At 39.6% G+C, this 72,089-nt stretch overlaps 4 protein-coding genes across 6 annotated transcripts; 1 reads left to right on the top strand and 3 right to left on the bottom strand.

The window, feature by feature from the left end:
- Positions 1–29,683: 29,683 nt before the first annotated feature.
- Positions 29,684–43,100, bottom strand: gtpbp1l (GTP binding protein 1, like). 3 transcript variants are annotated; one of them, XM_051383687.1, is made up of 15 exons: positions 43,016–43,100; positions 42,516–42,706; positions 41,943–42,054; positions 39,702–39,882; positions 38,421–38,604; positions 37,992–38,156; positions 37,715–37,838; positions 37,379–37,493; positions 35,746–35,890; positions 34,972–35,154; positions 34,540–34,675; positions 34,177–34,355; positions 33,912–34,058; positions 33,176–33,226; positions 29,684–32,216 (listed from the first exon to the last, which is right to left on the bottom strand). In XM_051383687.1, the coding sequence occupies exons 2-15, from the start codon at positions 42,702–42,704 to the stop codon at positions 32,103–32,105; spliced, it is 2,025 nt and encodes a 674-aa protein (XP_051239647.1). In that variant the 5' UTR covers positions 42,705–42,706; positions 43,016–43,100; the 3' UTR covers positions 29,684–32,102. The 3 variants fall into 3 exon arrangements, with proteins under 3 accessions (XP_051239647.1, XP_051239649.1, XP_051239650.1); XM_051383689.1 differs by having other exon boundaries at positions 42,950–43,066; XM_051383690.1 differs by lacking the exon at positions 33,176–33,226 and having other exon boundaries at positions 42,516–43,064.
- Positions 43,101–44,351: 1,251 nt separating this feature from the next.
- Positions 44,352–47,998, top strand: lgals2b (lectin, galactoside-binding, soluble, 2b). The gene is made up of 4 exons (XM_051383693.1): positions 44,352–44,435; positions 46,141–46,214; positions 46,405–46,576; positions 47,573–47,998. The coding sequence occupies exons 1-4, from the start codon at positions 44,433–44,435 to the stop codon at positions 47,717–47,719; spliced, it is 396 nt and encodes a 131-aa protein (XP_051239653.1). The 5' UTR covers positions 44,352–44,432; the 3' UTR covers positions 47,720–47,998.
- A 171-nt stretch (positions 47,999–48,169) lies between these two features.
- Positions 48,170–51,412, bottom strand: uts2r4 (urotensin-2 receptor 4). Its single transcript, XM_051383692.1, has one exon. The coding sequence runs from the start codon at positions 50,339–50,341 to the stop codon at positions 49,271–49,273; it is 1,071 nt and encodes a 356-aa protein (XP_051239652.1). The 5' UTR covers positions 50,342–51,412; the 3' UTR covers positions 48,170–49,270.
- A 458-nt stretch (positions 51,413–51,870) lies between these two features.
- Positions 51,871–70,990, bottom strand: zgc:92360 (uncharacterized protein LOC436988 homolog). The gene is made up of 11 exons (XM_051383691.1): positions 70,445–70,990; positions 67,854–67,984; positions 66,500–66,591; positions 63,252–63,334; positions 63,038–63,150; positions 61,173–61,319; positions 59,844–59,927; positions 59,537–59,599; positions 56,227–56,298; positions 54,302–54,533; positions 51,871–53,230 (listed from the first exon to the last, which is right to left on the bottom strand). Exons 1-11 carry the CDS (start codon positions 70,530–70,532, stop codon positions 53,202–53,204), a joined length of 1,134 nt encoding a protein of 377 aa, XP_051239651.1. The 5' UTR covers positions 70,533–70,990; the 3' UTR covers positions 51,871–53,201.
- Positions 70,991–72,089: the final 1,099 nt, after the last annotated feature.

The following is a 72,089-nucleotide window of genomic DNA, read 5'->3' as shown; positions in this document are numbered from 1 at the left end:
GCTCCAGGTTAAATTTCTTAAATTATATGGAAAGAGTTTCCAGCTTTGAGGGTAGATTGTTAAAAAAGACAAAGTGTTCTCAGATATGGAGAAACCCTTTATGGATGCTTTCAACTAAACCACTTTAAAACAACCATTGTATACATTCAACATGTTTTTAGTGTGTGTGGGCATGGTGGGAATTTATCTCATGAATCAGAAAGTACCCCCCATATGAATATGAATATGACAAATGCATAAATGTTGCTCCAACCAGGAGGTTTGTATTTCAAAGCCAAGGCACGTGATTGTGGGGAAATGTAAATAAGACATATCCTGTAAATGAGAAATCTTTGTCCTCCTGTTTTCAAAGTACTGGTGAGTAGTACTGAGAAGCTTTCAGGTGTGAATATATATAAATGTGAAGCAATGTTTTTTGGGAAAATGGCAAGATTACCCAACATGTGTGGACTGGGAGGAATGTGGGGTGTCATTGGGCCTGATCACAACTGAAAGTCCGAACCAAGCGATTTGCAATTTTGTTAAATTGTATACATTTGATTTGGTTAGTTTTGGTTCCACATTGAAATTCTGCAATAAATAATACATAATAAAATAACACCCAAGTGCATACTTAGATTTTCTTTAGACTACACAAACAAACAGGAAAGGAGATCAGTGCGTGATTAGTGTGGTCAGCCTTTCTTCTTTACTGAATGGGTAATTACAGTTCAAATTTATTGACTGTAACCACAGGGCGGAGATCATTATCAAATGTCATCAGGGATTTATTTGACACCACTAGGCACCTAGTGGCATCACACATGGTTTGGAACACGTGGTGGAGTTTACAATACTTAAAACACCAGGGCAATTGATTGGTTTGTAGAAATGCGTGCATCTGATGTCCAAAAAGTCTGGACCAAATGAGGTAGGTATGAAATGATTGTAAGCATAGTAGTTAAAGCTGAGGAAGCATAAATGAGATCAAAAACATTCTATTAAAATTTAAATTGGATTATTAGATATGCTGTGTGTATCGTTGACATTTTGGCAGAGTGATTACACTTCTGTTCAGAAGGAAAACAAGGCAAACTTCCCATCAGCACCTTTATCACAAAATAAATAGATTAATATAATGTAAACACAGTTACTGTGGTCTAATAATCCTCATGCATCTGGTGTCGTTGTGGTACAAGCAACAGTTGAATGTCCAATGCTGAACCCAAAATAAATTCCTACTTAGAACTGCATATCAGTCAATTGTGTGCATTGGCCCTCAGTCTTTGCAATTCTTTGTCATGGATCGAAGAGCTGGTCAAGGGGGAATTTTCAGTGGATAGTGCTCACTAAATTCTGAATGATTCATTAAATCATTAGAACTCATCCTTTAGGGGCCTTCTTACAGAATTATCAGCAATCTAACATTTCGCAATTATTAGGCCCCACCACTATTGGTTTAAACAACCCTACCGCCAGGTAACATCATTTATTTTAGGCAATTCTGCAAAACCCAGATTATATTCAATGACAATAACAAAAACATTGTTAACATCTAATGTCAACATTTAAAAAATATATATTTCTACAATACCTACACATGGCAGTATGGTTAAGGATAGGGGAAGATCGTGGTTATGGCTAAACAAAAGCACACATTAAAAGGTACCATGTAGAGTTGTTGACCAGCTTTTATGAGAGGGGTTTGCTTTGTTGCTTGCATGAGATGGTGCATGCGGTTGAAGAGATATACATTCCTATATCATGTTTCACATTATTTCGCCTATCAACAGCTGATGGCAATGCGCCAAGAAACAGCACTGCACCAACGGGGAAGAAGTGGATTGCTAGCAATTAAACATGAATGTGAACAATGCAAGTTTCAGTATGTTTAAATTGAGTTTTGCTTTGTAAATATTTTATGATAAAGGAAATGCATTCAACAAGTTTGTTAGATGTCAAAAATACATACAGTGTGTTGTGGTGAGTAACACTGAATGTAAACATAACTAACACCCGCCCCCCTCCCCAGCCTCCATATCCTTAATTCCCACCTCGCTACATAAACAGCACACAACCTCCTTGGCACTGAACATTGCCGTTAGACGTAAACTGTGAGGTGCGGAATTGTCCAGCGTAAATATAATTTCTGGTTGGAGGGTGTGGACTAACTACTCAATATTCTGGACATGCTTTTTTGAAATGTTTTTATAGAAAAATATAGATACATAAAAGATAAATAAAGCTATCCGCGCTTTTCTTTTCTTTAGGGTTTTTGTAATATTGGAAGTTAAGGCTTTATTGCTGAAGTTACATCACTGCTGCGAGCCTAACAGCAGGACTCCTCATGTCTTTGTTTAAAAAAAAAAAGAAAGAGTTGAGATCCCCTGTCAAGCTCATTATACCCGAAATCTCCGGTCAGCCCCCCTTCAGGTGTGTCTCTCTCTTTCTTTGTCTCTACCTATTCTCTTGTCTTTCTCTATCTGCCCATCTACATCAACACAGGCCGACTAAGGGATATGTTCTGTTCCTTCCTTCACTCGTTTTTCCCTCCACCCTTCTTCCTGCTGTTTCTCCTCCTTTTCCTCGTGGCCCTGGCATCAATAATTCACAGTCCCCTGCAGAGACAACCGCCTGGTGGACTGATTAAACATGAGAGAGAGAAAGACAGAGAGATTGCAGAGGTGTGAGGGAGATGCAGGAGAGCGGGAATAATGACAAGGAAGATTAATCAATGTTTGAAACTTTGAAATGCACTAAATACAGACTGAAGATATGGAAGTGAAATGAGCATATTGTAGATGTCATAAGATATCAAAACCATCTTTGTGTGTGTGTGTGTGTGTGTGTGTGTGTGTTCCTGTACTTCAGTCCTTGTGAGAACCAGTTAAAGTGAGGAGATTTTAATGACATCAGTCTGGCCAGTTTTTCACTTTTTATGGGGCTACTTTAGGAATAAACTTAAGGTTAGGTTAATGGATCAGAGGTGAAGGCTATTGCTAATGTAAATCCTCTAAAGGGTACAAATACAGTCTGTGTGTATGTGTGTTTGTGTGTGTACCTCAATATGTGCTCAACCCAGCCATCCGGAAATCCCAATATTATCCCCATCACCAAGTGGGCGTGGGCAGCATAACTCAACCATCTCTGATTTACACAGCCTCGCTAATGTACCATCGTTAGGTGAAGGAAGCATCACATTAATATTGTCTCCTCTCTTTAAATCTGCCACTTCCTCTCCTTCCCATTCGCCAAGCAGTCACCCATGAAGGAGCTTGTATCTTGAATCTTGTAGCGTTGTTCCTTTGCTGTAGTGCAGTTCTCTACTTGCTTACGATTTTGTTGGAGAACTCTCTGTCAGAAAGACATTTTCCCAGTGATTATTTTAATAATGCATGGAAAGAAAAAAGCTGATCGGTAGCTTATATGTCAAAAGTCTGTGTGAGTTAAACAGCAATGTGACTCAACCTCAAGAAGGCTCTATTAAGTTGATCTATTATCGTGTGTCATGTTTGTCATGTGAGATGGGCTATTTCAGTGGTAAGGCACAAAAATAAGAATAATAATTCATACATTTCATGAATAAATGATTGAACATATTACTTATGGAGGTATTCAATTTTCACCACTAACCCACATGGAATGACAGATTTATTTCATTTTGCAGCATTCCTTTTGATTTATTAATATAACTGACTGCTGAAAAACAAACCCCAAATCTAATTTCACAGTGAGCGCCTCCTAAGGTGAGGGCATATTAACGTTATTTTCTGGAAAACTGTCTTTCTGTAGATGCATTTAGCTTTGTGGCTAACATTAAACATTTTATTACTGTGACATTACATAACTGCTCATTAGCTGGTCATTGTGTCATATTTGATAGCAATCAAGACTTAATCATACTCTAATTAAATTCTTGGGATTACTTACAGCCACAAAAGTAGGGATCGCTTTAATTTTGAGTTACTGGTAAAACCCACAGTTACTTTGTATTCCATGACTGAAATGTGCTGCAGACATGGACTCCATGACTGTTTCAATGAAACACTGCAAAATAAAAGAGATGGAGAGATCGGATGAAGGACATCTGGATCTAAAATCTGGAAAGACAGATTTTTAATGTGAAACTGCTTTATTCAGTGTTTTTACCAGTTTTAATCACTATATCCATTTGTTTTGGAGAGGAAGAGACCTCTGCAGAAAGCTAACTGCAATGACGGCAGTGGTGGTTAAGATACACTCCCATGATCCCAAGCTACTTCACAACGTCATCTCAAACCTCGCCTTTCGTTATTGTTTTGATGTGAGAGACCCCCGTAGCAGCAGAAATTGCATATTGTATGTTTAATTGGACTCCAACCCCTGATAAGCTACATAATCGGTATTGCCAACACCATACTGTCATAAGCATGGCATGCATAGAATATGCACATGGAGAAATGTCATATTCTTTAATGGAAGAGGAACTTCCTGGAGACATTAAGTGTAGTTCTGATTCGGGATGATTTAATGAGGGTTTTAAAGCATACCACCTGCTTGGGAGGCTTGGAGGCAAGGCAGAGGGATTAATATTTATCTGTGGTGCCTTGAAAGCTGTGGCAGATGATAGAAAGTTATGTTTTCATGAAGTCTTCCCCTCTGCTTGTCAAATTTGTAATGGTGACCGTTAATATTTCAGCTGCGCACATGACTTTGCAGACACACAACCACACACACACCTATATGGTTATTTGAAATGATTTGAAATGCATCTGTCTGTATTGTAACAAAAATGATGTGATAAGACTTGCTTACTTTCCGTCACACACTCTCTCTCACACACACAGTTTATAGTTAGGTAATTTACCCAAATCTATTGTCACACTAGCTTATACTGTCGATCCCACTTTTACATGACTGCGAGACGTCATTGCCTCTTAATGATTCCTGCCAATGCCTACGGCTGCAGATTTATTAGTGTCATATTAGGAGGAAATGGAAAAAATTCACCCAAGGGGGCTGAATAGTTCCATTTATTTATGGGCCTGTGAGAATAGTAATATACTGTATCTGACATGGAAACAGGGAATATGAGCAGATGCTAGAGGCAGGTGCAGTGTGTTTCCCTGCATGTGCTTACTTGTAAGTCTGTGCACATCTCCTTTTTGATGTGGGTGAGTGTGTTTGGAGGTGAAATCATCATTGAATTTGATAGGCAGTTACAAAGAGATAGTACATGCACAATCATTTAGATCAGATCACACCTTGTTTTTTTTATTTGAATAATTGTATGAGATACCATTCAGTATTTCAAGTATTTTCACTATCCCTGTAATTATTTGGATTATTATTATTTAGATCCACTGATTTAAACGGTTAAATGATGATTTCTGGAGTAAATTGAGAGGAAGTATTTGTGTAATTTACCTGCAAATGGTTCTTCAGTACCATGACAAACCAACCATATATATATGTGTGTGTTTGTGTTCATGTTTGCATGTGCATGCACATTAGGGTGTGAGTGTATCTGTATGGCTGTGTGTGTTTGCCTTTTGCTCTAATTTATTATTGAATATGTCCTGCAGACAGCTATAGCCATCACAGAGTATTGGTATAATTCATTCCCTCATCAATAATGAGTTTGTGAGCTCATAACTGTGTGCCATGCTGCAGGATTCCAGGGTCTTATTGATATCAGAGAGATGAAAGGTGTTTACAATTAAATGTAGGAGGACAGAGAGCATATAATTTGATATATTTCCTCTTTGTGAAAAAAGGAAATATCCATAAAACATCACAGAACCACTGGATGGGGAGAGGTGAGTAAAATAGAAAAAAGTAATATGTTTTATATCTGCTTAGAGTTCTGAAAGTTTCAAAACTTTTGAAAATTTAATCAGGTGAGGTAGGGTAGGTACAGATGAACTCCAATCGAATTAAGAACAGACATCATGTACAACCTCACTTCTGCCCGTTTCGGATTATGTTCAATGACAACATTTCTGAATACTCTATGCTGATGTTTATTTATTTTTAGTTTAAGAAATCATGGTAGCTCACCTGGTAGACCCCATGTAGTCCTTTCTGCTGCAGCCCGGGTTCAGTTCCAACCTTTGCTACATGTTGTCTCCCCTCTATCCCTCCCCCATTTGATTCAAACAAGATTTTTTTGTGATTTTCAGAAATAACCAAAAATCAGATTATTTGCAGGATGTAGTAGGTGAGAACATAAGCAGGATTTCAACTTCTCTCTCAAGCTCTTTTTTCATTCTTCATGCAACTACTTCCAATACTGAGTAACTCCATAAATGCCTTTAAAGAGAGACTGTCTGAAAATGAGTGCTGTTCCCCATTTGAAGAATGAATTAGGACTGCCTTTACATAGGGGTCTCCACCCCACATTCGGAACAGCTAATACCCAGTTAGATGACACATCAGACAAACTAAGCCAACTTTCTGCAGCTATGTAACGGGGACAGTAGATCCTGCGTTGGCAGTGAACATTGACACCAGATGTAAGTCATATGCTGTAGAATTTTCCGTATGAATATATTTCACAGAATCACATCTAAGACTTAAACCAGCCCTGTCTGTATCTAACATCACTGATGTTTTCAAGTCACATTGCAGATCATGTCACTCTGACAAACTTGCAGTACATGCCACTATATAAATTATGTTCAGTAAATGGGACATGGCTTCTGGTAAAAAAAACCACCTCTGATCAATTTCCTACAGACTGTGTTTCCTTGTCATAGTTCAGAGTCATTGTCATAGTTACACCAGTTACATGATGGAACAAAGAATATAATTTAATTTTGATTTTATCCTACCTGAAGCTGACAGCTAAGTCAAAACTTTCTGATGCAATGGCAAAAAAATGGATCTCTGAGGTTTTGAATAATGTGTCAGATAAGTGGAATTACAGCTTTTGAAGAACAAACACAGACACAGAGATGAGCCATTCTTCACAGGATTCTGACATGCTTCTACAAAAAACAGAATTTATTGTCAAATAGAGACATACTGTCCCGCTGGATACTGACTGATGTGACAGAACTCTGGCTGAGAATAACACATTTTTCAGTGTTTTTATGCTTCAACTTGAATAATTAATGGTCTTTCAAAGTGATCCAATACAAATCTAAAATGTTCAAAAGTACCTAGCTCCATATTGTGCTTGTGGTGCATTTTAATGCCAGCATTTCTGCTTTACTGAGGGCTACACAGTGTCTATAACTCACTCTTTTGATCTTCCCTAGTTCCCAGACCAAGTCCATGATGTCCATCTATAACCTCCTCTTCCATAATCTGGTTTATTCTGGAGTTGGATCTCTGAACCACGAACTGTTCACATCAGCCAATTTGCGCAGGAGAGACGAATGCCTTTAGATGTCCTTATTTGTTCTGGTTGCACAGGCTCTTGTAGTGGGTGAGATGTCACCAGTAAAAGTTAGCACTTGTGGAAAGTACATTTACACAAGTGGTAACTTTTCCTGGTGACATGCTTGAGTATTTCCATTTTATCTTGCTTTATGCTTCTACCCCACTACATTTCAGAGGGACATATTTTACTTTTATGTATTTGACAGTTAAAGTTAATAGTTACCTTACAAATTTTATTTTTTTACATTAAAACGCACAAATGATAGGTAGACTCACTCAATAATCAGCAGTGCCTGTTTCATTGGAGATCTGTTTTTATTCAGGGAACCTTCGATGGTGCACAAAGAGAAAATAGACTACTTTTATCAGTCTAATCTGTATGCCTGCAGCCAGCAGCAACACATCTCCAGTCTGCTCTAATGAGATGTTATATAGTAGATTCACCTTTGCCATTATTTCATTAAGATGTTGTAATTGCCAGTAATTCTTGGCGTAACAAAGACAGTGACAAATTAATACCAGAATGTAAACGCAAACACAAGATTTTTATCTTTTATTTTTACAACAACAGAACCCAAAGAGAGACAAACGTGCTGTTGCAGTTTTCTCACACATAATGGTCGATACTGAAGGACCCCTGGTTACCATTTGCAGTTGTGAGAATATCAAGTTACCTATTGGAGCTTTAAGAGCTGCCAAGATGACCACCTTACCTCTCAGCTTCAAGGTTCTTCACCTCTATCGGTTTTAGGTTCCGGCAGAGCGTTCTTGGTCTTTTCCAGACAAAACCCGCAGCTGATTTCTACATGAGACCAGTCTATATTGATAAGATTTTCTTATCCTGGACCTTGCAAGTGACTGTATGGTATTACTGTCTGGTGAGACTATTACACTATGGGTCCCATTTTTTTTAATTAAGCAATAGGGTTCGAAAATGTTTCACTATCTCGGAGTGATAATAATTTCTCAACCCACACAGAATTGTGCTGCATAGATGTAAAAAAACATGAATATCACCACAGCTGAATTTATAAAGATTTTAACTGTAAAAAAAAAAAAAAAAAGCCCTGCAGGCAAAGTATTTAATCCAGCCAGGATATAACACATGTCTGCCAACACATTTTTTTCTTCTGACTATCCTGCCATCTCATAAAATAATCCATTTTATACACCATTTTGAAGTATATGAAATCCATTCATATTTCAGATCTGAATGTCTGAATAATGTAGACCTACACAGACTGAAAGGGATGTTTGACCAAAACCTGGCGTCTGTGTGGTCTGTGCTGCATGAAGAAGACCAATAGCAACTTTAATACATTAAATATTTGGGATATAGGCAAATAATGCTAAATTTAAGCATAAATCAGATATGTGCCATCAATAAAATCTCAAAGTCTCTTCCTTATTTTGGTATTCCCTTATGTGCAGCAGATGATTGAGAGAGGATTTTGCACATCTGAAGTCTTAAATTAGTATTGTCACACAAGAAACAGACTTTATTAAATAAACTGAACTTGTTAATCCTCGATTTTATTCTACAACAGCAAAAGTCCCTCAATGACAAACCAAATTGATCTTCTTCTGTGATTTGGCTAGTTTGAACTGCATTTCCCATGCAAGATTATAATTCATATCAAACACTGTACGACCTTGTTAAACATGTACTCAGCTTGTTGTGCACAAAATAATTATTTTGGAAACTGGGAAAATAGAGAAAAAAAGATGGAAATGTGCTTTTATGTCCTGTCCTCTGTCACACAGTGTCCAAATGCCTCATTGTAAGTGCCCTTGGAGTTACAAGCAGTCTTAAGGTCTTTTAATCTTGTTTGAATCACAGTCTACGTAAATGCTAACATCAGCATGCTAACATGCTCAAAATTACAATAGTAACTAAGCTTATATAATGTTTTCCATCTTCGTTAAGTGTGTGAGCATGTTAATATTTGCTCATTAGCACTAAACACAAAGTACATCTGAGGCTGAAGTGAATGTCATTTTGCAGGTATTTATTGTATACAACAAAACACAAACTCAGCAATAAGTAAGTACATTAAAAACATAGAAACGAACAAGAGGGGCAGAAAGAACAATACAGGGCACAAACTAATGCATTAATACATTCATGATTCAATTAGATAAAAAGTTAATTAGGGATCAACAAAGTGGTCAGAAAGGATCCAGAAGGTGGTGTGAATGTGTGCACCATTACAATCCTTGTAGTTACTACTCATTTACTCAAATTACGGTTCCATTTACATCTGAAAGCTATAACTCAATTTTGAAATATTAATGAGCAGAAAATGGTCAAATAGCTGAAAAGCAAATGTTAAACTGCGTGGTGCAAGTGGTGGAAGGAGACCAAGCAAACCGAATGTCCAAACCTGGCAAAAGTTCATAGCAAGACTTTTAAGATATTTATGTCTTGGTTACATGAATTAATAACTACACATTCTTAATATTGCCCCTTTCTGACATTTAATGGTGTGTCTTGTCTCGTGGTATTCTAACAGTGATTTTGGAAACCTGGGCCAATTTTCCTCCATTTCTTCAATCAATTAAGCAGGCCGGCACCCACAATCAGTGCAACTGAAAAAAGATTTATAAAAAAGTTCAATTGATGGCCTGAATGTTGAGTTGTGTTCATTGTTTGTTATTTTAATTAAACATAGACAGCAAATCAATAGAGACTGTTTGAGAGCTGGGGATAAAGAGGCTGTTTTTGAATTAAATATAATTCTGCTGTTCCACGTCACTTTTTGAGGCATTCAATCAATACTGGAGGAGAGTGATGTCCTGGAGAATGGTGCAATTTAATATAATTTATTTTTTAAAACAATGTTGAGGCATCATTGTTTCAGATAGCACAGCATAAACACAAGCTGACAAAGAACAAGCCAAGTGCGGGGTGGATCAGGATAGAGAGACAATACTGTAACGATCAGGTCACAGGTCTGAACTAATGAGTTTAGAGAATAGCAACAAGATCTCTTGTTAAAGCGTTCTCGAGAAAGACTGCCAAATTAGACACAGCTTTTGGAGGTAGGTTTTTTTTTAAAGGCAGTAAGCCAGTGAAATGTGCTACTAGTCCTAATCTGAGCCTCTTTAGTTGGATGTTGAACCTGCATTTGTCTCATTTTGATGAGCTTTTCTCCATGACTTCAGATCCTTTGTAACCAGTGTCCACTGTAGTTTAAATTGAACATTTAATTAGGATAAATCCTTTTTAAGACTACCAAAGAATAGCCTAACCATTTAATTTACTTCCATAAAGTTGAGGAATTTGCAAAAGATTTAAAATTGATGCAACAGAGGCTGTGAAATCCTTTAAGTCTCCCGTATGTGTCAGGCTCCAAAAACCCTGGAACTTATACTTGCACAAATTGAGGCCAAAAGCAGCTGGCTGGCTATGCATTTTCTCCAGGGTGGGGGGGGGGGAGCAGGGAATCGGTCAGGGGAGTCAGCAGTATGCCCTCAAGAGGAGAAAGTATGAGATAAAAAGAAAAAGCAAAAAGAAACAAGATTATATATATTTTATTAAACCCAGTGTCACAACCTCTGACACAATATTGGTGGACCCAAATGCACAACTCTGGCACAGACGAAGTTGCACGAAAAAGTGATATTTATTTATCAACAAAAGTCGCTCTCAAGGAGGATATCAAAAAATGCAAACAAAAAGTCAAACTTCAATTGACACATGAAATAACCTGGACTCTGAAGTACAACACTTGACAATACTCACTGACTTACTGAACAAGACAAACTGACGAAGACAAAGGGAGACAAGGACTATTTATACCATGTGTAAGTGAGAACAGCTGAAAGCAATCAGGGCGGGGCAGACAATTACAAAGGTGGGAAAATCACACAAAGGGAGGAAGTCAGGATTTGAATAGTGAGGGAAAAGGTGAGTACAAAATAAAACAGGAAGGACTAAACATGAAACACTTAACATGACTAAATTTAACAAACTTGACGAGACACAACACCCAAATGCAAACTTTAGGGTGATTTTACACCAAACAAGTCTGAAGAACACACACTCGTCACTAGTGCCAACTAAAGGCTACCAAAACAGCACTGGTATTAAATGTAAACACGTTCCTCATCCTGACTGATAAAATGTGAAGGCTGGAGACGATGCAGTGCCTCCGCTGCGTTATGCCATCAGCCCCCAGGCATTGCTGAAGCACACCTAGCGAATTGCTTTGAGCCGTGGGTGCTGGCCTGGCTGACTACCACTTGCCTCTCCCATCTCGTTGCCCACAGGGCCTGAGAGATCACCAGGCCCCCGGGGCACTTGTAGTCCATCATGTTGCTTGAAAATATACAGGGAAAGCAGGCTTGGATTACTAGGCTCAACACAAATGGATAACCAATTGGGCCTGCCGGGTACAGAGCCAGGGGCCCAAAGGCCCATTCTACACCTACATAAACTTTTGAGTTGCAGTTATGTTACGTTAAGTCATGCACAATTACACATATCAGTAAGTCCCAGTAAATATGCTCCCATCACATGTTGAAAGTGTTTGTCCCCTCAGTAGGGTATCTAGTCTCATCCATGCAATATGGCCCATATAGCATATGTGTGTATAGAGAGGGAGGGGGGATCCTAGAAACTAGTGCCTTTCACACATTGGCTTTCCTTACCCTGCAGGTTACAGTCCCTCTCATCCAGTTACACAAACAAATCTGACTCATCGTGTCTTGAAGGTGTGAAACCTCTTCTAACAGGCCGTGAAACAGCACTTCTGGGTTTCAAACAGCTCATGTCTTATTCATCTCATAGTTAGTAGTAGTTAAAAAAATCTTAGGGAAGAGATCTTGCCCCCAAATGAGTTTATTTATTAATCTAAAATCAGCCAGAGACAAACTGCAGCAAGCATTTACCACTGTCAGCAGAGTTGACTGTGTGTATTAGTGTGATTATTAATGACTCCTGAAGAGCTTTTCCCAGTCAGCAGTTTCTGCACGTCACAGAAAAGAATGTGTGTGCAATTTATTCATGGCTTTTATCCACTCATTCATATTTACACTGATACAATACCTATATAATACCTCTTGTGCTGATCCTACATAGCAGTTTAGTCAGTCAAGTGATATATGAAGCGATTCGTTGATTGATCAAACATCAAATAGCTGCAAATGAGAGGAAATAATTGTGATCGAAATAGACTTAAAATTCTTCGTTAAATTCAACTTATATCTAAGTTGATTAAAACTATTCATGACTACTAAATTATTCACCCCTTACTTACAGCTTTTATCAGACCATAACCACACCCAAGACACAGTAAATCTGCATCGTGGTTCTGCAAGATTGAGGTTGTTTTTCACCTCAATCAGTTCGTAATGTATCATCTTCAAGTGCTGACGGTAGAGTTTGTTCTCAAATATTTCTTTAATAAGTTGTTTTGATGACCTTCAGAAAGGCCAAATGTTATTTCAGTGCTCAGATCCAGTATAAACTGCAGTTCTTGGCAAACTTACTGTGCACTGCAGTTCTGTAATCTGTTGGTTATAAACGACAGTTGTCCTTTGGATGACACTGAATATATCTACAAGCTATCTACCCACACACACACACACACACACACACGCACACACACAGACGGACCTGTAATGAGGTCTCTTCTGACAGTGCAGAGGTCTGGTCCTCTGTCCTGCAATGACATTTACCTTAAGGCAGAGATCAAAACAGATCAATGAAAGGAATGACAATTAACTAAGTCCTGCTCCAGTTCTCCTCTCCTTTTAAATATTTGGTGTTCTGTTGGTTTGGATTTTGTTTTGTTTTTAAGTATCCAATATTTCCAATATGAGTTATATATTAAATTGGGTGAACAGTGACACCTACAATTATGTCGTTTTTTTTTTTCTTCTTTTTCTTTCCCTCAACATATTACACATATCAAATTGCACAAATTTGCTTGTGTGTCATCAAATTTAAACACTGGGATCTGTCATCATGCTGCTGTTGATGATTATACGTTGGTTTAGGATACCCGTCAGCCAATCACTTACTCTTCAAAAAACTCACACTGGCAACCAGATAGCCAAAGTATTTTTAGAGACAAAAAGAGCAAAGAAGAAAGAAGGAATGTTGGTGTAGCCTACAACAGCAACATTCAGCCATTGTGTTTAAAAAGGAGACACCACGTACAGTTTCCTGTTTTCCGGTTGTCCTTTGGGCAGTGGTAAGTCCTGCAAGGAGGAGAATGTGAATATACACTAATGTGACCACGCATATTTCCACCAATCCACCCCATACAGGTTTTCACACAATTTTATTTCATTCTCCTCCATGCTCACCAAAACCGCTATGAGCAGCAGAATTAGATCATTAAATCATGATGAAATAGTTACCTAATGTCATTTAATGCAGAGAAAATTAGATTTGATACTCACAATACAAGCCACAGGATTTAATTTAGGCTAACATATCTACAGAGTCCAGATCATAATTGAGCTAATGAGACTTTGTGCAGCCTTTTGCTGCCCCCTCCAATTAGAAACATCAGGTCTACACCACCTCAAGGAATGAAGACTCTCAGTTGCATTTTGAGCACATGATATGATATGATTTATTTATGGATTCCAGACATAAGACATTACAGACATTACATGTTATGTATAAGATGTTTAAGTTAAAACACTTATTTCCAACATGGTCCCAAGATGTTAAGAGGCAAAAACAGAAAACATACAGCATAAAACTACACAATAAAATACTAGCATCCAAAATTAAATCGCCACAAAAAAAGGGGCACACACAATAAAATACTAAATTTGATGGCTGAAGGAAAGTATCAATGAAAATGTCATAAATCTGTGACCCTATTCCATTAAAAGGTATTGACCTGATTTCTATAAGCCCTAGTTGTTTTACTGGTTGGTTAAAGGGAAGTTGTGCACAACATGGCACCACTGTAAGACAAAGAGGAGCTTCTGGCAACATCTTTACCCTTTACACTTTACATGACCACACACTGGCCCTGGTATAATAGCTATGCTGAGTATGTACCATCGTTGTCTGTGAACAAAGGTATTGAGGAGCATAGCCATTAATAATTCATCACTACCAACATGAGTTCAAGGGGATGCATTTAATAAATACTGAATAATATTATTTTGCAACCTGCAGTTTGCTCTTGTCAAACCACTATACCAAGGAGAATAGGCATAATCAAAATGCCAGAATCAATTAATGGCATGAGAAGTTTCTCATTGAGTGTTCTGAATCTCACTGACATTATTTCCATATATTAGTGATGCAGCATCTCTATACATATACATATATAGATACACCGATCAGCCATCACGACCACTGACTGGTGAAGTGAATAACACTGATTATCTCGTTACCATGGCACCTGTCAGTGGGTGGCAGTAAGTGAAAAATGTTTCCTCAAGTTGATGTGTTATAAGCAGGGAAACTGGGCAGTGTGAGTATTTGAGCGTCTTTGACACGGGCCAAATTGTGATGGCTAGAGGACTGGGTCAGAGCATCTCCAAAACTGCAGCTCTTGTGGGTTATTCCCAGTCTGCAGTGGTAAGTACCTATCAAAAGTGGTCCAAGGAAGGAAAAGCGGTGAACTGGAGACAGAAGATCCAACAGACGAGCTACTGTCGCTCAAATTTAATGCTGGTTCTGATAGAAAAGTGTTAGAACACACAGTGCATCATAGTTTGTTGCATATGGGGCTGAATTATATAATGACCACCAGGGGGCCCAGGATGTCATAACGTTATGGCTGATCGATGTATATTTATATAAATATATCCGCATGTCAAGCCAATTGACCTTTCAGCAACATGTTGTCTCCTCCGGGCTACAAGGACCGAACAGGTCACATTTCCTCCGCAGTTTTCATTGCACATGAGGAGAATGTCAGAGTCACTCCTCATGGCTAGATCAATAGTCTTTGACGTGATGTTTCAATATTTAATATGAACAAATTTATCACAGAAATCACGTTTTAGTGTAGCCATCACCAGCTTCCCACAGATATATGGTAGTGCCTGGGTCAACATCGATCCTGTATTTCATGCGTTAGATGTTTGGCCTAGGACACCGGTGAATGCCTCCTGAAAGTAGCAGGCAGATGATATTGTGGGTGTCAACATGCTGCTTGCTTCTGGATCTAATCTTGTCAGAAAAGCTGGACTGAAGAAGCATGGTGATCAGAACTCCATTACCATATCCAAAATGTTTCCCATTAGAGACTTGTAAATCCTTGTCCAGAGACTCTGGGACAAAGACACACTTACTAAGACATTGACATATAAACAAACACCCACTTCCAGCCCTCCACAGACTCCTGGCACCATCATGGGGGCATTAGTGAGAGTTTGTTGCGCTACCCCCATTAGCTCTGTGTGGTGGGGACACACAGCAGGAGCTCCGTATGTGAGCCTGCTGCTTCTCCACCCACATTTTCATCTAAGAGAAAGCAACTGAATTATTAACTGTGCTGTGCCTCAGTAGATTACTTTAAAATATTTGCATTGGCTAATATTGGTATTTGCAGTGATGCAGATTATTGTGCACTATCTCTGTGACACAACTGAATGAAACAGAGCTGTGGAATGAAATAGAGAATGTGTAGACATATTAAGTTTGGGAGTATGCATGATTTATATTTTAGAAACTTTTACAAAGTTCTCTGTTACAGTTTTGGGTTTGTTAGCAAAGAAATAAATTAGTTCAGAATGGAGAGAAAGAAATAAGGGTGGAAAAGACTGACGGGGGTATGGAGGCAGAATTAAGTCGGGAATGGGGAGATGGTTAAGGATGAAGACAAGGCGGACATGATAATTAGGATGACAATGATCGGTTTGTAGCAGAAAAAAGGACCTTACCATATAATTTGTCCTTTGTATAATTGTCTACATATAGTTAGAAAAACAAGTGAGTTAAACAAATTGCAAATTCATTTTAAAGGTGTGTATGATTTAGTGGCATCTTGCAGTACCCAATTCTCACTCGCGTCACCCTCCCTTTTCAAGTTCGTTTTCAAGGTGGCAGAAAAACACAAATGTCCCTATCTAGAGCCATTGTTTGGTTTGTCCTTTCTGAGCTACAGTAGAACCATGGCGATTTGGGCCAGCCTGGTAGCTCACCTGGTAGAGCTGAGTCCAAGGCCATGGGTTTTACTGCCCACCTCTCCAATTTTTTTCAGTGATTCAAAGCAGTTGATGGTGTGCACGTTGCTAGCTGTTTCCACTGGCTCATAACACCATTCACAGCTTTTATAGGTTCTATTAATAATGGGGATGTCACTATATAGCTAGAATAGCTACTCAGCTGCATCCATTATATTTGATACACACATTTGATATAGGTTATTCAGTGATCGTCCTGAGCAAACTCCCTCTTTTACAGCAACTTCTTGCAGCATTTTAATGTAGTAACAGATAATACTAATACAAATAACAAGTGTTAAGTATCTTGCTCAAGGACATGTCAAAGTACGGGAGAGCAAACCATTCATGTGTTTGTTGTGCTTATGTTGTGTTGTTATAACTGCTCTAATTGATCTTTTGGGCTTAAAGCATACCGAGCTCTGAGGAACTCTCAAAGGCAGAAGGTTGTGGTCTGTAATTAGTTGCTGGAGCTGAGTCAAAGACATGAGGATTTAACATATTCTGACTGCAAGAAAATGTCTCAATTATAAACTGAGAACACATCAATAATGTTAACGGAACTTTAATACAAAGGCAAACTTCTACAGCTGCCACTGCATACATAAGATGTTCATCTTTTCAAGTCATTTAGTCTCGGCCTTTTTTTTTTTTACTTGAAAGAAGTATACATTTCTGCCAAGAGAAGGATTCCCACTTACGTACGTGATGCAGATTCACTTACTGCAGGAATTTGTGTTGTGCCTACGTCTTGGCCAAAAGGAGTAGGGGAAAAAGGTAGATCTCTGTGGGTGTAAAGAAAACCACCTGATGCATTTAAACAAGTCTAACCCCAATCAGTCAGTCAGCGGCTCTGTGAGGCTGTACTTCAGCTAAATGCTAATGTTAGAATGCCAACATGTTTATAATTCACAGTGCTAACATGCTGATGCGTAACAGTGTTTACCATGTTCAACATCTTAATTTGTTGTGTGAGCATTCTAATTTACTGTATTAGCATGCTAATATTTGTTAATTAGCACTAAAACTACAACTGAGGATGATGGGATTGGCATTAGTTGTGCAGGTATTTGGTTACAAACCAACGTACTGGCACATTTTAGTTCAATCTGACAATGGCTAGCAGTAGATAGACAGTGAGGGGCAGCTGGGGTTTCGGAGGTAGAGCGGGTTGTCCACTTATCAGAAGGTTGGTGGTTCAATCCCTGGATTCGATCCCACTGCATGTCGAAGTGTCAAATCCCCAAAATGTGTGTGAATGGGTGAATGGAGTGTACAGTGCTTTGAGTGGTCAGAAGACTAGAAAGGTGCTATATAAGTACAGTCCATTTAACATTACCAAAATTATTATAATTAACCTTGAGGGAAACATGAACACCTTTAGAGCCACCATAGATAAAAAAAAATAACTTATTCTCTTACACATTGATTTGGAGTTGAGTTGAGAATACTGTATCTTGACTATATATTTTTTAAAATGTATTATTTTAAAAGTCAGTTAATTAAGTAGACGTTGAGGGAAACATTTTGAAGTGCAGTGGTGCTGGAAGAGAGCTGGAGATGAAATCTTGGAAACACAAATACAGAGCTCTGACATCTGACAGACGAAAGAGACAAACAATTTGACAGATGCAGGAACACACAAGATAGAAAGTAAAAGTTTCAGACGTTGGCTTGGGTGTACAGACAGCCGGATTCAGAGTCACATCTTGGCTGGTGTGACCAGCTCCCCTTGGCCCTCTCCATCTCTGGATGCTCCCCTAGAGCTGGACGAGAGGAGGCAGACAGCAGGCTGAAGCAGAAATACAAAGTAGAGAGAGAGAAAGAAAGAGAGAGAGAGAGCAGCCGGCAAAGACAATAACAGCTGAATCAGGGAGAAATGTGGCCAAAAGTGGGAGCCGCCCTCACCTAATGAAACACCATAAATACAACAGACATATTCCCTTTCTCTCTTCCTTTCTCCTTTATCTGTGCCTGTCTCTCCTCCTCTGCCTACTGCTCTGGAACAGCACACTCTCTCACACACACACACACACACACACACACACACACACACACACACACACACACATTTTCAAAATTCTATATTCAATAGCTGGCTTTACAGTATCAGCTTTCCTGGAGATAATACTATTCCATGGAAGCGTGCCAGACTGGTTCCTTCATGCTCAGACACACTGGCAAAGACCATGGCCCCTGACTGGCTGCATTCTCATGCAGCTGCGCCTGAATATCCTTACACAACAATGACACCTGCTGGGCAACTGAGACCTGAATGACACAAGAATAAACTTCACATACTCAGCTGCAGACAGTTTAGTTTTACACACATGGTGAAGTGATCACAAATGTGAGCTTAAAACTGTTCTTTTTTAATTCAGAGAAAAGAACGAGAAAAGAAGTTTGAGGCCACATTAAGTCTAACAAGTCTTGCATTAGGAGAATATACTAGATACACTCCAGTTACACTGTTTGGGATAGCAGCCAAGAGTGTTGAAATGGAAGAAAATATATTCATCTTTATTTATTGACAGGGTTATCTTGTGCTCTACCAATTCTGAATCATTCCGTAATTTTATCTCATCTTGTTTACTACTGCAGCTCCTGCCTAATTAATCCTGAATCTCTTTGCCTAATTCAAATGTCTAAACCTCAATTAGAATTCCTGGAGTTTTAAAAGGTTGCAAATGAAGAAACCATGTAGCTCCAGGGAAAGAACATTTCTTCTTCTTTTTAAGATTCTGCAAGGCAAATAATCACATAGTTAACCCATCAATATCTAGATTGAAGACTGGCTGGAGCTGGACATACATCTATACTTTGATACATAGCAGACATAAACCCAGCCCAGGGGTCTTAAGCACAGCAACAAAGATGTCTGTCTTAGCTGTCAACTTGTCAAGGCAAGAGATCTGAACAGCATGAATTATTGAAAGTCTGACAAGCCATGTCGTTCAGGCTTTTATAACAAGGAGGATGCAAAGCATTTTACAGAAAAGGTTATAAAAATAAAGGCAAATCATCACACGTACTGTACTTATATAATTTCAAGCAGTACAGACTGATGGAGACAAGTTATTAATATGATTTGATCTGTCATTTAGTAGTCTTCCTCATTTAACTTTCAGTAAACCTGTAAAGCTCCATTCTATACCTCTGCAGAGGGCAAAAAGGAAGAGTCTGCTTCCTTGAACCTCCTGGGCAGGGAAGGTTGGGTAAAATTTATTCCTTGATGTTTTGTGCTAAAACTTAAAATTTCCCCTTCATCTCAGGGTGGAAAAGCTGCTAAAACAGGATTTGGACCATAATGGGCCAATGACTAAAATCCAAACTAATGAAATTCATCTCAGGTTAGCAGCTTTCTAATTCTGGGTGACTCCATTTCTCAATAAATCTCCTTAAAGTGTAGAGAGCTTAAGTGAATAAATGCTTGTGAAATCCTTCAAAGTTAAAGAACCAAGTCTCTGTCCTTGACGGTGTGAATGTGACTCCGACTTGCTTTTTGTGTTGAGCAGCTCATTTCACCAGCCTTCATCCCTTTCATTGCCCATACTCACAAATCAGCAAATTTAACTTTATTGACTGATGCGACGCATCGGCTTAACATTAAAGGAAATGTTCTTCAGAGATTGAAAAACATAATCCCCAACTTCGTATCGCTATTATCTGACATAAAAGACATTTGAAAAAGCTTTTTCTTTTTCAAGAACAAAGGAGGGAGGTCTTTGTATTGTCACTGATGCCTAGAATTACAAGATGGGATTTAATTGATTTTCAAGGGAGGATGCCTGACAAAGGTCCATGAAACGTTGTATCTGTAATAAACTCAGGGCGCGGAAATTCATCCTTTTTCTTTTTATTTGATTTTGGAGGGTAAAATGAGAAAGTTAGTCAGCATGCATAAAATCAGTTTAACAATTAAGTGAAATACAAAAACAATCAGTGTACCTTCAATAATGTATTACACTGTAACTATGAGCAACAGAAAGAGGAAAACCTTCAGAACAGGTCAAAGTTGAACCGGGAAGTGAGCCTGTAATATCATGATTATTAGACTCCAGGATGGCACCCATTCATTCCAAAAGAGGTTGCTCACACAAACTTTTCTATCTTTCTGGTCCGCTTCCACATTGTGCAGTCCACAAAACGTGCATCTGCTTCCCTGTATGAAGGCTACATAGCTGTTGTCAGACACATAAAAATAATAAAAATTACAACCAATGAATACTTCTGCTTTCAAAATATATAATAAAAAATATAAATATATTCAAACTTTGCTACAATCTTGAGATATTCTGTCAACAGTTTTATAGATGTCTTCTTCCATGTCAGAATAATGCTTGTTTTAGTTCTAAAGTTGAGCCCTGAATTAGCCTCCATTCATTAACTGTGCATCCATTGAAACATGTAATGGAATGAATGTATTCTATGTAGTAGAAGTAGTGAGGTAGCTTTTCTAAAATGTCCTTCCTTTAAATCATTTTTAGCATCTTTTTTTAAAGTCACAATGTTCTCCAATGTTCTCTTTTTTTTTAACTCGTCTCCATCTCATTCCCTCTCCACGCCCACCCATGTTTTTGAATCAATACACTATTCCTTCTGCCTGTTTTTCTGCCAGCCTGTTTCTCTCCATCTGTCTGTCAGTCTGTTTGTTCTTCCTCTCCGTACAGTATATACCACAGTTGGCTTGCTCCACTTCCATTGCTGTTGCTCTTCTCCGACAGATTGTTGTATTTGTCATACAAACATTATTGTAAGCAGTTCAGTCCAGGAGCCAGAAATCGTTGCATTGGCTGAATCAAATCTCGATTGATGGAGTCAAGTGACTGTAAATATCAGTGGACTGAAGCCCACTGAAAAAGACAAGGGGTAACACAGGAGCCAGCTTACTCTGTGCTTATATGCCTTCTGACACTACTAATTAAAAAAAAATCATGCTTGTCATAAATTCAAGTTATCTAGCTTGGGGAAACATGTTCACATACCTCTCATTTGCAGAAAAGAACTACAGAAAAGTCGACAAACTCTTTATTAGCAAACTGCTTTAACTATATACCACAATGAAAATAGCTCATTTTGGCTGCATTTCCTTTGTGTTTCTGTTTTCTGCTGTGACTACAGGGCTATAGCAGTCTGGTTAACTCCCTTGGAATATTATGTGAACATTAAGGTTTTAACAGCTGGATGTTTTCCCATTCTTTCCGTACTGCCAACATGGCATGAAAGCAGCGCAAACAAGCATTATCTCGGTAGCTGGGTGCCTCCAAGTAAGCAAAGATTTGGTACTTTATCAATAAGGATTGTGTATTATACCGTGTCTGAGAATGGATATAAGATTGAAAAAATATATATGTTTTTAGTAGTATCACAAGCACACCATGCATGCTTCATTTACGTACGTTTCAGGCTTTTCACTGACTTTCAAGATCAGTGCAGAGGTCATATATTGTACTGACATTTTTGGCTCGTAAAAGGTGAAGAGATTTACAGCATTTGATTAAGTTTTAATCTTTTACTTCATGTACTGTTAGTAAGCTGCCCTATTTTGTGATTTATTTCTGCAGATTTACTCTAGTGTTTAGAAAAAAATTAGATAGCTGTTAATTACTTGAAGTGACAAACAACCAGGTACCGAAAATCTGTGCCCGCAAACAATCCTAAATGAAAGAAAAAGAACTGTGATTTATTCATCAACATGAAGCATGGTGGACACGACAACAGCGTAAGTGTGAGATCCCTCGAGCTATGTCTTACATTATGATGGCCCTGAGCACACAATGCTGATCAATACCAGAGTGATTCTGTCGATGTGAGTGATTGTTCGTACCCCTGGATTACCACAGAAAACAAATGCTTTCTCTAAAACATCTGTGGTTATATGATTGCATAATAAGGTTACATGTATACAGGTTGTAGGCTAAATAATGCAAACTTAAGGAATTAAGACAATCTGAAGACACGAGACCAGCCACAGCACATGCTTCAATAGAGGATGGTTGCTTTTAGGTTGAATCACGGAAAAGAGCCTCTTGAAACTATGGAAAATGAAAGCAGATAGCATGAAAACAAGCATTAGACAGGAAATATAACAACAATTCAAGAAGACATGGTAGTAAAGAAGAGTAAAAAAGAAAACATGTTGATCTAGGCAGAGTCTCTACAGAGCATTGCAGTCCACTGCGAATGACCAGAAGACCACGAATGAGCATGAATATTGGATGAACACAGACACTCTGGGATGAGACAGGACAGGGGTGACATCAGAGGTCACATTGCCAAAAGTAGTGACAATGACACCATCATTTTGCCTTCTGCAGCCTGCTTTTACAATATTAAAGGTCCAATGTGTAACATTTAGGAGCATCTATTGGGAAAGGAATATGTTTTCAGTTGTGTATAATGACCTGAAAACTAAAATCGTGAGCCTTTTTTATCTACAGAGGGAGTGGTTGGATGTGATCAGTGGTTTATGTTAGCTTATTGGAGACAATCTGAGATGACTTACATTAAAGGTCCAGTGTGTAAGATTTAGGTGGATATATTGGCTGAAATAGGATGTAACATTAATATTACCTGAAAATAAGAACAGTTGTGTTTTCGTTAGAATGAGACGTTTTTATTGACATTTTATTGGTCCTCTTCTACAAAGTGCACCATGTTGAACTGCCATTGTGCTACAGTAGCTCAGAAAGGACAAAACCAAGAACTCGCTCTGAATAGGGCCTTTTGCATATTTTGCAAGATGCATGGCCACCTTAGTATCCCCTATATGCTCGGTTAAGGTAAGCTGTTTCAGGTGGTTGAAATCTGCAACTTCACTTCTAGATGTCACTAAATCCACACTGGTCCTTATATGGTTGTTATAATACAACTAGCATGTCTTGCAACATGCACAAAAAGTGAAATTTGTGCCCCCAATATGGGTTTGATGGAATATGATGTAATAGAAGGGAAGATGTGATGTGTGACATCTCATTGTCTGGTATTATGTCATATCTTTGAACTAGAGAATACACATTTGGGCAACACGATTTGGTCTTGAGGCACTACAAGCAGCAACAATAACCACTGCTAATACAATGAGACACCAATCAATGTAAACTATTATTATATTCACTTAATAAAACAAAATCATCGTTGCGGCACAGTTTAGAGGGGTGATTATATAATTGATGGATTTTCCCAGTCATTACTCATTACAGTTTGGATGTGCCTCTAGCTCATTTAATAGCCAACAGATGCAGGTTCCCAAACTGGCTTCAAATGAGGCAAAAGTGGACTACTGGATAAATGTGAGGGGCCACAGTGCAAGAAACAGGCTGCACATCCAAACTCGTAAAGTAACATACATGCTCTCAATTGAGGGACTATTTCAAATTATACAGTATATGTGTAATATTGGAACATATTCATCCTGAAATTTATTTTTTTTATAAAATGTGTTCTTTTTTTTTTTTTTATTAAACTAGAAGGAATAGTTTTGCCATATGGAATCTGGAAACTTACACTTTTGTACTCAAAAAAGTAATTCAAAATGATGAGTATTCAGGCTGGCACTGAATGGTGCCAGTTGGTTTATAACTGATTGGATTCATTCTTGTACAAAAAGCCACCAGTTGAGCACAAATACACGCTGCCTACACTAATTAAAGGAGTTGGTCTCTCTTTTCCAGAACATGCTCGTGTCAAAATAAAATGAAAAGCTTTTTTAGTCATGCGCTAAGAGCAATTTAATGGGCTTTATTTCCCATTAACTTGCCACAATTACTGACATTTAACGCTGACTAGATCAGACACAAAGTGTCACTTCTACTTTCTGTCCTTATTCAGTGACGATGAAGTTCTTGTTATTAACTACTAACTCTGCATGCCATTCCACAGTATCTGCATTAAAGTTCAGTGTCTTTTTATGATTTGAACATCTTTGTATGACACAGCATTGTTTAAAAATGTAACACATATAAAACTGTTTACGTGCAGAATTTGAGGGTTAGACTGTTATGGAGATTCCACTTTATTTTCTTAGTCATTATTATTGGCCTGGGTATGTACTGATTTGTGTTTTTATAAAGTAGCAAAGGTACAGGCTGTATAGGTAGTGAGACACACATTAGTTTACGCACACTTTACACCCAAAACTAACTAACTAGCTTCACCTTGACCAGCTACAATAGTGAAATGCTACTCATGTATTGATGTGTTACCGGTAATATCAGTCACATTTTTCTGTGGAAAAAGTACTTTTGATACTTTTAGCTGATAACACCTCTGTACTTTTATTTGATTGTGAATGAAGAATCTTTACATGTGATAGTGTATATTGAAGGGGTTGTGTTGGCATGCTTAAGTAAAAGATCTGAATAGATACAGACCCCAGTGCTCAAGTAAACCAACATAGTGTGCCGGTTGGTGCGTTAGATATAGAACGTTGTAGCACCAGACTCGAGTCGACTGCCTGGAGTAGCGTGCAGGCTTCACCTCGTGTACGTTGAGCTCTTGTCTTGAGGTTATTGCAATTCCCTCTATTGCCCTCTTACATGATAAACAAGTTCAGAAAATCAATAAAACAATGTCCAGTGATTTTGTAAGTTTCATCTAATGCAACATCAAGTTCCTGAAGCCAAAACCCAAAACTATATTCAAGTTCGCAAAACACAGAGATGCTAAAATTGATTCTGCTTCAAACAAGTGAGTCATTATCGGCACACACAGATGGCTTTTCTTTGATGGATGCTTCACAACACAGTGACTGTATCAGCAGCCACTGGAGTTTATACAGTAAATCTCATTTATGTTGCCAACTGCTGGTTCATTTGATGATGATGATTGCATATTGCAGTGCAATCCCAAAGTGCTGGTATCTGTTTTCCGAGAGACAGCATCAGTGTTTATTCTGTTTAGAAGTGTTGACCACAGGGGCTCGAGGATTTTTACAGCCTACCTATGAGTCAGATATTACTGTAATAAACAATGTTTTTTGTTTTACAGTAATGGATACATTTTGTAGCAAGGGTATTCCACACCTTAGATTTTGCTTTGTTCTTGAAGGAAGAAAATGACAGGGAAGATAATGGTAATATGTGATTCAGTCATCTAGAAAGAAAAAGGAAAGACTTTAAAGACAAGGGCAAATCCGAATCCACGTGTATCTCATGGCTCTTGCAACTAGTCACATGCTTCCATCTGTTCTATATGGACAACGAAGCAAAACGTCACTTTTGACTAATGATAGGAAATGAAAACTTTTTTACACCATACTTTTTGGCACACTGGCCCCAGCCTGAGGCTTAGGATGATGCTGATGCTTAGTCATACTTGGTTTCTAGACTGCGCTGGATTACTCTTAAATCTCATTTTTGGGGCTTAAACTAATCATAGCCACCCAAATTTCACTTGAATTTTGGGTTTTGTGCAACAAAAGCTTGTTTTCTTGCTGCAAGTAGATCCTACTCATTGTGGTTTACAGGTAGTGGTGAGGATGGTTAAGAATATGCTTCTGTTGATATGTACCTGTAAACATATGTGTACCAGTGCAATGTGAGTCTTTCAGGTTCAACTTGAGCCAAAATGAACCAAACTTCATGCTTTTCCAAACTTATATCAGAAACTTTGGGGCAAATCAATGTTAGTTGTTATGCTATGGCTGGAAAGGGGGGATTGTTTTTATAAAACAATTAGATGCCGGAAACATTGAAAAATTGCAATTCATCTTTTGGCAATGGGTAAATGCTATTTATTCACCATCTTCTCTCTGCAGGCTATGCTGTCCAACCAACTAATTTGTTTTTTTTTTTTTTTTTTTATGAATAATGGTATGAACTTTTCTTTGTTGTCACCCAGCCAGAAGCCTCCAGCCTTCCACCATGTTGAATTCAGAGATAGACAAACAATGCCTCGGCCCAAACATTAGACAGAAATCCATTGTATTGAGCTAGCATATGGAGTGTGGGTGAGAATGGATAGGGTTCAGACACCTGAATGCACACAAACACACACATTGACAACAGGCAATCAAGGGTAAATGATACTAAACTGAGAGACATGGTATGGATCACATTGAACAACAATCGCTCCAATTAACAGTTGTTGAAACCTAAATAAATTAGTGTCTGAATTAAAGAATGTTTCCCTTGTCCTTTTGAAAGTAGAAATGTGTGGAAATAGTAAAACATGCACTAGAAGTGTCAACCTGCACTTCCAGATCACACAGACTAATTTAATCAACAGCTTGCTGACTGATCTCCGTACAATTTAAGACAAACTGATTTATCGGATACTATGGTGGTTTATTAAGCAGCAAGCTAAAAAAACTATGAAATGTTGAAGGCAAAAAGGGAAATAGAAACCGGGCAAGCACATCAAGTAAGCATTGATCTCCACTCATTCTTGTTAAATAGAAAAACTAAAACATCTACAATTAATTGAAGACATCCATAATGAGCAGGATTCTTGTGTCCAAAGTAAACATGATATATATATATATAATGTATGCTACATATAACTATTATTTCAACAGTATTTCAGTGACTATATTTCCAATTTTTCTTGTAATATTTGTTACAGACAATTCAGTGTCATTCTTCCATTGCACTCTTTGTTTGTCACTCTGAATAAAAGCATTAAAATGAAATGTAAAACCGAGAGCTATGGATTAACTCTGGACACTTGTTGTTGCCGATTGCTCAGTCTGAACTTGGCATCACACTGAATACATCTTTACTCTTAGAATCTCCAGTAAGGAAATAAAGTCCCTTCATATCATGCTTGAGATGAAACAATGACTTTGTATATTCTGACAGCGACCTGGCCCATTCAGTCCTGCAGACTTGCTGATGAGGCCCTCACACTGCATGGTGCGTAAGCCAATAAAATCACAGGGAGACTTGGTGAATAACTGCTGATGGCTTTTGAGTCTATCAGGGGAGAAGAGTTTAAAAAATCAGCCAGGATGAATACACAAAGGGGGAAAGAGAATAAACAGAGACACGTTTTAAAAAAAAAATACTTTCATAAACTGCTAGAGTGAAACCTTGAAATGCCCCCACCCGCGTTCATCGAGTCATTCATTGAGCCCATTCTCTGCATCAAAGACAGTTCTTATTTCCATTTTTATACCATCTAGGCGAACACCACCTGTGAAAATGAGTTGACAGGTTCACAGAGGGAGACTTTGATTGAAATGCTACCAAAGCAATCAGTTGTTACAGACTACCATATTAAGGCCGAAGGTGTTTGAAAACAATTATGAGGGGAAGGCTGACTCTTTCTAAACGATTGAACAAATTGGATTGAAAGCTCTTTGCATCAATAGTGGGCTGACAAGCAAAGTGTCCCAAAGCCATAAAAAAAAGGTTGTGTGAGTTTTGCTGTAAAAGCAATTTCTAATTTCATTCCTTAAATTCCTGTTGGTGATTATCCACTCAAGTGTCAACCGAAACGCTGCCAATGTGTGGCACAATTTTCAATGAGAACAGATTACTTAAGATATATCAGTTGTGGGGAATAAATCAACATTTTCTTATTTTGGTCCCAAAGTCATTTCGTAAAAATTGGTATATGGTTTAGCAATGTATTCTTTGTCATTTCAGCAAAGTAAGAAATTACACTACTCACAAAAAGTTAGGGATATTCTGCTTTCGGATGAAATTTCAGAATGTACATAAAATGCACTATAACCTTTCCAGGTGATCTTAATTTGACCTTCTACTTAAATGCCCTACTTTCATGATATAATCTCACTGTAGCATCAACTTTTTACATTTTCCATACATTTCACCCGACAGTGGAATATGCCAAACTTTTTGTGAGTAGTGTATAAGGATTCCTTTTAGCTTCTTCAGGGATTTACCTCTATGGCAAAATCATAGATATCCAAATAGTTTTGTGGGCACTTGACAATGAAAGTCTAATATTCACTTTCCTTTTGGCTTCCTATGGAGTTGACTTACATGCAGAAGACTACAAACTGAGTCCCCAAATATCCTAACTATAAACCTAGCTGATGGAAACGTAGGGCAGCATGACACAGAGCAGAGCGACTCGTTTCTGCTCTGAGGATCTTAGCTCTGGTGCTGAACGTTGTTGAAGTCAGCTTCTGAACAAGATGCTGATACAACAAAGACCTTAATGTGTCTTCTGACTGATGCATGCTGTTAGAGGTGAATGTGGTGCAGCTGATCTGCAGGTGTAATGAACTGTAACTCTAACTGGACATATAGACTATGAGTAATATATTTATCGTAATCATAGATGAGGTGTATTGAAAAGAAAACCTCAGTAATAATGTTAAGTGTTTATAAAAAACTAAAAATATCTACAAATAAGAAAATGAACAAGCACGGGACAAATTACTTGTATTTCCTCCTTGTTGCTAACTTTGTCCGTCTGTCTTTTGGTGCTGGACAGGCTGTTTACAGCCGGTTTATCAGAGCTTTCCTGGTGAAAACAGCTGCCTCTCTGTAGATGGAGTTACCCATTTGCATGGGTAGGGAAAAGCAGACGTTATGCCAGCATTACTAACTTCACTTCTTCCCCGGAGTTCTTGTGCTTTCTCGTCTCGCAGGTTCTTATCGATCCTGGTGGAGCCTCCTGCCATGGTCCTGCTAGATTGCCATTGCCAATACTGTTGTTGCTGTGCACCTGTCTGTCTGTCTCTCTCACCCCAACTGGTCGAGACAGACAACCACCCACCTAGAGCCGAAGGATCTGTCCTAGGTTTCTGCCTTTTAACAGGCAGTTTTTCCTTGCCCTTGTCGCCAAGTGCTTGCTCATGGTGGTACTGTTGGGTCTCTGTAAATAATGTTATAAAGAGTTCGGTCTAGACCTGCTCTATTTGAAAAGTGTCCTGAGATAACTTCTGTTATGAATTGGCGCTATACAAATAAAATTGAATTGAACTGAATTATCATTTCCTTTTCATTTACATAAATGTTTGACCCATAAATATCCTCTGTTGATTATGTCACTTTAGGCTCAGTTTGACTTTGACGCTGTAAACAACCAGGAATGTAATGACTGGGGTCAAACAGCATAAACAAGTTAATGATGGCACATAAACATCCAAAGCAATTATGTAATGTGAAGAAATAAAGCTAAACAGCCTCCTTTCAACAGTTCAATCCTGTTGATTTGCAATCATCTGGCTAACAGCATCAACTGAATCCCCTAAATGTAAAAAAGTACTATCCACATGTCCGTTTTCTATAACATCTTTATTTAAAAGGATTTACAACACAAACTGGCAGCACTTAATTTAAATGGCATCTTTTTTTTTTTAACCTCAGTTCTGCACAACTTTGTATTTTTGTACATACAAACACACAAAATGTGTCCCTTCGAAAAAACAATTTGTAAGGTCCTTAAAAAGAGAAAAGGTCAAAGGTAAACAAGGGAGAAATATTCTGGCAGTTCAGTATATCTGTGATCTTCATAAAAGGGGTAGTTCAGTGGCCCAAAAGACTCTCAGACCAGCTGACCAGCATTGAATCGGGGTATGTATGCATGAAAGGGGACTTCTGAAGATGAAAAAACACCACTCAAACTGCGACAACCAATAATGCTATTCAGTTCCCTAACCAATATAAACTCCAAACTGGGAATAAAACTACAGTAACAGTCATTTCATATGATCAGTGGTTTATGTTAGCTTATTAGAGACAATCTGAGATGACCTGCGTTAAAGGTCCGGTGTGTAAGATTTACGGAGATCTATTGGCTGAAATGAAAATATAACAATCACAGGTCTGTTTTCATTAGTGTATAACCATCTGAAAATAAAGTGTTGTGTTTTTATCGACAGGTCCTCTTGTACAGTCTGCTATGTTGAACTGCTATATTTCTACAGTACTTTTGCAGCTACCAAAGTTTCTCCTACACGGCTGGAAGGGAAGAGTGAGGCGAGGGGTATTCAGTTGGTTTCACTCTGCAGCCTCACTGTTAGATGCCAGTAAATCTTACACACTGGTCCTTTAACTTACACGATCAGCTAGTGTGTTCAGACACAAGACAGTTTCTCTCGTGGTTTATCTGGCTGGCTGACATCTCTAGAGACAAAACTGAATCATAGAAAAGTATCTGTAAATTATTCATACAGTACATACCAAAAAACGTTTTATCTCTGGTCATATAAAAAAAAAAAAAAAATTGTATTTAACACTTGGAGCTTAGAAATATCTGTTTTGCTGCCACATTGTGATTCTTCTGGAGGACAAAGATAATGTGAAAACACTCAAGTCACAGTAGAATCATTGTAAGTGAATTAAATATGTTCTTACTTGGCTTTTGACATTTAAGGTGTGAAACACCACTTGAGCCTTTTGCATTAAAGTCGTAAAAATAGTGGATGAATCGTTTTTGTGCATGAGAGTATCAGCCTCTGGATTATTGGTGGTCAGACTGCATCAAAATGGAGGAAAGTTGTGCGTACGCCTGCTTCGCTTGAAATATTTTCCCGCGAATTAAGTTTAATTAGGTTACTTCACAAAGACTTTTGTGTCAGGTAAACGCATGACATGAAGCTACTTTGACACTTGACATTACTTTGGGGAACAAAGAAGAATTTCAGATCTTTTCTCTCTTTCCTGGTAGCACAAACAGGATCTGTTAAAACCGCAACCCTGACTCAAAAAGAAGGGAAAACCAAGATAAAATGACCTTTCTATAGGAGGATTCAATTTACACGATGTGAGATTAAATGGATGAGACCGTTTTTCTCTTCATCCACGAGGAGATGTGCGTGACAGGTGATGGCTGGTAAATAGTGCAATATAGTGGCCAAAATAACTTTCCTCGCAAAATTCACCAAATCCCGGCACTGTTCCACCGCTAAAGCAAATATTCAGAAAGTGATTCCAACAGGAAAATTTCAGCTACCATTCAACTGAATGATGGGGTAAACTGACATTGCATTTTCTTTTCATTTTCAGCTCTGCTCGTCACAGAAACATAAGTACACATAGCGTTGGCATCATTTCCCTTTCAGTTCAATCGATTCCCAATGTGATTTCAAACTGCCAGAATCAATGACGACGAGCTTAGTAAAGGATAAAAATACTGTTTTTCAACTACTGAACACAGTCTGCTTCCTCCAATGACTGAGGCTCCAACCCTGATGCCACCATAAAAAAGTTGCATTAATCAAAGTTAGTTGGAACTAAACAGAGGATGTAGAATGAGGACAAGAAGATGAGCAACAGAAAAAAAGTATACTGTGGAAGGAAGGGAAAGTGACAGATGCCTCTGCTGGTTGGGAAACTGTTAATGCAATAAAAGAAGTTCTAATGAACTACAAACATGATGAACACCCCCAAAACTTGTATTAAAATAGAAAGGGTTATATAATGTAATTAAATCTAGAAATTGCAGATAACTGAAATAAAACCCAAACTAAATAAAAACTCAATACCATCTTCAGCAGCCCACAAGTAATTATACCAATAAAGCTTCAAATTGACTTGATGTGGAAAATAACTCACTCTTATGATTCAAAACTGTTCAATTATCATTTTATATTAGGAGGTCAGTCTTTGTATGCAACCACCAGAGGGCCATGCAGTCACTTTCCTTCCCTTACGGAGATGAGGAGAGCAGAGGAGAAAGGAGCTGTTGTGTTTTTAGGCCGTGCCCGCTGCTCCTGCAGGCACCGCCGTAGAGAGTGTCGCAGCGTTCAGGCCTTTCCCTCGATGTCTCTGACCACCTCTCCTGCGTCCTCCACCTCCCGACTTGAGCTGCAGACAGACGGGAACACCACAGTGAGCCAGCTGTTGCATGGAATCAGGTTAAAAGAAGACCAGCCACCAGGTAAAACCAGAGGGTCCACAGGAATGCATTTCTCACTTGTGCTTTACGCTTTAAAAAGGTTAAGAGGGTAAAGACTAGGTTCACTTTTTTTTCCCAGGGGAAGGAATAAAATGAAAAAGGTCAAGCACAAAAGTTCAGGGTTTCCCCCAGGAGATAGTGGAGGTGCCAAGGCCCTACAATTTAGTACTCATTATATAAATGATTTTTTTAGATGCAATGTAGTTATGGTAATATTTAATACAATATGTATATATATAATAATTTCATCTGACATTAGCAGATGGGGTTGCCCTCCTCCACTATAAACACTGAAGAAAACCCTGCAATGTCACCAGTTGTATTCATATGGCAGCCTAACACAATGCTCTAATACATTTTAATGATGACAAACTAGGTTACTTTCAGTCAAACCTTTTGAAACATCATACTTTCAAAAACATGTTAGAATTTTAATTATTATTTTCCATGACCAGGGAGAACCATAAATTTGTTACAATTACAAAACTTCACATTAAAATACTTTAAGTAATAAAATCAGTGGGAAAGGGAGAAAAATAACACTTTTTAAAGGTAAGTACCGCAACTGTTTCTACATCAAAACCCACAGGGGTCCAGTTCAGTCACTACTTTAGCAATTAAGCATTTAATTGCTAAAAAGTGAAGCTGCTCAGCGACCAGCAGTTAAACTCTGCAGTTGTACGGGAGGAGTTTCCAGGTGTGACTGTGAATGAGGAATATAAATAAGACTGCACCGAATAGGAGCATGCACGCTCAGGAAACATCAGTTCAGGGAGTTTAGAAAGTGAAGCAAACAACAAAACAACAGCCAAGCTTAAGAAGACGAGGACCTCATCATGACTCCCACAGTCTGCAGAAACTTCTTTACCTTGTTTTCTCTGTTGACATCTTTACATAGAGCCTCCTCCTCTGCCACTGTCTGACGCAGCATGCCAAGACAGGGAGGGAGGGAGGGAGGGAGGGAAGAGAGATGGGAGCAGAAAAGCAAAGCGTTAAAGTTGAAGCAAAGAGCATGAAGGGCAGAAAAAGCAGAGAGGAGGGGTGAGTATCGGATGGGAAATGAGGAGGAAATAAGAAGGATGATGAAGGAAACAAGTGTAACCGTACGGGGGAAGGAAAGCAGGATATTATGGGCAGGGTAAGAAGGTAATTGAAAGCAGATTTGGGAGGGAAAAAAAGAATAAATATGGGAGAAGGAAAATCACATAAGTCAGCAGTTGAAGCACAACAGGTGAGAGAGAGAGAGAGAGAGAGAGAGAGAGAGAGAGAGAGAGAGAGAGAGAGAGAGAGAGGACAGACAATTGAATGAATGAACTGGCAAATTTAAAAAGTCACAAGCAGGAAGAAAGTAGCTTTTTAAATGGCGACAGGAGCATTTAAACAGTTCAGTTTGTTGCACATAAATGGAGCAGTGCTACAATGTGATCTTCACTTTATTTTCTAGATTAAATATAATAAGTTAAATAAATAATGTATTATGTATTGATATTGTTGATACAAAATCTTCTGGATTGAGAAATAATCCCTTTTTTGTCCTTAAAAATAGTGATATGTAAGGCTAGCTCTGCCTATAAATTGAACACGTGGAGCATGGATTCACTCACTGGTAGCTGTGCTGTGTTCGGACTAGGCGGCCGTGCTGCTGATCCAGCCTCCTCATTGGCTGCTGTGCCATCTTTAGAAGTCTTCTTACTGGCCTGCATCTTGGCCTGTTGGGCCTTAGCTGCCTGGGTGTTCACCGATTGGAGAAGCTGAAATAACAAGCACAGCCAGTGTCAGTTGACGCACGTTAATCAGAGACTTCACGTAGGAGTGTAGAGAGCACACACATACACACTGAAACACAGACGTTAGCGTAAGCTCCAGTACCTTTGTGATGGTGCCCACAGCTTTGGTGCGTCCCTCCCTGAACACCAGCTTCTGGTCACAGTGCAGGTACTCGGGAGTCTTAATGAAGCGGAAGTGGACTGTGGCCTTGTCCCCTGTCCGTAGGCAGTCTTTGTTCATGGTCAGGATGGTGGCTGTCTGCCTGATGCTGCCGCAGTGGACTGGTGTGGTGGAGAGAGGAGTGTGACCCAGTTACTCTTGGTAGGAACGTTTCAGGGTTACGGTTTTGTGTTTGGATAAAGCAAGACCTCATAAAATCCAAGTGTAACTGCACCCATAATGTAATAAGGATCAGACACAGAAGCTACATAAAGTTAAAAGGGATTCGACTGTGTTGCCACTGACCCATGGCCTGGTATCTCGGGGATATCGTGGTGGGGTGATGGAGCACCAAAATCTCAGCCTCAAACTCCCAGGTGGCCTGTGGCATCAACTTTGGGGAAACCATGACCATGCCTTTCCTTATAGATGAACGTTTGATCTGAGACATGGAGAGAATGTAAACAAAACAAAAGAGCAGGAAGAAAAATGAAAGATGAAGTTGGGGGGAAAAGTGATGAAGCCAAACCAGAATTAGCGACACAATATCACCTGAACCCACATGCTGGGATTTGCATGCATTATAAAACTGATTATAAAGTTTGGAAACTAATTCTGTCACATCAGGAAAGTTTCAGAAGATTTTAAAAACTTAACTTTGTGTCAGGTTGTCTTTATATAAAAGCATTAAAAAGCTCTCTGGTGGCACTAATTCAGCCAAACTTTTCTCCTACAAACCTTTTTGAGGGCAAAGGACGCCGTCTGGCCACCGCGAACCTCCCTAACAGGCATCCTCTTGCGGTGGATGGATTTAACGGCGATGGGGATGAAGGTGCCCAGCGGGTCTGGGCCTAAGAGCAGCGTGTCGTTGAGACGAATTATTCCACGTAATGTAGTCCCTGAAACTACTGTGCCCACGCCCTGCCAAGAGAAGATTAACAATGGGCCACATTAGTTCACACAGTCTTCATCAGTCTCCATTAGTGTGAAGCGTTCAGTGTATAAATCTCTGCAGGTAATGCCTTTTTTTTCTTTTTCTTTCATATTCTGAAAGTAGTAATAAGTATTTCCACCACTATGTCAACAGTCTTTAAGCTTTTAATACTGTGGAAGGTGTTGCGGGGGTGTACAGAATGTGCTTGTTTTTATATTCTGCTCTGCTGTGAAAGGCACTGACAGTCTCTGCACTCACATTTACATGCAGGTATTTGACAGCGAAACTACAGATTCAGTTCAGTGTTTCGCTCAGAGACATTTCCACATGACACACTGCTGCTGACAGAAAAATTGGCTTTTATATCAACAGCAACCTGCAACTGCACAGACTCTCAAAGTGCTGTTGTCTCCCTTCAGGGCTTCACTTTAACATTCAGACCACTGTCAACTTCTTCTGTTTGGTCAGGTTGCCCCGGCTGGTAACCCCTTTCAGAAGAGGAAAGAGTGACTGGGCTGAAAGGAAAAACAAATCCAACATCTGTGAGTGTAAAGCTAAGTGTGAGTTTTATTTCGTACCGGTACGGAGTATGTGTCATCTATCTGGAACTCAGCAGGCTCATCGTTGTTGAAGTTGGTCCTCGATGAAAGGAGGTTGAGGAACATCTTCAGCAGGTCCATGTTCTCCCCCGTCACATTTGAGATTTGAAAAATCGGACACATCCTGCAGAGAAGGGGGAGTCAGGGAAGGAGAGAAAGCTTAAGCCCAAGTGTCAGCAAGCATCTGCCCGTCATGCTTGCTCAACCTATAAGCTCTACAAGCATCAGGGATGCTGTTGTTCAGACCAAAAAATGTAGACTTGTGTTAGATGTTTTAGTATTGACACATTTAACCCCAGTTTTATTCCTCCTTTTTTAATGATGCAGGGTTCATGATGAAGTGTCCCAGGTTTATTACAGGTAGGTGGTCAGTATTTATGGGACATGTGTTTGTGGCGCTCTTGGTTGTTCTCACCACAGCTGATTTTTCCACTGCAGTCTCAGTGGAGCAGAGCAGCAGTCTACAGCGAACTGACTACAGTTTACTACAGTTTCTTCTAACCGTAACGTTCATTTGGCCACAGCCCGTAAGTAACAGTTCAAATCAAGTAGAAATTTATTTTATAGAAAATGTTTCTTCTAGAAAGTCATAGTGTTCGTTGCACATACAATTAACGTCACACTGTATCTTTTTTTAATCAACCACAACACCAAATGCAAGTTTGATGATTTACAGGTTGTATGCATGTAGATATGACGATCTACAGCTTGTCCACTGGGCGTCTCTGAGAATACTGATCGCGGTTCTGGGGGGAAAAAACGAGTCTGTTATGCTTGACTGGTAAACCAACTTTGAGGTTTCATCCTACCAACAGTTGAGTTATACAATCAAATATCTGGACATTTTAATCAATTACCAGGTATTTCCATGACTGGAAAACTAGTCTCTACATTTCCAGGTTTTCCAAGAAGCATTCCTGTTGTTCTACCATAAATACAATGCCATGAATTAAAAAGTATTTGGGAATCTTTAAAAATCTTTTATGTAAAATTAATTGAATTTATAAAACAATACACAAACCTTCTTTAAAACTGTAGTGTGGAAACAGTGAACTAGGTCTTGCATGTTACCACATAAATTCCCACATTTCGCTGAAGCTGACAGAAGTCTTGCTTCAGAACTCATTATCCACAGAGAAGCTTCAGGCATTTTCTAAATACTAACTTGGTGAAATTGTAGGGTAACTGCAGATATTTTTTTTATTTTCTTTTTTTACTTGTAGATAATGTGTCAACTGGTTGAAATCTGTCACAGGATGTATTTATCTGCACCACATGTTCAAACTGAGTTCAGAAGAGCTACTATTAATCTCAAATGGAATGAGCCGCAAAAACTAAAATCGCTCCTTGATAATTTTAAAAAACTTGCGATTGTTAATAAAGGTATGTAATTTGTGTGTCTGTATCTGCCCTTACTTAAACTGTGTGTATTCATTCTTTTACACAGGTCTCTTTTGAAAAAATAGATCATGATCTCAATGAGACCTGTTTAATAAAGGATTGAATACATTTAAAAAAAAAGTCTTTATTGTTTTCTTCCAGTCAGATTTTTATGTCTCTCCCTCTTTGGACAATGTATTTCTGTCTTTACATCCCTCTTTGTCACTCTTACCTCTCGGAGCTAAAGTTGGAGGCTGTGACGATGACATCATCCTTGTTCTGGACCAACACTGGGATTTTCCTGCAGCCTGGTGACTTTAATAACCTCTGTAATAATTTTAGCGTCTCTGCAGACACACACACACACACACACACACAAATCCATCATGCATACTATTATACTACTAATACCTCACATGGGAACTTCAACATTAGCTTATCTTACGTTGCCAGATGTTGGGTGCAGATGTGATGCTAGTCATTAAAGATGTAAAGCTCTGCAATTATACAGCTTTTTTTGGGGGGGGATCTAACACGAACACTATGAGCTTTACTGTTGTCTCTTTACCTTGCAGGATGTTGGCTGGACACATGTCTATCTTAGTAACCACTACAAACACCGGCACATTTAAGGCCAGTGCCAGACCCAAATGCTCTTTGGTCATGCCAACGATGCCAGCGTTACTGCCGACCTAAGACAGGAGAGAGGAGGAACAGGGAAACAGGAAAGGGTTATCTTTACTAAATTTTAAAAGAATTGAAATTTAACAACAACAAAAAAAACAATGACTAAGCAACACGGCAAGCACAGACACACACTTTCCCAAATTTCATCTCTCTCTCACCATGAGCATGCAGAAATCAGGCAGGTGTCCCGTCATGCCGAAGACAGTGGTCTTGAGGTACTTCTCGTGACCAGCCAGGTCTATGAAGGTGATGACCTTCGAGGATTTCTCACAGATCTTGGTCCAGTCTAAGCCGCCACCGTGGCTGTCTGGCTTGTTCACCACCTACAGGAGAGGGAGGACACAGAGAGAATAGAAGATGACTTGACGCAGTATGTGAGAGAAATGAAAGCCCGACTAGAATAAAATTCCAGAAGAGGGGGGAAAAAAATCGTCTTTCTCCGACCCAGTGTTATTTATGTATGGCATTTAGTCCAAAGGTCTTTAAAATAAAAGCACTAGAGAACTGGCAAACGTAGGATAGCTGCTATCACTTTCTTCATTGCTGCACGGCTCAGAGAAAATTCCTGAGCATTGGCTGAAGCTCACCTGTCCCTCCTGGTCAAACCCCAGGATATCATTGCCCACACTGCTGGTCCTGCCGCTTTCCATTTCATGCTTGTGTCTGAAGAGCTTCTGCCGAGCGAAGCCTCTGCCATTGTCCAGCTCACCGTGGGTCAAAACCCCAAGCAGAGTGCTTTTGCCAGCATCCACGTTCCCTACCACCGCCACTCTGGAGACAGGAGAGAGGAGAAAATGGAGAGTGAGGACTTCAGTTAGCAGTACAGAGAAATGTATGTTGTTATATTAGTGGTATAATGAGGTAGGTACACATCCTCTCCCTGCCTGTAAATGCTTTAACTGCGCTTGTATCTTGTTTACTGTCTGTGGTTATTAATGACTCTGTCCATGTTCTTGTATTTGTTATTTTATTTCAGTTAACAGTTGCTATGAATGAACATGGATCCGCAGCACAACATACTCAGTTTAAACAAAGGTTCAATTAAATAACAATAATAGAGTAACATAATAATCATCCCTCAAAATCCAACTCCATATAAACATAAACAAAACACACATAACACTCTACGGCTGTAACCATTTTATTTGAAATTATAAAAATTTGCTCGAACGTGGTTATCTTTCAAAGTGTAACGACCTGTTCGACCACGTGAAGTCGTTTGTTTTGTGATCGAGCAGAGTGCACTTCACTATCAGCTTGACCTATGGCATTCCCTATTGATAAGTAAACAAAGTTAATAATGTTACGTGGTTTACCACAAAAATGGAGGACACTAGCAAGCAAAGCGTGGAGCATGGCCGTCCTGAGCGCACAATATACTGAAGCGTCAGAGAATCTGTCGACTTTGTTCGAAGCAGCTGCCTAACCCTACAGTGACAACAAATCTAGCGTTCCAGCTTTAGTCCGCGGAGGGGAGGGACCACAGACGAGCTGAGCTACGCCAAATGTACAACCTCTTCTGACTGCTAATATTCGGCACACTCGGCTTCAGCAGGTCCCTTAGTAGAAGCTTGTAAAAAATGCATTAAAGAGACCAATAAGAGAACAAGATTTGTATGCAAGGATATGGGGATATGCAGCTCATTGGTGTGGTAAGAGTGAATGTCTTATCCTTTAGTATCATGTTTTACGTAACGTTTTCCTGTATGGTGTTATATAGTTTTACTCTGTGTTTTGAGATCAGATTTTTGGCGAATTCATTTCATTTTGACTTTTTTGAAACACACTAAGACATGTCCAAATAGAATAAACAGAGCCAGCAGCTCAAAACTCAAATATGACTTATCATTATCTTCTCTTAATCTTACCTGACTTCCAGAAAATCCTGCTCGCCCACACGTCGGCGGATGAGGTAGTCCTGAATCTTTCCGCCGGTGTCTGTCCTCTCCCTCAGCCAGATCAGGTCAGCCTCAATCTGCTCACACAGCGACCGTACCGTGGCTACCGACGCCTCCATGTCCTTCTCATCCAGACCGTAGTCACCTCCATCTAAACAGAGAGGAGGGGGGGGTGGGGGGTGAAAGAGAGAGCGAGAAAAGAAAGTTACTCTGATGCAGAACAGAGAATGAGTTTGGTAACATTAGCCATTTACATTAGACAGGCTATTGTAAAGCCTCGCCCTGAGAATGTCAGTTTCTTTCTATATGACAGGGTGGTGACCACACCACACTGGCAGAAGTCTTTGAAGAAGAGTAAATAAAAAGGTGGTTTATAGGAGAGCTGGGAGTGGGTGTAGAGTGGAGATTAGAAAACCTTATTTACTGGGACCACAATGACTGACAAAATGACTGGATCATAACCAGTTTGCTTAAGGCCCGACCAAGAACAGCAGGCTTGGAGATCTTATTATAGGTTACTACATAGAGATATATATCTCAAGAAACCCTGAAATACACTACAGTAGGTGTTTTTCAGGCTACCAGTTACTTTATGGTTAAAGCAGCTCAAACATGCTACCACTGACTGGCCACAGAGGCTACTAATACTAGACTGACAAACAGAAACAACCAGTCAGGTCAGTAGGCCAGTCAACTTGCTGCTCTTCCAGTCGGCCAGTCAGTCAGACAGACAGGCAGGCAGACATGAACTGGTGAACTAGTGACAGTCTCAGTGCTGAGCAAGCAAAAATGACACCCTTTCACACATGCACTTTAACCCCCCCCCCACAAACAGGCCACATGGGTCACACATGCTGCTGTAACAGGCAAAAAAGAACTGGTTGCCAACAAAAGCCCTCGTGGTTGTGCATGGGGTGGAGGAAGAGAATGAAAACTAAATGGCAAACAAATGGGGTCAGCTGGCTTGGGTGCTACTACACACTGGTGGCTAGGCCTCTCCCTAAATATGCTAAAAAAAAAAATTAAAAAATGCAGCTGCTTATGTAGAGCAGTACCTTCCATTGCCTGGAATTGGTCAATGTGTAAAATGCTACACTGTCCATATCTCAGTGTCAGCTGTGGGTGGAAAATAAACACCTGTCTTACACAACATGCTAGTGAATTTTGCCTTTGTTTTCCTCTGTTTTTGATTTTGAGGATTGTACAAAAATCGAGCTGGTAAAATGTTAAAAGTCTTTGGTGCCATCTATGGGATATATACCAGACACACCAGAAAAAATAGGACTTTCTTGGCCAAACTAAATTCAAATCCTGGGGCCTGTTTTGCCACGAGTTATTTAGTTTCTCAATCTTGCATGGTATCACTTAACATGACATTTCCAAATCAAACCAATCTCAAATTCTTTGGCTTGTCTAGTGCTGATATCAAGGTCTGTGTGAGTTTGAATCATATTTAGTCATATTTACCTTTTAAAGTTTTTGTCAATTTGTTGTGAACATTTTAGTCTTTAAAATAAAAAAAAAATGTATAGTCATTATTTCATCTCATCTTTTCTCCACGCACTTCTGCCTTGTCCTTTCTTGCCAATGATAATAAAGAGATTTCAGTGGGTTTTTTTATTAGTAGGGATGCTGACTCAGCATCCACACTACTGTTCTTCAAATCTTTATTTTCATTATTATAATTCCTTTTTATAAATGTTATGAAATGTATGCATTTCAATAACATCTCATTCTCAACACCACTTTTCATTATATTTTCGACACCGATTTGTCAATTTGAATTTAATTAACAGCTAATGTACACGTAGTGGGAGCAGAGGAAGAAGTTGTTCTTGGAACAACATACTTTACTGCTGAAACCTCTGACACTACCAACGGAAACATTTATCTTTGACCTACTAGAAACACATTTATTTCCCTCCTTGTCATTGTATATAAGAGAAATAACTCAGATGATTGCTCCAGACATACAGCCCATAACCTGCAGAGCATACATTTCTGAATCCTTACAAATCCTCAAGTGAGCATGAAAACAATCCATGAATCCAACCTTGTAATGTTAATATGCACTACATGTTTCATGTAACAAAGCATGTTCTTTGTTAGGTCAAGGTGTGCGGCAACACCTTAGGTGGCATTCTAATGATTTATGTGCTGTTCAGTGGAGCAAGTGTATTCTCAACTCTCAAAACTCAAAAGAACCCTTACCTGAACCCATCCCAACCACATAGATTGTCTCTCCACAGCCTTCATCTATCCGCTCCCTCAGATGCCGTAGTAATGAATCATACTGTTCCCCTGTTGGACTCACTAGAACCAGCTGTGAAAAATGAGACGCAAGGGAAGACACAACAAAGAAATATGTTGGAAGGTCAAACAAGAGCAAACACAGACTTCTGTGAGGGGGTTTCTGAAGTACTGACAACTACAAAACACAAAACATAGCTTTATTTTAAAGGTCATAGGCTTTGCAAATCAGTCAGTGATTGTGTTTTCTTAGTTCAGTTTAAGGCTGTAGAGGTTGCTCCTGCATACAGTAGACATACCCCGTGGATGGGTAACCTGCCAGCTGGATGCACTTACTTACGCAGCGCAACATACGTGTCACTTTGTGGCGTTTTGCACAGCCAGCACAAAATGCGCTGGCGTGGAGCTTACGTGCAACAAGAACTTCAAATGTGTTACTACACACCATTCGTTCACCGAATCATAACAAAAAGCTGCCTGCTAGGAGCGTCTTCAAACTTAACGCTACAAGGTGCAATTTACAGTGAGGCCCACCTTGCTGCTAAGGTCTAAATGATCCGCGGACTCGCCGTTTGTACCCTCGCCGTCTTCGAAGCACTCTCCGCTGCATGGATCGTCGGCACATCCCTGGTCCGGTGCAAACATACAAGCGGGCACTATGGACTCTGCTGCTGGTAGTGCACTCGGGCATATCGCTGGCTCTGTCGCCGTTAACGACGCCATTTCTAAAAAAAAAAAAAAAAGAGAAAGAGTGCAAACACGACAAAATAAATATACACTGACTCGTCTCCTTTGCTCGGCTCCACTGGCTAACCTTTAGCGAGCAGCACATACAGAAAGTTTGGTTATCACAGCCAGTTAGCTAATGCTAACCAAGCATCGAACTTGCTGTTATAATATGTAGATTAAAACTCCTAAAATGGAAATGGAAATAAAATGCTACAGCCGTAAAATGTCAACAACCACACCTTCAAACTTTTCAATTTAATTGTTTTGATAAAGGTAATCAAATCTCTTATGAAATGAAGGCATACCAGAAGTTGCTAACTAGCCGACAAGCTAACTTAGTTGTTTATTCGCGTTAGCTTGGGTTTGTGAGCACTGAGTGTAGGACACGCCCATCAGAAAATGGAGACATGTGATTGGTTACAGTACTTGAAGTCACGCCTACTGCCATGACGTATGCCATACATCAGCATGTTGCTCGGGTGAAGCGTCGACAGATAAACCCCCCCCCCCCCCCCCCGCACATACACGCACACTTATTCTGACGTAATAATACTAAATTTAAAAAAATTGCCATTTCACATCCACTGTACCTATAAATTGTATATTGTATAGTTTAATTAATGGTGAAATATACTAGTGGCTGGTAGATTTGCCCGGCCCACAATCTAATCCAATATAATCTATTTAATGGCTGTTTCTGTATACTGAATATTAGATCTCTCATAGGCTTGGTTACCCTCATTCTACCATCTGGGGTACCAGCAGACCCCAGAGGGATACTTTTTGTCATATCTCTCAATTTTTGCCAATTTGTTCCTAATGACTTCATATAAGTGGTTTGTATTGGAGACCCCAGTCAATGTGATGCCCTCTGCCCTATGTATCTGTTATCTAAATATGTTTTTGTTTTTTTTAGCAATGATTCCACCACATTCTCATACAAACATATTGTATTGTAATGTCTTTTATGCTGTTTTTATATGTATTTTTCTATTTATCAATCTATTTATTTATTGCAAGTACAGTACATTTGCTTCTATAATCACTCCCCAAAATGAACTGAATGTAATTATGTTGTAGTTGAAACAGTAATAAATGAGGCAAACCAAATGCAAACTAATAAATAACTGCCTCCTCTCTCTTAAAATTAGCAGTATATAATATGATATTTCACAGCAAGACTATCAAAAAAACAAGTAAAGCATAGTTGTGAAGAGTCACAGACAAAAACACTTCTCAGACACCCGTTTATAGTGCAACAATCTCAGCAACCCACAACATCATTAGTAAATGAGTAGCCAGTTATTGTAGTTTGTTCTTAGGACAGTTTGACTTTCCTTATGAAGGTCGACCACTTTTTAATTATAATATATACTTTTTTTATTTTCAGACTGCCAAGAAAACCTCATGGAGTAATGTAATGTGTACAATATTGCTTTGCAAACAATTCATTCACTTCTTACAGTTATCAAACATGTATAAATACATTTTTCATTCCAGGGAACTTCCGTCCGAAGCTGTAGCCGACATCCTATAATATGAAGCAGAACAGTGACTATTGTATCACTGAGGGGCAAATATCGTCATGTGTGACTGGTCATTTCTTTACAATCCTTTCCCTACTGCTTGTTTCCCACCCCCAGCGTCACCAGTGTTATATAAACCACTCACCTGCCTGCCGAGCTTTGTCACTCAAGGCACAACCCACTGAAGACAGCCAAGATGGTAAGTGGTGGAAAAAAAGCTTTAATCTCAGCATATTTCTTCATTCTTCTCCTGGACAAATATCTGCATTCATCATCTTGTTGTTCTATATCTGAGTTATGGTGCTATAATAAGCTCACAACAGCAATGTTTCTCCTTTCCTCCAACTTTTACAGCCATTTCTAAACACTCAAAGATAGGGAAGATCTTTTCTGATTGCACTTAAAATATTCGAACCAGTATTCACACGTTTCAGATTTACAGGTTGAATATTAGTGGTACATTTTTAAAAAGGTTTGTTAGCGACAACAGAATCATTAACACTGATTCACTAGACCACAGAAAGGAGAGAACATGCTTGGTAGCATTAACACCTGAACTTTCTACTTTTTGCAGCTATTATTTTAATATTTCTCACTTGTACGTGTGATTTCATAATCATTTGTAGAAAGCTAAGTGACACATTTCTATGCTTTTCTGCCCAGGAAGTGCTTTGTTTCATTCATACTAAGTTACACAACTCAAAATAAAAATCAGTGGTTGACTCGGTCACCTCAGAGTAGAATGTCCTGATTCTCTATGATCCCTGTGAGACATACATATATTGTAATTCATAATAATATACAATGGCTTGGAAACAAAAGACAAGCATTATGCTGGTATGCTGGCACATTACACCTTAATAGTTAACTGACTCAAATCCCCACATGTATTAATAAAGTACAACTTAATTATTCTCGAACACCTCGCCTGTGCAGTCAATGATAAACCAGTACCGATCGGAGATAGGGGATAAGACATGACTTTAAAGAATGTATTGTGAGTGGTATAGGCTGAGGTATCTTTGGGTGTGGTACAGGTATATAGGGGACAGGATGTTGAAGTTTATGTGTAACTATCAGGTGATGCTCAGCATGCAGAGACGAGGGACAGTAGTGAATGGAATTTATTGTATTATTGATTAGATAAATAAGTTCAAATTCCTGATATGCCACACTGAGAGTTAAAACTATTCAAATCAATCTTAGATGTTTTATTAGGTTTGCTAGTTGTGTGTTAGTTGTCCCTGCCTAGCATCTGCGAACGTAACATGACATAGGGTCCGTGGGTAGGCGTATGTTTATGGTTTTACAGTCTCTGTATGACGACCACGTGTCATTGAACAAACACGGCGCCTTCCTGTTTCAGTACTTTAACAGCTGAGGGTACACTGTTCCACCCTGGTTGATCATCAACAGCCAAGATAAGAACACCTCTGATCATCAATTATTCCTCCAGACTACACAATTATTTCTGTTTGTCTCTCACATAGTCCTAAATTAGCCAAAGCGTTATTTTTCAAATATGGAGAAAAAAAGATAAATTAAATATGTTCTGCCTAAAATTGATAAACTCTGTTTGTGCACTCTGGTTTCACTTACAAGATAGATGGGTTTTTAATGTGGGAGGATAAACATTAAGAATAAAGTCAGTAGTTGGCATTTAGCCCTGCTTTCTTGTAAAACCAGATTGGTAGCCTGATCCAAGCTTTAGTTAAATAAATTTAAAAAAAAACAATGAGTGTTGCATATCTTTTCATGTAAAAGTTGACTTGTTTCCTCAATAGAGTCACTTTGGTTTGTGAAGTGAAGTTACCATTCTAAAGACTCATCCGTCCACCCACCGACCCATCCAGCCATCCATCCAAATCAGTTTCCATATTCATCTTTTTCATTTCCCTTTACAGAAAGTCAAGAACATGACATTCAAGGAGGGGCATGAGTTCAAGATCCGCATCAAGCCCACGGACGACTGCAACTCGTAAGTTCCCCTCATGAGAGAAGTTTCAAGTGGAAGAACTTTCTGAAAATGTTCCAGATCCATTGTCTCTGCGTCATACAGTTTAGCTTTTAGATGTAGATAACAAAGAGGAAGTTGACATAGTGCACTGTGAGACAGGTTAATGTTTCATCCACTTCTTCCCTTTTTCGTGTTCCTGCCTCCACTGCAGCTTTGCCATCAACATCGGTCATGATGCTGAGAACATTGCGATGCACTTCAACCCCCGTTTCGACTGTGGCAATGACACTAACACCATTGTCTTCAACTCCTTGTCCGGGGGGTCCTGGGGTGATGAGCTCCGTGAGGGAAACTTTCCCTTCGTGCGTGGGGAGGAATGCAAGGTGTGTTGGGAAAATATGAGTGTTCGTCAGTTGTCTGTAATCTCTCAAACTTCAGTTTAGTCAGATACCAAACAGCAGAACCGTTTAGTCTCTTGCATACAACTAAATACAAGGTTTAGTCTAAAGGATGTAAGTAAGGAAACTTTAATACACATAGAGTACATTGTAATATTTAGCCTACTACTAGACAAAGTAACCCTTGCTGTCGCCACACATTACAATTACAATATGATGCTCAAACATAGCACAGTAGCAGTAGCACAAGAGTATTTCCAATTGAGGCAGTGTGTTTTATTTCTATTCAATTTAACTTTTAATTTCTAAGGGAGAGAACGAGTTTTCTTCTTATTGCTTTTCATTCTGCATATCTGCTTAATTACATTAGGTACACACAGTCATCATGTCAATATTCCAAAAAGGGTTAAAAAAAAGATAATAAAGACAACTGTGGCAACAGAAATAGTAAGTAAAAAGAAACTGTGTCCCTCCATTACTTTATCGCATTCTGCAGCACCTAAAATGGCAAATATCTAATCCCAGGAGCATAGTTGTCCCCGAATTAAGTTGCATTCTTACGGTTTTATCACTGTTTAGACAACAGAGGCTCAAAAGTTCTTCTGCTGTGATTGTAGTTCACACACAGACCTGTTGTATTTGAAAGAATACTTTTAGCAGACCATTGGCAAAGTACGTTTGCTGTATTTATTGCAGTCATTTGGCCTAAGCTCAAATTTCATAATGTCTTTTGCCATAAGGAGGGTATTAGTGTTTCTGGTATGTGTGCTGCAACACTGTTAGGTCAACAGAAACTGAGCTATACAATCATTAACCGGTTTATAGGTTCATAAAACCTGAGAGCCACTGATGGAGACAGATAGCCCTACCTATCTATCTCAGTCATTCTTTTTACATCCAGTTCTCTTACCTTTTTGTTGTATGACATTAACAGACACTTGACCAACACTGAAAAATAAACCATGTGTTTTCTGTTCTTAGTTTCATGTCAACTTCAACAATGAGCAGTTTTACATCAAGCTTCCCGATGGTTCCATGTTGAACTTCCCCAACCGACTGGGAGACGTCAAGTACCAGTACTTTGATGTCAGCGGGGAAGCAAGGATCATCGGCATCAAGATCAAGTAGAGGCTGAACTCTTCTTAACCCTTTGACTCTTGATCTGTCCACCTTTTGTTTGTTGCTGAAATAGTCCGTTTTACATTACTGAGCCCAGGCCTGCTTGTTCATCTTTTCTCCTGGTGAGGCATTATGGGGAAAAAAAATGTGTAGCAATGTGTAGTGCTGATGTTGTAATAAGAGGAATTGGCCTAAAGAGGGAGCCACAGCACATCTTACCTCATTGTGCCTGTTTGACAGCTTATCAGTCACTGGGTTTGTTAATAAATGCTGTGAAAAAATCTCTGTGTTTTCTCTGTGTTCTTTTCTCTCTAAAGCCCATGCATCATTAATAAAACACAGACATTAGAAAAGTAAAACAAAGATACTATCTACTTGTATGAAAACAGAATTTTGTGCTGGTGATTAACCAAAAAGGGGGGACAATAGAAGTTTGTGATCACATTGTTTTTTAAAATATTGGTTCAGCAAAACATTTAATGAAAGAGCATGTTTAAAAGCATCTAGAAATTGATGTCACCATACATTTAAGATACTTAGAACAGTTAACACCAGATAAGAGCTGCATGATTACCAGAGATGATGAATACATGTTTTATTATTGTACTCTGCATAAGTCTGAGTGTCTGTGACACTGTTAACTTTTAAATGCAAGTCTGCTCAAAAGGGTTTTAAATATTAGCCACACTGAACAATGTGAACAAACAAAGGAAGAAAAAAGAGTGAAAAATTGGAACTGAGCCGCAAGTAAGAATTTGTCACGAAGGCTTGCAGTGTGAATTTGGCCAATATATCGACTGGAATGTAAGGACAGAGCAGATAAAAGAGGATGAAACACGATAATGCAAAAGGAGGGACAATATACGACAGAGGTGAGATGAAACACATGCTTACGGAGACAATTTGCAGGAGGACTCAAAGAAGCCGTGGCCCGAGGCTGAGGAATGTGGCACGATGCAACCACATTCCCTGTAAGGAGATGAAAAATCCTTTACTGTACGTGTGTGAGTTTGTGTGTGTGTGTTTCTTTTATTCAGCAATTGCAAAGTATGTTTTCTGTGATACATTTTTGTGATCAGTATTCATTCCTAAATGTCTGAAAACTCTCATTTTGTATTTTTAACTTTTGTAAAATAACTCACATTTGAACCTAAATGTCAGCTTGAAGATCATATAAAATGTATTTTTAGAGTGATATCATTAATGTAAAGAAGGCAGAATCAGAGATTGTTTAAAAGGCAGAATTTGTACATGTATATTACAAACTGAAATACTGTGTCATTTATGCAACCAGGAGACTTGCAGTCAGACATTCATGTAAGCAAACATCCACCTGCTGTGCTGAATTTCTCCAAATCCTCAACAGCTCTGGTTACCCTTCTCAACAGAGCAGGACATATGTAGCATCACACACAGCATTTTGCAAAGTTTGTACAAAGTTTAGATTAAAAGCATTTTGTACAAAATCACTTGAACAAAACTGTCCTCTCTCAGGCTGATGATGGGTCAATAACATTTTCCCGCTCCAGTGTCCATGCTCAGTAATTGTTTAGTCATCCACTACAGGTCCTGCAGTGGTGTGGTCACAGCTGACCCGGGGTCAGTCCTGCTTGAACCCACAGACTGACCTTTCTGGGCCAAGTAATCTTTATAGTTGCGGGTCAGAAGAGTATAAAGAAATGGATTGATACAGCTGTTCCCATAGGTTAGACATGTGACAAAGAAATTCACATAATTGTGAGCAGCTGGAGACAAAGCTTTGAGGGACTCCGGAGAAAACAGTTTGGCCAGCTGCCATCCCCAGAAAGGCAAGAAGCAAGCCCAGTAGGCCACCACAATGCTAAAGATCATTGATACGACTTTTTGTTTGAGTCCTCTCCTCCGGGCAGACCGGCTGCTACCTCCTAAGCTAGCCTGTGCTGCCCAGTAGCGCCTGGCCAGCCCCACATACAGCCCAACGATTACCAATCCAGGAACTAGAACACTTGTAAGAAACAGGACAGTGATATAAGCCTTGAAGGCATCAGGGGTCCAGGTAGGGAAGCAGATTCTCTTAACCAAACCAGCCGCAGTTGGTTTGCCCTCCCTGAGTCGGATCATCACCATCATGGGAAGCGTAAGCACAAAAGCTAAACCCCAAATAATCCCTGCCACTAGCCTTCGTTTGCGGGACGAGGACCTGTGTGCGCTGAAGGGCCTTGCCACGGCACGGTAGCGTTCCAGGCTCATTGCAACCAAAATGAAGACACTGGAATGCATGGTGAGGAGGTCGAGACTCAGCAGGATGCGACAGCCAGCCTCACCAAACAGCCAGTCATGGGCGAAGTAGGTGCAGACCACGAAGGGGATGGTGGAGAGGTAGAGCAGGTCAGCCAGAGCCAAATTGATGATGTACACGTACATGGAACCTGTTCGGCGCAAAGCGGCTGAACGTGTGATGATGAGCGTGTATGTGTTGCCTGCCAAACCCATGGCGCACATGATCAACAGTGTGGCACCGAGCAGGGATGTCACCCAAAGGCCCCCGCTGCCTCCACCACCACCTCCAGCACCGCTAGTCTCCTGGGACCCTCCCAGCTGTGGAGTGATGGTGGCATTAGGAGTGCAGTTCATTGCAGGTTCACAGATCATGAGTCAGAGGTCAGGCCTAAATCTTTAAGAGCCAGTTTACACAGAGCTATATGGCGGTTGGCTCCTGGATTAAATTGGATACGATTTTTAAGTCTGTAAAAACAAGATGGCTGATTGAAAAGACTGTCATTTTTTAACACAATCCACGTGAAAAGCAAACGTTGCTTGTCAGGACTCCTCATGAATATTTGATATTAACCTGAGCTAAATCCAAGAAATAACATAAACGGGCAACAGGTGGCAGAGCAGGGATGATGAGAACAACTATATTAATCCACAGAGAAGCTGTAAGTAGACCAGTGACATGGCCAGCAGCTTCAATGACTGCAGAGCTGCCGGTGGCTTGCACTTATCCCCAAAAATAAGGTCCTCCAAACAGCCATGATACCATATTACCAAAATCGACAGTGAAAAAGCCTCCAGCCAAGATTTAAGCCATCAAGAACCTTCAGACGTGAGAGATATTCTCAGTTACAGAGCACAGGGATTTCTCTGTTGTGCTTCAGGGCTGAAGTGGATCTGACAAGGGTCATTTGGGAGCAGCAGAGTGGCACAGTGAGTCAGGACACTGCCTTTCAACTTGAAAAACTGTTCAAAGTCTCTGATAGCCAGCTCCTGCAGTACCGAGGTGTGCTTGAGCAAGACTTCAGTTGCTGACATTTCCAGGGAAAGTCTCCGTAGGGGGAATTACTTTTAATACAAGAAAGAAAGAAAAAAATCACTCCCCTTTCCTCTATCAGTGTCCACTGTAGGAACCACAGTACATGTCCAGGTTTTTGTTTATGGTTGAATTACAGCTATATCCAGTATTTGTCTCGTCTTCCCTCTTCTAGGTTTCTACCTGCACACAGACACCTAAGTAGATCCATTACTTTTCCAAACGTTCCTCTATACCTCCATAAACGATGCATGGCGGAAAACCTTCAGTTTCTCCTCAGATCTTCAGTCCCCATTTGATTCTGCGTTGTGATAGAAGACTGTTGTGTCTGTGTTCTTTGGAGTTCTCCTGGTCACAGTCCTCTCCCTCCTCTTCCCACTGTCCACCCTCTTTCTCACCAGGGTGAAAAACTAGCACGGGCCTATAGATTTATGAGGTATTCCTCTCGGGCCTCAACCTGCTGTCTCTGAGCTCCAAGGTGTACTCAGAAATCCCTGGCAGGGGCATTGTCTTAACTACACACACATACTATACAACAGCCAAATGTATGCATAAAAAAGAGTATAACTATTGATTTCAGCTCATTTTAGAGGTATAAACTCTATAACCTCCTTTTTAGCAATTTATGTGCCTCATCTTAAAATTCTACTCTTCTTCTAATCATAACTTTTAGAAACAAGAAATATACACCTGCTTTCTTTGTGAATTACAACGAGTATTTATTATTTCTGCTGAATTTGTCTTCACACATAATTTTCTCTAAAACTTTTTCGGATGCTTTCTGCTGTGATAATAAACAGTAAGCGGCTATTTTTAAAATGATTTAATACTGATTTCGCACACCAATCTGGACAGAGATACCTTGACGACATTCAGAGGAAACATTTTTATTAGTGATCATCAATAATTCCATGTGCTATGTCAGTTAGATATGGTCAAGCATAGGAAGCTATATTAAAAAAATAAAAAAGTAAAACACTCAATCCACAGATGTGTCTACCTCTTAAACCAAAAAACAGAAAATGAAAAAAAATACCAGAAAAATGTTTCAATTGGCTGATATCTATAAAAGAAAGAAAAAAACAGCAACTTATTATTGGAATTATTGTTTGTTTTGAGAAAGTCTATATAGTGTATATATTGTACGCCACATGGAGGCGCTGTTAGACCATGTAATGGCTTACAGTATTCCCAGCTTTTCTATCCCAATGCCTTTGCAAATCCTGTCCTCCCTGTACGTCTTCGACAAAAAGCAAAAGCAACTTACAAAATGCAACTTTTGCCTAGTCTAAGAATTATAACAAAATTATGAAAGTCATGTTAAATTCATGATATAAACTGTACAGTTAATGTGTCTGAAGATACTGCTTGGAAAAACCTTTGGTCCGAAATAGCACATAAGCAGTATGCTGCAGCTGTAGCTCATGAGCTGTGCTGCAATACTCTTGCTGAATGTAATGTTCTATGTCATCGAGGAGTTATAAGGTTGGTTTAATAGTATGTATAATGTATAATGTACCTTAATAGTATTACCAAATCATCATCAATCATCACACATGGACATAAAATACTTAATACAAGAGGACCAAGGTACTTCTCACCTTAAAAATGCATTTTCTTTGAATCTCATATTGAAAACCAAATAAACCTAAAAATTACAGCCACATTATTTTAAAATAATAATAATAAAAAAAAAAATCCACTGGCACACAGAAAGTAAATTCATAGTTAGTTAGCATGGCCAACAGGGACCACGTCTGAACCAGCCAAGAAAGGAGCGCCGTCTAGAATTTCAAAATCCACTAAAGAAATATGTCAGAGTAATCCCCAGACTGTCTGACTGACAAGTGATCGCTCTGCAGTGCAAATATACCACAACAGCTAATGCAAAAACTGTCACTGAAACAAAATCTAACATAAATCATATTTATTGCCACTGTACACTGAAGTGTTACTATTTGTTTTGGCAGATTTCTTTTTTTTATTTACTAATGAATATTACCTTGGTCCTATTGTTTACATTGTAACTCCATTGGCGCATTTGGGAGTAGCAACAAGCTCCAGACTGACCATATTAGTGATGCATATTTTGCTACAATTTGCCAAAATCACTAAAGGAGTCAGAACTGATGTTGATGGGTCCTGTGTCAGATCGGTAATGGGCTGAGAGAAGAGGAGATGGTCCCACAGGTATCTGGTCTGTCAATGCCTGTGCTTAAACAAGGCTTCCACTTGAAAACAAATCAAATGCCAGAGTTAGAAAAAAATGGTCTTTTACCCATTCAGACAAATCATTTTGTACAACTAATACAATAGCGTCTTGGTGTTTCATTAAATTGCAATAATTTGCCCTTTTAACATGTGATTCTTCTTAAGAAATGAGGGTAGTCTTTCATTGCAGTACATCAGAAATGCATTAAAGCAAAATAAAATGATGAATGGATTCATTTTACAGCAATGTTTAAGTATTTGGTTCTTATAGTGGAACGGTCATAGGGTTTCCAATATGGGTCGTTAAGATGCTAAAGAAGAAAATGGCAAACATTTATACATAAGCATGTTATCGTTGTCGCTGTGAGCATGACAACCTCTACCATTTTAGCCGTACATTTATTTCACCACAAACACTAAAGATCAAGAAGTGATCTTTGGATTTCTTTCTTTTCTTTATGCACTATAGCCTACAGGCCTAGGGTCTTAAATGGAGCAAAAAAGCAGTGTCTTGGGCATTACTTTCTACTCTCTGCTCACGATCCCACAATGCAATCCTCCACATTTTATAGATGCAAAAAGTTACCGTTGTGCAACTCATGACAGGAAGCGACGATAAGAATCTCGATTTACTGCTCGCAAGCGATTGATTTCAGATGCAGCCAAACTCTTGGGAGATAAGATTTACAACTACCAGTGAGCCTCAGCAGTGTAAGCTGATTTTAAAAAAGTGAATTGTGACCCTGTTGGCTTTCTGCAAACAAAATCCCATCCTCCCTTAACTATCACAGAGGTATTTAACCCACAGCTCCTCCACTGGAGCTGCTCAGTGCCTGTAATGGATGGTTTGGTTTGATGCACAAACTCCCATGTGTGCATATGTGCAACTGCATGAAGATGTTGAGGAAAATGCACACAAGGCTTTCCTTAACAAACAAATGTTATCATTAGGTTTTCCTTTTGTGTATGGAAGTATTAATTCAACATAACAGCCACTTACAAAATAAGTAATCAGCAGCTAATTACAAAGGCTAACAGCTAATACATATTTAATTACTATTAATGAATATTACTAAGTTGTGAATTCTTACTTGTGTACTCCTGAGGGGACATCGGAGCACTCATGACATCGCTGAAGTGTTTCAGCCAATCCTGCTGGTCGTTCTCTGTCTCGCAAGTGAACAGGAAGCAGCGGTCAGGCGTTTGAATGGTGATACCGTGTTGCCAGGCACCGTTGCAGTGGGTGCCAGCGGGTAGGCCGGCGAAGGCGTTGTAACCGTGGTCCTTATTCCCCAAGAACACCTCACCTTTGGCAAAGGCGTCCTTCAAACAGAGGGAGAGTGAAAGACACAGAGGTCAACTTTAGATTATAACTACTCATTATGTTTACCAGGACACGGTGTCTGTCTTAAACAAAAGGAATTCATCAGATGAATAAAGTCATTCTGTTTTTGTTTCTCTGCTAAATACTGAGTGAACTGACCAACTAAACGGAAATATGAGATGTTCTGTGGTTCAATTTAAAATCATTTATCGTTGGCACCACAGTGGTTAAAGAACAAGTAGATAAGACATACTAAAAAAACTGCTGGTGTTGTTCCGTTCAGTCATGTTATGAGTAAATGTAAGAGGTACAATAAGCTGGATATACTATGCTACTCTCAGCTCCCAAACAGCTGTTTTTAAGATGGCAATGTTGGCCTGTTGGCCAATATCTCAACAACTTCTGCATGATTTCACATTAAGTTTTTTACATATTTTATGGTAACAATAGGATGAATCTTATTTCCTGCAGTAATCCCCTGACTTTTCCTCCAGCGCTCCAGAGGCAACATTTTTGGTTTATAGTCAAACATGTCTTCTATTTGATGGATTCCTAAGAAATTTGGCATAGACATTTAGGACTGCAACTAATGATTAATTTCATTACCGATTAATATGCAGATTATTTTCTAGATTCATGGATTAATCATTTAGTCTATAAAATAGTTTGTTAGTCCAGCCAGCAGTCCAAATCCCAAAGACATTTTATACACATGACAAACATGTATAACAAAGAAATGCAGCAAATCCTGCAGACATTAACGGTCCCCTCAGGATGAACTGTAATTACGTCCATGTAAAACCAATAGCATTCCCATCAGGCTATAACTGAAAGGTGACATGTCATGTTGTTAGCAAAGTGTGAACAAATTGCACTAACATACACAGTGAACATACATCTAACATGCATAATTTAGTGATTCTCCAAGTGATCACATTACACTTGCTTTGAGCTTCCGCCACATATTCCCAGTCCACACTTAACTTCACTAGACTTCCTCTTCTTTTCATCTACCAGTTTTTCTTGTCTAACACTCTGGGGGTACATTTCAGTCACTTAGCACCTATAATTATTGCACCTCTCCATTGAACTATTTCATCAGCAACAAAGCTGAGCTAATCTGGCTTGGCTATCTGATATGCGTTTTAGCCAAGTCTTGGGAAATCTGGATCGCAGCCCTCGCAAAGCAACTTTCTGTGATAACTCCTGCAATAAAAAAACTCCACTTTCATCATTCAGTGACTCAGAATCTCCCTTTCACGCCACGTCTCTACCTTTCAACCACTGATATCCGATAAATAAGGTACACATTTGCACATAGAGTTGTTGTGGACTTTTCCAGTGTAGCTCACAGGATGAAGCTAGTCTGCAGGTTAGTGTTTCCCCTCACTTTGAGACAATGCATACTGCATAATAATGTTATGTACAAATGAAAGTACCTCCTATTACCCTCTCCCCACTGAGTCATGGTTTCATATCAACAGCATTTTCTACTTAATCTAATTGGCTCTCCATGGTGTTAAAGTATCTTTTAAGAGCACACGATTACCATCAAGGCATTTTTCTCGGTAGGCTGGGAACAAGAAACTAAACCATTAGTCAATCAGGCATCAGCTAAAGGCTTAAAATCTAAAGAGCTGCCTATACTGACGTCTTTTCTGATGTGTGTAGGTGTGTGTAAAGATGTCATACCAGCGGATCTTTGAAGTACATGAGTCGTCTGTGGTCCAGAGTGAACCAGCGTTTCTTGAAGCCTTCTGTTTGCTGCAAAGACAAACAAGTTGACAGCAACAGTCAGACATGATGTGGGTGAGACAGAGAAAGACGGAGAGAGAGAGAGAGAGAGAGAGAGAGAGAGAGAGAGAGAGAGAGAGAGAGAGAGAGAGAGGGAAACTGACACAAAGAAGCATTGTACTTGTACCAAATGCGGTGTCTGGTTTTAAAATCAAAAAGTGATTCATACTCTGTTTAAATTGACAGCGCGGAGCTTCCTGACTGTCAATTTTTAAACTGGCCTCATCAATTATTCTTTTCAATTCCTTGTTTAGGCTGTAAGTGATAAAAAAAAAATGTTTAACCAAAAGTCCAAAACCCAAAGGTATTCAATTTACAGTGACATTAAGCAGAGAAAAGCAGCAAATCCTCACATTTGAGAATCTGGAACCAGCAAATATTTAATATTTTTACTTGAAAAATTACTTTTGTAATGAGTCAATCATGTAAATTGTTTGTCAATTCATTTTTATTCATTAGTCAGTGAAGACTAATTGTTTCAGCAGTTAAAGTCAGTCAAAATGGCATTTCTGTATCACACCAACAATACCAAAATATTGACAATAGATGTGGACTTTGAGGACAGGGGGTGAGATTGTGCTGCTGGTGTTTTATTTATCTTTTTCTTGACTGACCCTGACTCTCTTTGCAGCCTAATTCAATCACAATAATATTCCATTTTACGAATCAGTAGTGCAGCATTCTCTTGTAACTGACATTTGACCATGAAAGCGCATTATATCTCAGGCTTTTTAAAGAAGCATTCATCCTTGTTAGATTTGCAGGGTTTTCTGTGATTTATACGAAAACAGGGTTTCCTCTTGGCAGCTCCGTCTGAATGTTTGATATTGAATCTGAAAAGTCAAACTTGTTGTCACGGTTGAACGTTTACATAACTGCAGCAGAAGCAAACCCACGTGGAAAGCAGCAATCAAAGACTATGAAGCATGGCACCTTCGGAGAGTTTATTGAAGTGCACGAGCAGCTCAAGCTCTTTTCAGAGAGCCAAACTTCAAATGATGAGGATGCTCAGGTCCCCGACTGCTGCCAAATTGCCCTCATAAAAGTTTTTGATATTCCTGTTGTGGCATAAAGCTGAACAACTGACTATTCCTTTCTCAATTCACCAGTGACTCCTTCCACAAATATGTCTCACACATATGTGAGGGAAATGAATTATGACACCCATTTTGCAAATGAGCCCAACAGAGCAAGTTAGTGCGTCCATTCATCTCTCAGCCTGACAGACAGAGATTAAACTGAGAGTCTGCGTGCGTCTGAATACAGAACCGGTTGTGTCGCTGAGGATCAGGTTGCTTGGTGTTGCCTGTGTAGGTGTTTCAGTCTGAATCCTATGAAACACATGCATATGTCTACAGATGCTTACATAAAAGTGTTGGTGCAACAGTGCATGACTGCATGGATATGTACCAATGCCCCTCTGTGTGTTTGCTTAATCCAAACATATGTCCATGTTTCTGTGTGTATTTGAGGTTTTGGCACCGAAGGATTAAGTTGACTCTCAGCTGGAAGCCTTTTATTCCCTCACAGACAGACTGACAGACAGACGGATGGTGAGGCAGGCAGGTAGGACCTCTCAGCTGTCAGTCACCCTGTCAGGCAGCGGTGGAAAGCAGCCACACCAGCAGCTGGGGTAGTTAACCTCATCCCCAGCTCCCATTCCATTAAAGCAGGGAGAGTGGGAGCTGGGATCACAGGAGGAGGTTTCAGGAGGGAACTGTGTCCAACTAGTTAGATGGATATGTAGGCTGAAACTCAGTTCAGAATTAATAATGGGTTAGATAGTTTTGCAAAACAAATCAATAAAAATAAAGTAACTTTAAGCCAGTGTAGAGTATGATGGATGGGATCCACTCCTTTGCTGAATCTGTTCATGTAAAATGTATAGTATGCATATCATATATACAGTGTAGGATATAATAGCAGTATAGTATAGTAGTAGTGTAGTATTATAATGGCAACTAGACAGTAGATGTTTTGTGAAACACACTGAATGAGAATGAAACCACTGCTGGACCGTACACAATTGTAGTTTTTAGGATGTGTCACTTTAATGAAGTAAAACCTTGTGTTTTATTTGCCAAAACTGATCTATTGCACCCATTAGTGTTTCAATCATTTTATGAAAAACAAAACAAAAGTACACCTAGAATCACATTATAAAGTTGAATTATTGTTGAAATAAGTGATGTGATTCGGCGCAGGACTGAATCGTGCCTTTAGCGAAATCTGCTTGGTAATTTGAGCTGAATTTTTACTTTAAAAATTGGCATACGTGAACATTTCCAATGTAATTATTTCTGATCTCCATAATTAGTACAAATCACAGCACACCCTCTGGTACCTGTCCCATGACAAATGACTGAATCCCATGATAAACTGACTTAATCGAAAAATATGCTGTTATTAGTTCTGTACTTCCGGGGGAGGTCTGGTTAATGGTATTTGATACCACAGGATTTAAATCCCATTTGGAATATAACAGTTATTATCATTGGTTACCCTGTTGATAAAAACCTTATGTATTTATGTATTTTAAGTTTGAATTCTGAATACACAAAAGATAATGTTTTGAACACAGTATTTTACTGCCCTGTCTACATGGCACATGAACAAGTGCATATAGTCATAACAATAATATGGAGGGATTGTATCTGTGTTTTTTGGCATGAATTCCCAGATGCCTTTTATTCTACGACAGTGAACTTACTTGGAAGCTGATAAAGTGCAAAGTGAATTACTATCAAGGTCTTTGTTTAGGGGGGTTTTGTGATATTGTATTGATTCTCAAAAACACTGTATTGATTTTTGTGACCAAATCCTCAACCACTACATAACAGTGTTGAATGTTACAGGGACTGTGATAAATACTAAATGCAGATCCCACTGTTCTGTTGCATTAAACAAGTTAGCTTTTTTAACTCACATTTTATGCTTACAATGGTGTGTTCTATATACGCAATATATAGCCTTGTTTACATTATCACTATATACTGAATTGTAGCGTCATGATTTGTTTCGTTTTGCCAGATTGTTGCTAATACACTTAAACTTATCCACCAAGATCTACATTTTAGAAAGAGTTATTCATAATTTCAATGAAAGTTTTACAGTGTGCATGTATCTGTGTGTGTAACAGAGTGCTGTGTGTGTGTGTGTGTGTGTGTGTGTGTGTGTGTGTGTGTGTGTGTGTGTGTGTGTTACTTGCCCTGGGACCCGTCTTTTCCATGTACCCTTCCTTCAGAAAGTTCCGTGTGAGTTTGGGTATCAGCTGAAAAAAGCATGAAAAGCAAAAGGATCAATAATAACATCATAAGAATACAAAGAGATTCAAGTCCAACATTTACAGTAACTATAAATACAGTAATTGAGTTCCAGCCGCCTCACTCTTGCACAGACATAATATCAATGTATGGCATTTTAATCTAAGCAATCATCAACAAGAGGAGTCCTTGATGACTCATACTGTTGATGGGAGTGAGTATGTGTGTATGTCTGTGCTTGTGGTCTCTCACCTCAGCATCCGTGGCCCCAGGAAAGGCCACCTTTAGATAGTGAAGCTGAACTGCGCGAATTGAATTATACCAGTCTACGACCTCCTAATGGACAGAGAGAGAAAGACGTGAGGAGACTCCTATGCTCTTTTGTTTTTTTCCCACGCTGTCATTTAGAGAAAGAAATAAATGCCAGAGATTTGTGTGAGGTATCTGAGGGTGATGAAGCTCTGACACAGCCAGAAATCTTATCTCATGATTGATGCTCATAACTATCACAAACAACAAACTACTATATTCTACTGTAAAGATTTTTGCAAGCACACAAATCTTATTTGGCGATTATTTACAGGTGAAACTGAGCAGGCAAAACCGACAAACAAGAAAATTCTCAACACAAGGTCCAGCTTACTTTCCAAAGCTAGTCATTTTTTGATAATCGGTTGTCAAATGGGTTAACAGCAAGTGAGTTGTCCTTGTTTCTGTGGAGCTGCTGTCAAGAATGAACCTTTAAGCTACGGTCTGTTCATGAGAGGTAATTGATGAGAGGTTGTTTGACCGGTTGTTGACTGGTTCTTGTTGTTCAGGTACATTCAACACCCTGAATCTAATTACAATGTCGGTGACCTGGTTTCAGTCAGAAAATTATTTGCAGAATACAATCCAGCAGTAGAGATGGTTGTGGAATGTTGTACCTTTGCTGAGATCAGTGCAGTTTTTGATTCGTTAAATAATTGTTTGAAAGCAGCTTTTATTTATGACATAACTATGACCTTTGCTTCCACTGTTGACGATGCAGATATGGGTTGTAACATTTCTGTCTAAATCACACCTCTTCATCACAGAACACTGTAAACACTGTGACCTAACGCGGGTAGAGCATTATTTTTTGTTTAGTCCGCATAGAAACATAGTTTACAGTGTGTCAGAACTGAACATTAATGTGCAGCTGTATGTATTATTTTGATTCTGTTCTGCAGCAGACTCTCAATTTTCAGACGTTGGACCACCACAAATAACTTGAACTTCAACATTGAACTGATCAATATATTTCAACTTGTATTCATGAATGACAGAATGATAGATGTGGTGCTTGAATGTCATCTGCTAATGGATTCCATCAGCCAGCAGAAATAAATTGGTACAGATGGTTTGAAAAGGTTCGGAGACTCGCCCACACCAACCACCTAGCTTCAACACATGTCCCTAAATACAGATGACAAATATCCCATGTGAATGCCAACTTGTGCTAAAATGTAAGTTAGTTAACATTAGTTAACATTTGCTTTCTTTTTAGGTTGTATGTTATATGCACTGATCACGCACACACAGTGGTACAGCAATGCAGACCTTGCCGTTGTCGTGGTAGACGAAGATGTTGCGGGTGCTGTAGTCTTTGAGGTAAGTGATCTGCAGGCCGTTGGGGTTTCCTATCTTCTCGGGCTGGAAGGTTGCGTTCATGGTGTCCACCTTGAGTACTGCTTTGGGCTCCTTAGCCTGCAGGAGAGAGGGAGGAAAGGAGGACAAGGGTTTGTTTGAGTGTCTTAGGAAAGCAAGGATCAGCAAAACAAACTGTAACTGCACATCTGCCCTCTCTTCATCAATCCAAGACTGATCAAATCTATCATGATTACCTAACTTGTTAGACAGTGGAATTAAAATGTATATGTTCAGTGAAACAATTAACTATTTATTTTATTCTTTGTAATATCTGCTTTTTGAACATGTTTTAATCTCCTTGTAGTTGAACCTTGATAGCCTTTTTATTTGAGATATAATTGCTCAAAAAGTAGAATAATTAACAAATAAATAATGAATTATATGGACTGGGACCAATTAATGAACCTCCTCTTCATTTCATTGTTTTAACCAGTCATGATATAAACTTTTTTATTAGAAACTCGTGAGATTTTGCAGCCACTGCTTGGCCAGAAAAACAGTATAGTAATGGAGTCATGGTGTGTGTTTGGTACAAAGGCTTCTGGCCATATGTTGGTTTTCTAACCATGAAAATGATATCTAGAGCTATTATCTACACATCAGTCTGCATCACTGATAGCAATCATGTCCTAGACCAACACTCATCCCAGCAAACCTGTCTGTGGAAGCTGTGCTTTAATCTGTCCTGACTTGAATTTAAACACGTATCAATGGGACCAGAATCTGTGTCACTGTGTATCTCCTGCCCTTGACTTTACCAGATAACAAACACAGCTATGCTTATATGACAGCTGATTAGATGTTACTCTTTTCTGGTATTGAGTATTGACTCTCCCAGGATGACAAAAAAAAAAAAACAGTGAGAGACAGAGCGAGACAAAGTGAGAAGCAGCAGTCAGTTGGATTTGAGTCAGACTGTAATGTGCCTGAATACTTCACACACCTGAAGGCTCTTCTGAAAGCCAACCAACTCGTCGGCTTTAAAAACCTTAAGCAACTCAGCGACAGCTTCACTTTTATCACGGCTGTGACTCTATGATGGTCTTTTTGTTGTATTGTTTGTTCTAACAGTCACCATGAGAAAAGGAAACAACCGTGAATATGATATTTCACAGGAAGAGCAATCCTGAAGAACATGAAAAACATTCACAATGAAAAGACATTTGTATGCCAAGACACACGCTAAAACACACTGAAAATCCATATTTAAAAAATGAGAATGACAGTATTTCTTCCGGTCTTTTTAAATATATTATTCCCACTTCCCCCGAGCTGGTTTACTGTGACAAAGTGCTCCCAGTGCTTCCAGCCCTAATTGGTTCGGGTGGTGTACAGCTTAGTGAATCAGCAGCACTGACAGAGAGGACAAGCTGCTGGTTAAGCTTGTCTGAGCACGCTCAGATGCAGCGGAGGGAGCAGGTACAGATGCATTGTGTAGGCTTTTGATAGATATGTTTAAGTTAACTGTGTGTACGTGTGTAAAAATACTGCTGCACATAATTCGGGTGGGGGTGTTGTCTAAGGAATATTCTACGTCTTTAAAGTGTCCTCTAATTAAGGTGTTTCTGTTGTGGTTGTATGTGTGTGTGGGTGTCGGCACATGTGCTGGAAGTGAACTACTGTCTTTAAGCAACACTAACTAGGACTCAAATTACAGCAGATTACTGGTATCTCACAGGCATGGTTTTGTGTAGGGTGTGTGTGTGTGTGTGTAGGCGAAGTGTGTGTTTAGCTGCACATGGCCACTAAAAGTCTCATTAAAAGCTGCAGCTTACGTCATATTTGGTGAAATACTTCAGAGTCCCCTCCCTCTCTGAGAGGACGAATCGCCTGCTGAGGAACTGCCCGTTGTCCCGCCCCCTCTTCATCAACAAGCCATCTCTAGTTCCTGCAGGAAACCAGCAAAGGTTAGTCATTTGCACGAATGTGTTGTTGTGCATGTGTGTGTGTGTGTGTGTGTGTGTGTGTGTGTGTGTGTGTGTGACTCACCTTCCTCATATGTAAAGTTCTTCCCAGGCTCAGAGAACTCCTTTCTCTCGTACTTTGCTCTGATCCACTGCTCCCTCAACACCCTGAACACACACAAACAGATGAAACGCCAATAGAGCTGGCTTGTAAAAAGCAGCAGCTGAAAGCAGACGAACAGACGTCTGATGTACTTTGTGGTGGGCGTGAAAGATGCTCGGCTGCATACGTAGGGAAGCCTGATACATTAAAGCAGACACCAAGACTAGAGAGAGCAGCAACTACTCTGCCAGAGATCAGTTCATCTGCTAACATTACCTCATGCATATTCACTTTAACTTGTGGTTAACTTGATATCTGACATAAGTATCAGTTTAACTGAGAACATATCAGGAACCAGTTTATTTTAAACTCTACCCTGAAGTGACAGCAAACCTGGCTCAGGATCAAAACACTGTATGAAGTCTTTGTCTCCAGTTCACTCTCATATCCGTGTGTGTGTGTGTGTGTGTGTGTGTGTGTGTGTGTGTGTGTGTGTGTGTGTGTGTGTGTGTATTTGATCCCCTTACAGCAAACTGACTCTCTAAAGACCCCAGAAAGTATAACGGGTCAAGCTGAAACCAGCTGATTCAGCTCTTTTCATACACCGAACCTGGAAGGAACAAGGACTGAGCAGCCAATTGGTTCTTCTCTCTCTCTCTCTCTCTCTCTCTCTCTCTCTCTCTCTCTCTCAAACACACTCTCTATCTATCTAACTCTCACACACACACACACACACACACACACACACACACACACACACACACACACACACCCTCCTCTGCACCAGTCTCTATTACTAATGATCAAAGAAGGTACTACGTGCATGCAGCCTATCAATGTGTGTGCACGAGAGAGACAGAAGGGCGTGGGGATTTGAGCTGTCCTCGGGCACATTTTTACAGATGTAGTGACTCCAATCTCCTCTCATCGTTCACACACTCAAACAGGGTGACTGTGGCAGCTTCCTGTGATTTTTTTTGTCTGCGTTTGTCGTTTTATCCTACAGGAGAAGGTTTTTTCTTTTCTTCGCATTCACACAAATCCAAACATTCTTCTCTAGGATCTGCCTGGTGCAGCTACAGTAACACACAATATGAGACAGTGTGTTTCTACAGGTAATCCGGAGGCTACCTGTAGACAGGAGAATGCATGTCTGCAGCAGCCATTTAAATAATCCTGTTATTAGTGTATGTAGAAAAATAACATGTTCATTATGTGATCTATTGTATGTGGATGAATTGACAGCTACTTTAATAGCAGCTACTAGTGATGAGCATGTGAACCTATCATGATGATGGTTTATGGAGTTCCATTTTGAAGCCTCGAGTTTGGCATTATGGCTGTTGCCAATCATGTCCTCACAAGTTGATGCTCAGGACTGAGTCATTTAGAGGCAATATTACAAAATAACCAGTATTACAGCTAGGTTTGGTATTTTTCTAACTTTGCATGCACATATCACATTTTTCTTGCTAGAAGACTACATAAAACAAAAGACATTTCAACCATAGAAAACAGTGGAGAAAAATAATGGAGAAAATAATGAGAAAAAGCTGTTAGAGACCAGAAGAAAAGCTATACGGGTGGAGAAAGTGACTGCTAATGAGAAACGGTTAGTGTTTGTGTTCAGGCTGAGAACAAGGCAATGTTGTTGTCAAGAACACTTAATTCACAGTTGAGTCTAAATCATTTAAGATCCTCAAACTACAGGTGAATACAGATCGGAATTTGCCAACACACACACGCATACACACACCGAAACAATTCTCCTGTTTTCCTCTTTGTCTCACTGTATATTCACTTCATTAATCATAATTCTGTGCAATGCAAACTCGCTGACTGAACTGATACAAGAAATTCACTGATGCAAATAAAATGCTTCACACACTCTTCCTTCGCTTATCATTGCTAATAAAAATGATGAGGCGAATGCTGTTAACATTCTCTGCAATCCTTGTTTCATTATTCAAGACAAAAACTGGATTGGATAATGGCTACAGTTAAACTATAGCTAAGGAGCCCCTTTGGTCCTGTGACTGTATCTGTTTCTTAAAAATCTATTTAAAACTATATTGCATATTTACATTTTTGTGATTTTAATTCAAAATAAATTCATCATTTAAGCATATAATGCCACAATTCTAGCATACTTTTTTCCCCCGGTCAGACTCAAGTAAGATGGAGACTGAAAGTATGAGCTGATTAATCAGTTCTGTCAATCACAGACAATTAATAGACATCTGTTTAATTATCTAACTTATTTCATTCAGCAAATTTTAGGATTTTCTCTGTTTTATATGACTGTAAATCAAATATCTCTGGATTTTTAAGTGTTGTTCGGACAAAACAAAACCTCTGAAGGTCTTGTCATTGTGCTCTCAGAACATTTATTCAACATTTTATCGATTAAATGGTTAATCAAAACAAAGTCAGTAGATTAATAAAATTACCATCAGGAATCATTAGGAATAATAGTTAAAAACACTTAAATGTTGGGGTTGAATTGTAAAAATAAGCACCACAATAAGACAACACAACGATGGCCACAATAACAACATTCTGCAAAGTAATCCTGGTTATAAGTTTTTCTCTGTCATGATTCTAGAGCCAGAATGTGAAAAATGTCTTGAATGGCCGATTCAGAAGCCCAGACTTGAATCCCATGTATAATCATTGGAATGACATGAAGAAGCAACCTTTTCACAGACACTCTCTATACACTTGACTATGCCTGAGCAAATCTGCCTGGTAGAAAAGCAAGAAAATCCCAAAAAAGAGACATATCCAAGAACGTTGAAAAACTGCCAAGAGGTGTCACAAATTTTCAACTGTAAGTACAAGGGGAGCTGAAGGCCATGTATGTATCTCCAACTACTGCTCAGAGTGTGAGAAGGGCAGAGCTTACAACCCTGCAACCTTGCAAGTATTGCTTCAAATGCACACCTTAAAATTAAAACACCACCTCCAAAGGTAAATGAGAAAAGTTTTGAATTGTATATTAATCAAGTTGGACTTGAACTTGACTAACCCTGACAACAAGGAGGTTTGTCGTTTCTGCATGCTCAACACATGCCTAGATACACAACAAAAACAGGAAACCACATGCATGGATACACATGATCACACACTGGTGCAAATGAAGTACAAAATACACAAACAATGTTTAAAATTGTTTTGATAGCATAAATGTTTTTGAGTTTATATGTGTGTGTGTTTATATGGTTACTCACTGGCAGTCTTTGTGGGTGGGTTTGTAGTAGTAGACTGGAACAGCAGCCTCATATTTACTCTTCATCATCTCATTTCCATTCTCAGCCATGAACTAAAACACACACACACACACACACACACACACACACACACACACACACACACACACACACACACACACACACACACACACACACACACACACATTATCATTCAAGGATGAATGACACATTGGCACGTTCCCTTACAGTTTAACAGTTCCAATTTATTCATCAGCTCAACAGGAAAATAAACTCACCAGAAACCAAATCTTTATCAATGTTAGAATACAATAATACATCAGAGAGCTAAGATGATGAATGAAACAAATATTTTTAGATAAAAGTGTGCAAAGTACCAACAACATTTATCATCTGCTTTCTGTGAATCCTCTGCACGGTTTCAGGAAAAGGGAGAAATGTACTTGGCAAGAATGCGCTGTTGTAACATTGGAAATAATTGATATGCACTTGATTTATTTCCCCAGAAAGGCTTCAAAATGAGGAATGGAATTGGTACTTTTTATAGTATTTTGTCCATAGTGTACTCTTGCTTAATCACCACAGGAGAAACATCAAGTCATCCCTCATTGGACTGGCAATATAATACCCTGTTTTATGAGGGAGGACATACAATAAAGCACACAAGAAATTTGGAAAACATTGAACTGTTTCTGTGTTTTTCTGCCAGCAGTAATGTTATCTGAGTCTATTTAACTGACCACCAACTGTAAATAAAGTAATAAGCAAACATTTGTCACATAAAGTAAAATATAAATATGTGTTTCTCTCAACTGAACTAAAGGAATGGTTAGACATTTTGGGAAATATGCCTGTTGCCTTCGTTGCTGACAGGACGATGGGACGATTGGTACCACTCATATTGGTTTGTTCTATAAAGCTACTGCCAGCAGCCGGCAACTGGTCCCAGTACAGCATAACCCCCTGTAAAACGGTGAGATGTCATAGACACAGTCAGGCTAACTCATTGAAGATTTCACAGTTTATCCTGTTTATTCTTAACCTTGTGAGGCAGCTGGACTCGCAAGATCATAAGATCATGCAAGAATCCATCTTGCCAGGCTTCAATCTACGCGCCTGTGTCCAAACCACAGTGGTACCAGACCAATCAGCGCCCTTTGAGGAACTGCTGGTTGGTGGTTTAACGCTCGGTGTGTGTGTGACCACGTGTGTGAGAAGCAACTGTTTGCTTCTCTCCCAACTGGCTTCAGTAAGAGTGTGACTACGCTATATAGCTGATCTGATTAGTTGAAGTTCACTCATGATAGATGGTGACGGATGGAGGGGGGTGATGCTGCCAGCTCTGTGGTCTCACCTGCACCTCGTGGTCCTCCCAGTGGGAAAGGCTCAGGGATTTGACCTTGCTGATGTTGGGGATGTTGCGGTGGATCCCAGAGCAGGCCAGACAGATGAACACCCCCAGGGAGCAGGAGCCCCACCCGGGATCTGCAGAAAGGAGGATGGAGAGAACAAATGGAGTATGGGGATACACGGATAAGAGGAGAGATGGTGTGCTAGGTATGAAAGGACAGAGACAAACGGATCGAAAGATGGACGGGCTGAGAGTGAGGGATGCTTATGATTATCTCCATCATAGAACAAGCTATAAATCCAGAGAGTCAAGAAATAACCTACATGTTTTGCATGTCTGAGAATTAAGGTGGCATCATTACTCATTCTTATATTGTGAAAGCTAAAATTAAGTTTTTGAACACCTTCCTATGCAGAGAAAGTTGAAGCAGCACCATGCATGCCTCACAACAGATATGTATTTGGACTGCCTCTTCAGAAGTAGTTTGGGGTCAGTGCCTTGCTCAAGGCTGAACTCAATAGTAGTAGCTAGGTGTAAGGAAACCATTTCACTTTCTAGGCAGAAATCTCTCAGGTTAATGGATCTGCTTTTCCCCTTCCCCTCTTTGAGACCTAATATATAAGCCATTTTTTTCTTGCACCACACCTGTCTTATCTTCCTGACACACACTGCATCTTGCCAGTAAACAGAGCTTTTGTGTCTCTACTCTACCCTCGTTCTTATCGGTACACATCACAGCAGGCAGAACAGGGCATTCTTTTTTTTTCATATTCCAACTGTACACGACAGATTAGATCGCAGTGTGCCTGGCTGGTTAATACTTATGCCTATGTCACTGTTTCACAATGCCAGGGAGCTCGCCGGATAAAAATGAACCCGCCCACACATACAAATTGTCTCCGATCACGAGGAACAGAGGAATACGGCAGAGATATGTGCTAAAATGTGACCAGAGGAGTTGGAACTTGGAGAAAGTTGTTTTTGAGAAAGGCACTTAATCCAGTAGAGTTCCCCAATCGAGTAAAGGCTAGCCAACCTTTCTTGTATAAATAAAAATGTTAGCGATTAAGAGATAAGACCTGGCAGTGATTATCTTTGCCGCACTGCTCAACTACAGCAACATGGTGCCTCAGGGCCTGAATCCACTTAATTTCCCAATCCGACTGTGCTGCACTGAAATGTAATGTATGGTATGTATGTAGCCTACTGTTCATGAGAGTCTGGGCTGCAACAAAGCCAAATGCATTAACTGCATAGCCCATTTGGTCTAACTTGGGTTAAGACCAGAATCTGACTTGTGTTTCATATGCCACAGAAATCTTGAATTTACTCCGAAAACTGCATGTTAGGTTTTCAGCACAAAACTGAGCTAAAAACTAAACCACAGTAACTGAACTGGCTTGAGGGGTGCCAATAGCTCCCCCGGTAGAGCTGGCACCCCATGTGCCAGGGCTGAGTCCATGCTGCAGTGGCACAGGGTTCGGGTGGCCTTTGGCTGTATGTCATCCCCTCCCCTCTCTCTCTCTCTCTCTCTCTCCACCTTTCCTGTCACTCTTCAGCTGTCACTATTGATTAAAGGCAATACAAAGCCACACACACACACACACATATATATATATATATATATATATATATATATAGGTCTTTTTATTTGTATTAATAATTGTACTGGCTCGGAACTAATACCCTCAAAGTTAAACTGAAAGGTAATTAGCCTTGCAGAGTAGCAGCCGCCTCATTGCCATTGTTTGGTTCTACTGAATTCAATGTGATTTAGTGTGGCTGAGCTACTTTTAAACCATATATGTGTAAAGAATCATTTCTCACATTGAATTCAATATAAATATTACAGAGAATCAATTAAACCCCCGGTGGACATTCAATTATTAAATTTAAGTTTCTTTTTTTAACAACTTGAAATAGTAAGGGGAAGCTGAAAAGCCTAATATTGCTTGAAGATGGGTCTACAGCCTTTTCGTCTTGCATTCACTGAAGATTAACCAAAGGCACTATCTGCCTTTGTAGCCTGATTTCTTTGGGTAAATTAATCAGCATAAAAAGGGGCAAAATTAAGGTAGCTCCTCAAAACTTTAAACCCTATTAACTCAAAATTCACTTCTTCCATTTACTGCTTTGCCTTTGTAGGGCAGTGCAGTTCCCATACTGCAGACCTCCAGGAGGACCTCCACAGTGAGGCTGAAAGCACCAGGTGAGGGTGTGTGCCTGCACTCTGCATGTCAAGACTTGTTGAACCCTGAAAGTTTCTTCTCTTGCAGCCTCCACCACAGAATACTAAAAGCCTTTACCTGCACTGTTACCTTCAAGTGCTCCAGGAAAGCTCTCCCGTCTGAGTCCCTAGCTCACCTTGCCACGGATTTAAGGTCAAAATAACAGAATGCAAGTCAAGGAGTGGTTGAAGAATAGAAGCAACAGTGCAGAAATATGATGTTTTAATCATTAACTTTACCATGTTTGCACAGGTAAACGCTCCACACCTTCTACACGTCATATCTCAGCAACTCCAGATATGATACAAAGTTTGATTCCCCCCCTTAAAAACACTTTTCCGCTAATTCGAACATTCCTCCTCTTACCGGGAGCGCCGCAGTCTGCGCAAGTGTCATTTCCAGGATTTTGCTGGATCTCCCTCAGCACCCGGGTTGCTCTCTCATTTGACGACATTTCAGTGTTCAGATCGGTTATTCCTTCGCTTTCAGAGAGAGAGAGGGGGAGAGAGAGAGAGAGAGAGAGAGAGAGAGAGAGAGGGTGGGGTGGGGTGGGGGGCGCCGTAGAGGTAAGAGAAGACAAGGTGTGTCTCCTCGGTCTGGACTCCCCCTCTTGAAGTCCTCTCTGTCTAACGGGCTCCGGGCAGGTCTGCACAGGTATGCCCCCTCAGCACAGGCGAGGCGTGCCTCCGCTCCAGTGGATAGAACAATCTAAATCAACGCCTCTTCATAAACTTTTCACTGAAACTTTGCATTCTCTCTAATCTTTCTGCTGCGCCCCCCCAAAAAAAAGCAAACTGACACCCCTCAGGTGGCCTCCGAGGCGCGTCCTGCCTGAAGTCTGCAGCCAAAATCACCGCACCAGTCCCGGACTGCGTGTGCGGAGAGGAGGGTGTGCGAACGGGCATGAAACCCTACACTAGGAAGTGACATTCTAAGGTTGTTCAAACTTGCTTTTCCGCATTATCAGAGGTTAGGTCAGTGTGCAATCGCTCCGGCGCCAACTGTGCAGCATGCAAATGTCAGTCTACCTGTAAGGAGCTCTTTGAGGAGCACAGAGCCCGTCAGGATGATACACCTTTATCTAGATTTAAGACTGCTACCGACAGATTAATGAGCACTTTACTTCATCTTATTTATTTCGAAGTTTAGTAGTTATTACAATATGTTTCTGGGTTAGGATAAAGTTATAGCCTACTATAAAGGGAGTCTTGACACTCACTCTCATCCTGTTATTTAATGTGCAGAGTCAGACTACTATGCAAATGCGCACAGCCCAGTGCTGCCACAGCTTTTGCAATTGTTTTATTTTTTTTTTTGCAATTTAATAGATGGATTTTAGATTATCGTCACGACTCAATTACAAGTACAAGTACTGCATTAGAAACAGTACTAAATGTAAAATTGCTTTATATTATTGTATCTTAGTGTATTATTAGGTAGTTTATGCCATAACAATCAGTGGATTACTTGGACTTTTTTACTTAATTAAAATTATCGGAAATATATTATACTCTGCATTTAAAATCCTACCTATGTAACATATCCTCATATCTATTATCAGCTAAATGTATCTTAAGTAACCACATATGATGTATTCTGCAGAAAAAAATGGCCATTGTAACTGATTTTACATTATTATTCAATGATTAATGGGGAATGAAAGAAGAAAAACAGAGTTCTGCTACACAAATCTATATTTACTTCTATGTATATATAACAAATAATTTTGTGAAACATGCCCTCAGTGTTAGCTGTGAACAGTTAATTAAATGAGTGTGAGAGGTTTAGAAAGGGAAAGGTCTCTTCGGTGGGCCTGCTCATAGACAAGGAGCTCCATCAAATTGTGTGTCAGGTCTCATCGCCCAACATCAGTGACCGACCTCAGTCATGCTCTTGTGGCTGAATGGGAGCAAATCCCTGCAACCAAGCTCCAAAATCTTGTGGAAAGCCTGACGTTCAAGAATCACATCTGGGTGTATGGTTTAGTTGGCCACATACTTTAAGTGGATGT

The sequence above is a fragment of the Dicentrarchus labrax genome, unplaced genomic scaffold (assembly GCF_905237075.1).
Source record: "Dicentrarchus labrax unplaced genomic scaffold, dlabrax2021, whole genome shotgun sequence".
Taxonomy (NCBI): domain Eukaryota; kingdom Metazoa; phylum Chordata; class Actinopteri; family Moronidae; genus Dicentrarchus; species Dicentrarchus labrax.
This window is presented reverse-complemented; position numbering and strand designations above follow the sequence as displayed.

What these genes read in the sequence shown, in the direction of transcription:
- lgals2b (XM_051383693.1), top strand. An exon ending in CCCACGGACGACTGCAACTC is followed by an intron (nt 46,215 to 46,404) that starts GTAAGTTCCCCT and finishes CCTCCACTGCAG; the next exon opens with CTTTGCCATCAACATCGGTC. An exon ending in TGCGTGGGGAGGAATGCAAG is followed by an intron (nt 46,577 to 47,572) that starts GTGTGTTGGGAA and finishes TTCTGTTCTTAG; the next exon opens with TTTCATGTCAACTTCAACAA.
- zgc:92360 (XM_051383691.1), bottom strand. Translation starts at nt 70,532, where the DNA reads ATGTCGTCAAATGAGAGAGCAACCCGGGTGCTGAGGGAGATCCAGCAA. An exon ending in GGGAGGACCACGAGGTGCAG is followed by an intron (nt 66,592 to 67,853) that starts GTGAGACCACAG and finishes TGTGTGTTTTAG; the next exon opens with TTCATGGCTGAGAATGGAAA. An exon ending in TGTACTTCAAAGATCCGCTG is followed by an intron (nt 54,534 to 56,226) that starts GTATGACATCTT and finishes CTCTGTTTGAAG; the next exon opens with GACGCCTTTGCCAAAGGTGA.
- gtpbp1l (XM_051383687.1), bottom strand. Translation starts at nt 42,704, where the DNA reads ATGGCGTCGTTAACGGCGACAGAGCCAGCGATATGCCCGAGTGCACTA. An exon ending in TGTGGTTGGGATGGGTTCAG is followed by an intron (nt 39,883 to 41,942) that starts GTAAGGGTTCTT and finishes CTCTCTGTTTAG; the next exon opens with ATGGAGGTGACTACGGTCTG. An exon ending in TCCAACTTTAGCTCCGAGAG is followed by an intron (nt 35,891 to 37,378) that starts GTAAGAGTGACA and finishes CCTTCTCTGCAG; the next exon opens with GATGTGTCCGATTTTTCAAA.
- uts2r4 (XM_051383692.1), bottom strand. Translation starts at nt 50,341, where the DNA reads ATGATCTGTGAACCTGCAATGAACTGCACTCCTAATGCCACCATCACT.